The 71586-nt window shown below is 45.0% G+C and overlaps 5 protein-coding genes and 1 long non-coding RNA gene across 6 annotated transcripts in view; 4 read left to right on the plus strand and 2 right to left on the minus strand.

Moving 5' to 3' along the window:
- Positions 1 to 16688, minus strand: part of LOC144695561 (zinc-binding protein A33-like) — a 19147-nt gene extending 2459 nt beyond the window's left edge. The window contains exons 1-6 of the mRNA XM_078566440.1: positions 15782 to 16688; positions 12252 to 12555; positions 10675 to 10770; positions 5711 to 5944; positions 4122 to 4144; positions 1006 to 1121 (exon numbers count right to left, since the gene is read on the minus strand). Of these exons, the coding sequence (XP_078422566.1) occupies positions 1006 to 1121; positions 4122 to 4144; positions 5711 to 5944; positions 10675 to 10770; positions 12252 to 12555; positions 15782 to 15885 (877 nt within the window). The 5' untranslated portion in view covers positions 15886 to 16688. The remainder of the gene's footprint in view (positions 1 to 1005; positions 1122 to 4121; positions 4145 to 5710; positions 5945 to 10674; positions 10771 to 12251; positions 12556 to 15781) is intronic.
- A 14677-nt stretch (positions 16689 to 31365) lies between these two features.
- LOC144695577 (uncharacterized) lies at positions 31366 to 47221 on the minus strand. Its single transcript, XR_013579975.1, has 3 exons — positions 46894 to 47221; positions 43841 to 43939; positions 31366 to 32169 (listed from the first exon to the last, which is right to left on the minus strand). It is a non-coding gene; the product is annotated as an uncharacterized LOC144695577 (long non-coding RNA).
- On the plus strand, positions 32658 to 35207 carry LOC144695568 (heat shock 70 kDa protein 1A-like). The gene has a single exon (XM_078566450.1). The coding sequence runs from the start codon at positions 32895 to 32897 to the stop codon at positions 34821 to 34823; it is 1929 nt and encodes a 642-aa protein (XP_078422576.1). The 5' UTR covers positions 32658 to 32894; the 3' UTR covers positions 34824 to 35207.
- A 122-nt stretch (positions 47222 to 47343) lies between the features above and the next one.
- LOC144695565 (heat shock 70 kDa protein 1A) lies at positions 47344 to 50019 on the plus strand. The gene has a single exon (XM_078566445.1). The coding sequence runs from the start codon at positions 47466 to 47468 to the stop codon at positions 49392 to 49394; it is 1929 nt and encodes a 642-aa protein (XP_078422571.1). The 5' UTR covers positions 47344 to 47465; the 3' UTR covers positions 49395 to 50019.
- A 4777-nt stretch (positions 50020 to 54796) lies between these two features.
- LOC144695566 (heat shock 70 kDa protein 1A-like) lies at positions 54797 to 57218 on the plus strand. The gene has a single exon (XM_078566447.1). It carries the CDS (start codon positions 54911 to 54913, stop codon positions 56837 to 56839), a length of 1929 nt encoding a protein of 642 aa, XP_078422573.1. The 5' UTR covers positions 54797 to 54910; the 3' UTR covers positions 56840 to 57218.
- A 5011-nt stretch (positions 57219 to 62229) lies between these two features.
- Positions 62230 to 64649, plus strand: LOC144695578 (heat shock 70 kDa protein 1A-like). Its single transcript, XM_078566466.1, has one exon. The coding sequence runs from the start codon at positions 62344 to 62346 to the stop codon at positions 64270 to 64272; it is 1929 nt and encodes a 642-aa protein (XP_078422592.1). The 5' UTR covers positions 62230 to 62343; the 3' UTR covers positions 64273 to 64649.
- Positions 64650 to 71586: the final 6937 nt, after the last annotated feature.

Genomic DNA, 71586 nt, shown 5'->3' on the forward strand with positions numbered 1-71586 from the left:
AAATTTTGTAGGGCCATGGAGAAAAGGCAGCGGGGTGGATGTAGGTGAACTGCTCTTGCAGAAGATTGGCACAGACATGACAGGCCAAATAGCCTCCCTCTGTGCTGTAAATATTCTATGATTCTGTGAAGTGTAGTCACTAACATGCACACTGCTCGCTCCAACAACAGCAATGGAATAATCACCAGACTTTATGATGTTGATTGAAAGAGAAATGTTACCAAAAGCATAATTGAGAACTACCCTGTTCTTCCAAATAGTGCCCTGGATTGTTTTGTATCCCCTCCTTCCCAGCCCAAAAGGCCAGACCGTGTCACGTTCAATGTCTCATCTGAAAGACAACGCATCCAACATTGCAGCGCTCCCCCAGAACGGCACTGGCACTGCCAGCCTAGCTTGTGCTCACGGCTCTGCAGCAGAACTTGAACCCACAGCTTTGTGACGCACAGGCAGGAGTGCTACCCACTGAGCCACAGCTGAAGGGAAACTGCTCTTGTTAGAGTGCAAGCCCCAGCCAGTCTCCATTACTCTTAACTCACCCCCCCCCACCCCCCCCGCAAACAGCAGATTATCCAAACTGGGGGCAAGACAAACAAATTCAAAGCCCAGCCTCACTAGCCTTGCACTGGGTCAGGAAGCGGCCATTCAGCCCCTCGAGTCTGTTTTGCCAATCAATTGGATCATGGCTGACCTGTATCTTAACTGTGTCTAATTTTAAGGCCATGCACCCAGCCCTTGTTCTGGAGTGGCCCTGCCAGAGGAAACATCGTACCTACCCCATTTAACCCTTTAATTATCTTAAACATGTCAGTCCCTTTACAGCAGAGGCCACAGGGCAGGAACACTCACACAGATTTTCATTCTGTTAATTTCAAGAGAATTAAAATCAAGAAGGTTTTATAAAGGACAGGTGACCTGCTTCCCCAACACTGCACTCCCCGCCCCAGCCCCAGGGCTAGATGACTGCCCCAGACGATAAAGATGAAATCTACCCCATTGAGTCACCTGGGTCTAAGATCTTGAACATATTCTTCCAAGTCCAGTACTGCAGTGGACCCAGATAGTTCTCTGGCTTCACCTTCACAGATATGTTCTCCAAGGGAGGCACACAAACCTTCACTCTACAGTTTTAAAAAAAAGGTGAAAGAAAAGAAAGTTAGAACCATTTCTTTACTGGCAGTATAGTACTGGTGGCCGAAAACTTCACTGGCCCAGTAGAAAGTAAGTAGGCTAAACCAATACACCCATTGGAGATGCAACTGTTTACTAGGATGTGACTCGGGATGGAAGACGAGTTATAAGAAGAGGTTGGAAAAGCTCCGACTGTCCTCCTTGGGACAGAGGCGGCCAAGGAAGTGACCAAATGGAGGATTTCAAGATGTTGAGAGATTTTCATCGACTAGATAAAGAAACACTATTTCCCCCTGACAAGTGGGTCCATAACCAGAGGCTCTAGATTTAATATAATTGGCAAAAGGTCTAGAGAGATAGGTGAGGAGAAATGTTTTTGTATTATAAGTCACTGCACCTCAAAAGTAATGCAATGACTGCAAAACACTTTGTGACAGCCCTGAAGTTTCGAAAGGCACTTTATAAATGTAAATTTTTTCCTTCTAAATCATTTATTTGTCCTCATCACTTCTATTTGGAAAGAACGAGTGTTGTGTCTTTGTGAGGAATGTATAGTAACAGAATTGTGTGGCAGCAAGTTACATTTTAAAACCCTAGGACGTATGTCACCAGCTCCAGGTGATTTGTCAGCTTTTAGTGTTTAACATGTCTGCCACTTGCTGATTCCCCATTACAATTTCTCCTGTCCCTGCCTCTAAGGTTTACTTTTGCTAATCTCTTCCTTTTAACATAATTATAAAATAGTATATTTTAAAATATTTCTTGCTAGTTTACCCTCATATTTGATTTACTCTCTACAATTTCTTGGTCATCCTTGGCTGATTTGCAAAAGAACCTTCCCGTTTCTCAAGCTTACTACTCTTTTTGGCAACCTTGTAAACCTCTTCTTTTAACATTTAACTCATGGGATGGGAATAGAAGCACATGGGTGGATTTATTACGTTGCTTTTGAATGGGCTGCATGCTTTCAATAGTTTAACTGAGGAATCATTTTACTGAATAACAAGATTGCTAAACAAAGATTATGTAAGGTGGTATGCAGGTGTACCATTGGAAATATGTCAGCTCCATGCCATGGGCTTCCTTTCTATCCATGGCTCTCCCTCTCTCTAGCGTTCTCTCTCCCTCTCTTATTTCTCCCATGGCAGTCACTTCTAATCAAACATGTTCATTACTTTTCTTGTGAGCGGTGTTTCTTAATGAATTTTTGTAAGGGGAACGGTGGTGTAATGGTTTATGGAATGGGGACTTCAATTCTTGGGATCTTCAAAAAGTTTAAGGAACATCGGTTCAATTTAAGTGATTTTATTGCCTCGTCGATTATTTTAAATGCATTGAAATAGTTTTAATTTTAATGGGGATAGAATTCCTGCTTTTCATCAACCCTTTGTGTGATAAAGTGCTTCCGGACATCACCCACTAAACGACCTAGCTCTAGTTGTTTTTTAATATAAAGTTTTTAATATAAATTTAATCAGTTAGATTTTTGTGATGTTATTTTTCTTTTCATTGTTAGTTATTCCATTTGTGATTTTTAATGAATAATGAATTTCAAAATTAACAACATTTGAATTGAAATTATCTAGCTAGCAATGATTGTCCACTTTTCCAGTGTTGTTATTATTCCTCCAGGGATTGCATATTCATCGAGAATTATTATTTCTTTTTAAAGCACCTTTTAGAGCATCTTTCCTGACCCACTGGATATCCAAAAGCACTTTGCAGCCACTGAAGTATTTTTGAACATGACTATTGTATTGTAGGAAACACGGCAGCCAATTTGCGTACAGCAAGCTCCCACAAAATGCAATGTGATAATGAGCAAACAAAATGTCTTGGTGATGTTGACTGAGGGATAAATATTGGCAAGAACACAGGGAATGACTGCCCTGTTCAAAATACTGCCACGGGATCTTTTACATCCACCTGAGGGGGCAGGCGGGACTTTGGTTTAACGTCTCATCTGAAAGATGGCTTCTCCTGCAGTGTAGAATTCCCTCAGTATTACACGGGAGAGTCAGCTTAGGTTGTTGCACTCAAGTCCTGGAGTGGGATTTTTGAACTCAACTTGGCTACTCAGAGGAAAGCATGCTACCAGCCGAGTCACAACTGACACATTATAAATCATTTCTTGAAATATTTGTCATAACTTACCTATTGTCGTATCTTTGATCTAACTTCCCAGTCTTGACCCTCATACGGTCTTTTTTAAAATTTAAGACCCTAGTTTAGGCCTTAACCACATCACTCTCAAACTCAATATGAAATTCTATCAATATTATAATAATTTTTCCCCAGAAAATCCAAAACTATAGGTTACTAATTCACACCTTTTCAGATATAAGTACATCTAAAAATACCCTGTTTCTTAATTGGCTCCTCAAAACGTTGTCTAGAAAATGGTCTCAGATGCATTTATCCTCAAGGTTACTTTTGCCAATTTGGTTTGTCCAATTTACAAGATTGAAGTACCAGTTGTACCATTATCCTTGTTGTATGCTCCAACAATTTCCTAATTTAAACTCTGCCATAACTACAAAAACTCTTAGGGATCCTCTCTCACTACTGACCTTATCTTCCCCCTATCTGGGCTACCCCAGCCTCCTTTTCCAATTTTTCCTATCTGTTCTAAAAGTCAGGTACCTTAGAAATTATTGCATAAACGAGAAGCCAGCATATAGAAATAAAAGTTGTTGAAATCCCTGGGTCTTCTGTTCTTTACCCAAATATTGGCCTGCTTACGAGTGTACCATTGAACATGAGAGAATACCTTGTGTAAAACCCAAGCTATTTTTTCACTGCTTACAGCTGCCCCATTGACTGTGTATTCCCCATCATAACATCATCTTGTCCCCCATTGGTAGCTTTATGAAGTATCTGCATGGACAGTTAAAGAGTAAAGCAGTAAAACTATCTAACTGAACACTAATAAACCGAGACTCATTGCTTGTGGTGCTTTAACATGCAGTAGCATGGTTAGAATTCATTACCTCTTCTGTGTTTCTTTCAGATTCTGTGAAAACAAAAAAAATAGAAATTAGAGTATTATTACACAAGACCCAATTTTCCTGCAAAAGGGAAATCAAGTCAATGTGAAGGAATTTTATATCAGACATGCCATAAATTAATTCAAAAATAGGGTATGTGAATGTCACTGCCAAGGCCTATAAATTGCACCCATCCAGCTGTAACAACTGTGTGGTTTGCTAGGCCATTTCAGAAGGCAGTTGAGAGTCGACCATATTGCTGTGGATCAGGAGTCAAATATAGGCCAGACATGGTAAGGATGGCCGATTTCCTTCCCTAAAGGTATATATTAAATCAGATAGTTTTCTTTTTGTTAAAAGCAATCCATTAGTTTTCATGGTCATGTTTACTGATTCTAGCTTTTTAATTCCAGATTTATTTAAATGAGTCGAATTTAAATATCCCCCATCTAAACTCACGTCTCTGCATCATGCCTTTCGATTACTTGTCCAGTAATGTAACCACTACCCAGATTCTTTGTTCCAACACTTTGCAAGCTTCCATCTGCAGGCTAGGTGCACAGCATATATAGCACCAAAATAGGGCATTCAGCAAAAACAGCTCCATGCCAATGTTAATGCTCCACGTGAGACCCCTCCCAATGTTCTTCATTTAATCCTACCAGCATATCCTTCGATTTTTTTTCTCCCTCACTTCCTTATCTAACATCCCTCTAAATGCATCTGTGCTATTCACCTCGATGACCCTCTGCAGTGAAAAGTTCCACATTCTAGCACTCTGAATTCCCTACTGGAGTTATTAACATTCATCTTACATTTACGGTTCTGGTATCGCCCGCAAGCAGACCCAGCTCCATACTGACCTTATCAAACCCTTTCATAATCTTAGTCATCCCTCAGTCCTCTTTTTTTTTAGGGTAAGAAAGCCCCAGCCTGTTCAATTTTTTCTGATGGGTACAACATCCCAATTCACACAAAATGGCAAGGTTTCTGCAAGGTGAACTGACTAATGAAGTTCGGTCGTATTTAATGTAGACATAAAAGGCCCCAGGGGCGCCTCATCAGGTAGGGACATACATTCATGGCAGTAAAGTTAGAGATTTGAGCCCCTTTGTCTACCCAGAGTTAGCCAATATCAGCCAAGCTGTAACAGTACCTGAGGTAAGCAAAGAAACGTATGGTGTGGGAGGTGCAGGTGGAGGAGGATGCACAGGACTGTGTTACCACACCTACTCGCTGTGCTGAGGAGCAGACTGGAATCCACTGTGATGCCCATTACAGTTGAATATCTAGCTACAGAATCACAGAATACACAACACAAAAACAGACCTCTTGGCTAATCAGGAGGTCTTCTTTAGCCAGAATTCCTTGATTGGATTCTTTAGTGACCCCCCCCTACATTGTTAGCCCCTAGTTTCCAATTACCCACAAGGGTAAAGAATGGCCCCTTGTGAGAGATGGAGAGGAGATGGTTGGCACCAATGGCATTGCACTTCAGTACAACATGGTGCCAGTCTGAGTTTGCAATGACCAATGACAACCAGCTAGATAGAATCTTCCACAGTGGTGTGATAAAATGGGGACTGATTTACTAGTAGAAAGGTAATGTTGTCCTGCTGGTTTATTTCCTCCTCCATGGCCTTGATGCTGGCATCCAGTGAAGACAAATCCCTGGGAATTTGATCGATCTGCCGCTGTAACTGCGAGCTCTGTTGGTTCACCTCCTCCTTCAGGTGCTGAAGCAGAACAGACTCTTCCCTGTAAAGGAAACTGTGCAGTTCCTCAAAGCTTTTCTTGATGCTGTCCACTATATTCTGGGTTGAATTCTAGGACCAAGCAAATAAATGCAGTTAGAAAGTTTCATCTTAAAGACACACACACGCAGGCAGACAGACACACATACAGGCACAGGATTCCCAGTCAAAAACATCACCTGCTTCTAAAGTACTCCTGGCTGTGACTGACTCTCCCAAAGCTGGTGTCATTATCAGTTTCTTTAAAAATAAAAATCTTCCAACTAAATACAGGGAAGATCAAATCTATTGTCCTCAGTTCCCACCATAAACTCCATTCCCTAGCCACTGACTCCATTCCTAGGAACTGTCTGAGGCCGGACCAGACTGTTTGCAACATTGGCGTCCTATTTGACCCCCAGCTGAGCTTCCAAGCACATCTCCACTCCATTACCAAGGCTGTAAACTTCCAACTCAATAATAATCAGCCATCTTCCCACCCGCTCAACACACCTGCTGCTGAAACCCTCACCCACAATTTTGTTAATGTCAGACTCGATTATTCCAATGCTTTCCTGGCTGAACTCCCAACTTTCAATCTCCATAAACTTGAAACTCATCTAAAACTCTGATGCCCATATCCTAACTCGCAGCAAGTTCTGTTCACCCATCACCCTTGTACTCACTGACCTACATCGGCTTCTAGTCTCCAAAAAACAACTCAATTCAAAATTTCTTATCCTCATGTCCAAGTCCTTCCACCACCTCATCCTTCCACCATCACTGTCACCCCTCCAGGCCTACAACCCTGCAAGTACACCGTGTTCCTCCAACTCTAGCCTCTTGTCCATCCCCGATTTTCATCACTCACCACTAGTGGCCATGCCTTCAGCCGCCTGGACCCCACGGCTCTGGAATTCCTTCCCTCATCTTCCCGTCCTCTGTCTTATCCTTTAATTCGCTCCTCGAAGCCTACTTCTTTGACCAAATTTTGGCCCACCCATCCCCTCCTTTTAATGTCAATTTTTGTCTGGTAACACCCCTATGTATGTGTCCGTGACAACCTGGATCGTTTTACTACATTAAGGACACTATACAAATGCAGATTGTTGTTGTAGCACATGGAAAAGAACAGGATTATACTCGGCTAAAACGTTCCTCCCCTGGTCCAAGAGTCTGGTGACACTCACTGCTTTGGTTCACATTAAGAATGGCCACTTGGGTGAGACACTGGAGATCTGTTGGCAACATGAGCCTTACACCCCAGTGTATAACAGATGTAAAGCAGGGGAACATAGTGCATTTCTGCCAACAATCAATATCTCCTCTCATTATCATCCAGTTCGGTAAATTAGTCACACACAATTTAGATTTAGATAGCAGCTTCAATAAAGGAAAATGCCCTAATGGGCTTTATAGAGGACAAACAGATGTCAAGTGACAGAAGAGTTGCGAGAGATTGCTGAAAGCACAACCGAAGCATTTGTTTTTTTTTTGAGGAGAATTTAAAGGTGAAGAGCGAGATGCTGCAAGGTGGGAGGGAATTGCGAGAGGTTAGTGGCAAGTTGGCTGAAAGCTCCTATGGAGGAGTGGAGGAAGTGCGTTGTACATCTTGGAGACTAAGAGGCTGACAGGCAGAGGCTGGGACAGGACCACAGAAATCTGTAAATCATTTGGCATCTTGCGGAGACAGGAAGCTAATGGAGAGCAGTGAGTATTTGGCACAATGGACGAGTGGGTCTTACTACAGAACAGGAATAAGGCAGCAAAGATTTTGGATGCATTGGGAGCTTGTGTAGGGTGGAGCGGGTAACATGAACAAGGTAGCAGAAAGTTCAAACAAAAAAAACTCTCTGTATATGGGCATCACTGGCAAGGCACTACCTTTAGTTGCCCCCACTCCTACCGCCCCCTTCAAAAAGGTGGTGGTGAGCCATCTTCTTGAACCACTGCAGTCTGTGTGATGAAGGTGCTCCCACTATGGTGCTGAGTCGAGATTTCCAGGATCTAAACCCAATAAAGTGAAAGAACGGTGGGCAATATATGTTCGAGGCAGGGTGATGTCTGACTTGTAGTTGGGGATCTTACCATTCCCTTGCTGCTCATCTCCTATTTGGGCGTGGGGGGAGGTCAGAGATTTGGGAGGTGTTATCAAAAAGGCCTTTGCTGAATTGCTGCAGTGCATCTTGTAGACGTTACGCACTGCTCCTGCTGTACGCCTCTCTGTAGACCTGCAATCACTAATTTTTGCAATTTGATATTTTTACATTTTTTCTGCTTTGCTGTGGATTTGAACAGAACCTGTATTAAGCCTGTACTGAATTTTTGAAAGTTACTTTGTAGACATTGATTTAAAAGTAAGAGTAACTGTGCTTTGATAAAGTTAAGCAACTAATCAAACTTTTAATCGATACTGAAATTATTAACTGTGGACTTATTTTTCCCTTTCTTTCACTTGTTTTCATACTGGTCAGACCATAGACACTGCTGTTATTTTGTCTCAACTACTTTTTCTCCCCTCTTTGGCTAGATAAAAGTTGTATTTCTACTTTTTTAACAGGTATCAGTTCTTACTACACTCAATGACTCTTGAGCTACAAGCCAGGACAATGGATAACCTTGTACATGGGGTGGTCAACTATGGTATGGAGCCAGGAGATTGATTGACGAAAGGTGGGAGACACCATCAAAGAGGTGTGTAAACCTGAATATTGCGAAGTCCACAAGCTTCTCCGTGCCTGCGAGAAGAATTAGATAAGGACTCATGGTTGCCAGGCTCTTGTTTGATGGAAGTTTGGATGGAACCTCAGATGGCTGGAATGGAGCCAGAAATTGGGCTTAAAGGGGCACAGCATCCAGCATTCTGGGCTGCAGCCAGAATGGAATATTCAAACACTGAAGACTATGGAGGAAGGAACGTCTGACAGAGTGACTGACCAGAGAGTCCACTCTCATGCAAGGTTATTAATGATGTATAATCCAAGGGAAATTTTACCATTTTTGGGAGCTGTCTTGAACAGACCAATTTGGGGTTATCATTTGTGCCATAATAAAGTTCTATTTCTTCCTTTATACAAAGTGATTTTCTTCCTTTCTTTCTTCACTTTTCTTTTAATCATTTATAATTGTTTCATAAAAATTATTATATTCACACATTATTTGGTACTGAGTCACTCAAGCCTGTCAGGTCCAGTGTATGGCTTCAAGCCCAAGCAATACTCTGCAAGGGACTCTCACACCCCAACATGTCATGCATGTTTAAGGGGTCGCAATGAAGGGAACAGCTTTGTCCAGGATGGTTTCGAACTTCAGAAAAACTATTTCAAAAGGCAGCACGATATGGGGCACTAATGATTTCACTTTTATGTTTGTCTTTCATCAATGTATGCAATGGACCCCCATGTAAAATAGTGGAGGCAAAAAGCTGCACTGATTTATGAAAAAGATGGGATGCTATCAAGATGACAGTATTGGCTATTTTTGGATGGATGCGGCCAATCTTTCTTCATACACATCTGCCTCAATCATGCAGAAATTATAGACTTTTTTTCTGAATATAATACTTTGGAACAGAGTATAGGAGTAATTTGAGACAGGACATTGGGCAAGGGATGCAATCTTGAGAAGGAAAAGGTGACTTTGGACCTGTGGTTTTCAAAGCACACTACTGGGAGTTTTCCTCACCTCCTGTCTAGGTCTGTTGTAGACAAATTGCCAAAAATTGATTGCTATGATTCGGACAATTAGATTACTACTGCATCATATGACGTGGTTGAACCAGATAGGCCATGATTTTTCCTTTTATTATTATTCATTCACAGGATGTGGGCTTCACTGGCTGGGTCAGCATTTATTGCCCATCCCCAGTTGCCCTTGAGAAGGTGGTGGTGAGCTGCCTTCTTGAACCGTTGCAGTCTCTGTGGTATAGGTACACCCACAGTGCTGTTAGGAAGTTCCAGGATGTTGACCTAATGACAGTGAAGGAATGGTGATATATTTCCAAGCCAGGATGGTGAGTGGCTTGGAGGGGAACTTCCAGGTGGTGGTGTTCCCATCTATCTGCTGCCCTTGTCCTTCTAGATGGTAGTGGTCATGGGTTTGGGAGATGCTGTCGAAGGAGCCTTGGTGAATTCCTGCAGTGCATCTTGTAGATGGTTCACACTGCTGCCACTGTGCATCGGTGGTGGAGAGAATGAACGTTTGTGGATGCGGTGCCAATCAAGCGGGCTGCTTTGTCCTGGACAGCGTCAAGCTTCTAGAGTGTTGTGGGAACTGCACTCATCCAGGCAAGTGGGGAGTGTTCCATCACAATCCTGACTTGCGCCTTGTAGATGGTGGGTAGGCTTTCGGGAGTCAGGAGGGGAGTTATTCGTCGCACAATTCCTAGCCTCTGACCTGCTCTTGTAGCCACAGTATTTATATGGCTAGTCCAGTTCAGTTTTTGGCCAACGGTAACTCCCAGGATGTTGATTTCCTCACCTAGCAATTCCCATGTATCTGCCAAGTCTGCATGTCATTGCCATTACCAGTTAACTGGTTTCACCACAGGAATAAAGGAATCAAGTTTTCAACTCATGCTCAGGTTTGTTGAGAAGATATTTTAGACCAAAAATTATGAAGGGCTTAGATCAAGTCAATAAAGAGAAACTGGTTCCAAAGATCAAAGTGTTGATAACCAGAGGGCACACAACAGTCTCCTAGACTGTAAGAGTCTATGATTCTAAAAACCATTTAGAGAAATACAACTTGTATCACAAGTTCAACATAAAGAAGCAGAATCAAATTGCTGGGTAAGATCTTCTGTACGAGGCAAACTCACTCACCAAGATATCCTCCAGCAGGCCCTCGTATTTGCTTTTTGCAACATTGCGCTTTTCAATCAAGGTCTGCAGTTTGGTCATGGACTTCTGAAGTTGTGTCTAAGCAAAAGGATTAAATCAGTGCACCGACGGCATGAAGGAACAGGAAATGCAGTGGTATTACAACAAGCATTTTAAAAGTGATGTTAGTGCCAGGGAAAGGAACTCTTCCAAATTTGGACATAAGTATTAAGTGGTATATGGTCGAGAGGGAGTTGCCCTGGAGTCTTCAACATTGACTCGGGACCCCATGAATTCTCATTGCATCAGGTCAATCGTTGACATGGAAATCTCCTGCTGATTACCTACTGCTCTCCTTTGACGGATGAATCAGTACTCCTCCATATAGATCACCACTCGGAGAAAGCATTGAAGGTACTCTGGGTGGGGGACCTCAACGTCCATCACCAGGAGTGGCTGGCCGAGTCCTGAAGGACATGTCTGCCAGCCTGGGTCTGCAACAGGTGGTGATGGAACCAAGAAGAGGGGAAAACCTGCAATACAGTGGTCTCACCAACGTACTTGTTGCAGATGCAACTGTCCATGACAGTATAGGTAGGGATGACCACCGCAGTCATTGTGAAGATGAAGTCCCTTGCTTACCTTACATTGTGTTGTGTGGCACCACCACCGTGGTAAATGGGATAGATTTCAAACAGATCTAGCAGCTCAAAACTGGGCATCCATGAGGCACCGTGAGTCATAAGCAGCAGGGATGTCCTCAACCACAATCTGTAACCTCAAGGCCCAGCATATCCCTCACTCTACAATACTGGCATCTACCTGACAATGTGGAAAATCGCCCAGGTAGGTCCTGTCCACAAAGAACATGACAAATCTCAACCAGCCAATTACCGCCACAACACCACCCTCTCGATCAAAGTGATGGAAGATGCCATAGACAGTGCTACCAAACAGCACTTACACAGCAATAATCTGTTTGCTGACGCTCAGTTTGGGTTCCGCCAGTGCCACTGGGCTCCTGACCCCATTACAGAGTGGAGGAGAGAGTGGGAAAGCAGCGGAGGGCAGGCAGCAGGGAGAGGGAAAGGGATAGTTACTTTAACCCATTTTACCATCCAGGAGCAGGAACTTAATGCACGACTCAGCAGTGACGTGAATGACCTGTTAATTTGGTTTGGCAATGTTGGTTGAAGGAAGGCAATGGCCAGGACACCAGAGAATTCCAGGTTTTTCTTCAAACAGTAGTACGATCCTTTACCTCCCCCAAAACAATGACAGTCTCAATTGAAGAACTGCCCCTCCTGCAAGGCAGCGCTCTTTTGGTAGAGCACTGGTCCATCAGATTAGATTGTTTGGGTCAGTTATTTGTGCAAGACTCAAACTCCTGACTCAGAGCTGTGCCACCAGCTAAGTCAACTTGAGACTTGGCCAAATGGGCAATGTACCTGATGACTGCTGGTGTGGGCCAAACGAGTGCCAATGCGAGCTAAGACCTTTGAGTGCCAGGGGCAGGGGAGGGGAGAACTCGATGCAAACTGCTAACTGGGTGAAGGAGAAAGGGGAGTCATACTCGGTACCTTGAACTCTTCAGCAGCCTCCTGCACGTTGAGGACATCGTGATGTAAGTGCTTCCTCGAGTCCCGGCAGTCCAGGCAGATAACCTCGCAATCGGTGACACAAAAACGTTCCATTTTCCTCCGGTGCTCCGGACAGGTGTGATGACTGGGTGCATTCTCCTCCAACCGGGCGTGCTCTTTGCAGACCGTTGCCACCACGTTCGAGAGCTTGCGGTTACTCTTCAAGGTACTCGATGTACAGACATCTGAGCAAATTGCGCAAATCAACTGACCCTGCTGGTCCCAATGCTTGGTGATGCAGTTCCTGTGAACAGAGATGACCACCGTATGGATACAGAAACAATAATTCAGCTGTAGTGGTCTTTTTAATACAAAACCCTAAAATAACCATATTTAAACTAGGGCAATAGGGACATGAATAGAAAATCTTCCAGGCTTTTACATTAATGGAGGTGAAGCACCTCCCAAGGAGCCTTGTGAAACGACAGACTTGCATTTATATAGTGCCTTTCACAACTTCAGGACTTCCAAAGCTCTTTGCAGTCAATTAAGTCATTGTTGAAATGTAGGACACATGGCAGCCAATTTACACACAGCAAGTTCTCTCAAACAACAATGCCAATGTTTTACTGATGTTGGTTTAAGGGATAAATATTGGCCCAGGACACCAGGAAGTACTCCCCTACTCCTCTTAAATATTGTGCCATGGGATGTTTACTCTATCCAAGAGGGCAGACAGAGCCCAAAAGAAGGCACTTTTTTTCCTTTCGTGGGACCTGGGCATCGCTGACTAGGCAAGCATTTATTTCCCATCCCTAACTGCCCTTGAGAAAGTGGTGGTGAGCTACCTTCTTGAACTGCTGCAGTCCACATGGTGTAGGTAAATGCACAGTGCTGTTAGGGAGGGAATTCCAGGATTTTGACCCAGCGACAGTGAAGGAACTGTTTCCAAGTCAGGATGGAAATCAGGGAGGAACTTGTAGGTGGTGGTGTTCCCATGCATCTGCTGCCCTTGTCCTTCCAGGTAGTGGAGGTCACAGGTTTGGAAGATGCTGTCAAAGGAGCCTTGGTGAGGTACTGCAGTGCATCTTGCAGATGGTACATACCGCTTCCAATGTGCATTGGTGGCAGGGGGAGTGAATGTTTATGTTGGTGGAAGATGTGCCAATCAAGCAGGTTGCTTTGTGTTGGGTAAGTATCAAGCTTCTTGAGTGTTGGAGCTGCACTCATCCAGGCAAGTGGACAGTATTCCATCACACTCCTGACCTCTGGCAGGGCAATATTCACTCATTACTGCACTCAAGTATCAGCCTGGATTGGTGCTCACCCATGACCTTCAGAGGGGAGAGTACTATCATTAAGCCACAGCTGACAATTATGCAACTTAAACGTAACGTCTAAACCCTGGTTTTCACTGATGTGCTTTACCATGAGCTGTGAATGCCAACATGCCTCAGAGAAAGAAGGACTTCCATTTTATAGCACCTTTCACTACCTCAGCAGATGCCAAATTACTTCACAGCCAATGAATTACTATTTGGGAACCTCTGCAGCCAATTTGTGTACAGCAAGCTCCCCGAAACTGCAATCAGACAATGAACAGATAATTTTCTTTTGTGATTTTGATTGAGGAATAAATACTGGCCAAACCTGGGTAACTACTCCAGTCTTCTACAAAATAGGGCCATGAGATTGTTTACTTCCACTTGAGGGGGCAGGCTGGGCCTCAGTTTAACATCTCATCCAAAAGATGGCACCTCCAAAAGTGCAGCTCTAAGGAGTGCCAGCCGAGATTTTTGTGCTCAAGTCGCGCGAGTGAGACTTGAACCTAACATCTTTTGACTCAAAGCGAGAACAGTACCAACTGAGCCATGATTGACACTAAATAAGAGAACCATACAAAGAAACGTCCATTCCAAATTCCGGGCACACACAATTTCCACAGGATTAGGGAAGAAACACAAGGACAAATAGTTAAGAGCGGCTGAGGCTTCATGAGCCCGCTGCTCGGGGCGACACATGAACCACATCCCGCAGTTTGGATGCCACAGACTTCTATTAACTATTAGGGTGATGTAGCCTTGCAGTACTTGCCAAAATGCTATCGGGGTTATGCATTATCAATGCAGCCTTTCCCACTGTTCAGATTTATGCTCCAAAATACCTTCATTTATATTCAACACTAAAGTAGTTTGTACATCAATCAGCAAATGAAAACAGCACTTAACTTTTACTAGTAGCTTTCAAATGTCTGACGAGAGACTGTTTTACAATACAAAAACTTCATGATCACTTTTACTGGACCACAGATTTTCAAAAATTCTTATTTCCAGATTTTCTTAAACGGAGGTTAAATTCTCAAACAGCCATGGAGGCTGTCAACTCTCATTCTCTGGACTATTAGTTCAGTAATGTCACCACTACATGTTCCTTTGATACCAAGCAACATTAGTGCACCACCTGTTAGTTTGTAACAAAATAAAATCTGAAGTTCCTAGTATGGGAGTGCTGCAGATTTGGGGGAAACTTTTTCAAACGAGACTTTAAACTGATGCAAGCCCTGTCAGCTCACCCAGATAGACAAACAATCCCATGGTTTTGAAGAAGACCAGTCGAGTTCTTCCCACTTCTGGGTCTATATATAGCCCTCAGCAAATATTGCTCTCAGCAGGAGCTTGCTGTGTGCAAATTGGCAGCCACACTTCCCACATTACAACAGTGGCTACATTTTAAAAAGCACATAATTCACTGTGGAGCACTATGGGACATCCTGAGATTGTGGAAGCAGTATAAATGCAAGACTTTCTTTATATTTTGCAATAACCTGGCAGCTGTTGTGATCATTTTCTGGCACAAGCCCAAATGCGTAAAAGCTTTGTTGATTTCAATTTCACAATTGGCCAAAATGGAATTTGAACTCACTACCTCTGCACTGCTAATCCAGGACCAAATGCCTGCCTAATTTCAAATCCCTCTTCAGATCCAACATCTAAATCAAGCCCGACCACATTCCCCCCACCTCCTCCTCCTCCCCCTCCCCTCCCCAGCCCGACGACAGCCCGCCCCTCCCCTCCCCAGCCCGACGACACCCCGCCCCTCCCCTCCCCAGCCCGACGACACCCCGCCCCTCCCCTCCCCAGCCCGACGACACCCGGCCCCTCCCCTCCCCAGCCCGACGACAGCCCGCCCCTCCCCTCCCCAGCCCGACGACACCCTGCCCCTCCCCTCCCCAGCCCGACGACACCCTCCCTCCAAGCCCGACGACACCCCCCTCCCCTCCAAGCCCAGTGATCATCTCCACACCCCCAACGCCCCTCCTTCTACACTATCACTTACTCTATGACCCTCCCTCCAAGCCCAATGAACAGCAGCCCCCCCCACCCCCCCAACACTCTCCGGCCCGAGCTCAACGACCCGACCCCCACCAGCCCAAAGCTCAAAGCTTCCCCACTGCTTGTCAATTGACCAGATCCACCACCTTCCTCGAGCCGACCCTGTGGCTGCCGGGCTTGAAAGTACCAGGCAAGTACCGGCAGAAGTAATGCTCGCACTGCAGCTCCACGGGGTCGGTGAAGATCGCCAGGCAAAGTGGACACGTCAAGTCCAGGACCAGTTGTGACAAACCCTCCGCCATCTTAGCACCAGCCTTAGACCGCAGCAGCGTCAGTAGCAGCCAATCAGAGCAGAGGCTGGACGTCTCAGACTGTCGGCTCCCGCGAGCAACCAATCAGGGCGCCGAGAAAAGGTATCGACCTATCAAGGCGCCGAGGCGGGGCACACGCAAACCAATCAATGCGCCAATCGGGCCGGCCGGTGTCAGAAGCAGCAGCCAATCACAGCTCCAGGCATTGGCCGGACGTCACAGACGGCAAGGACCCACGTGCAACCAATCAGGGTGCAGGGGAGGGGGGGGAACGGGAAACTCTCATGCAATCAGGGCGCCAAGGCGGGACACAAGCAAACCAATCGCTGCCACACAACAACCGTCCCAATCATGCCGTCCAACCGACCGCCGAAAACCCTCAAGTCTCTGATCAAGGCCGCGACAGCCATCCACAGATTCTGGCCGAGCCGCCACTCCAGGACACCAATCGGTTTGTCAACCAACAGCCAGGGCTTCCACTCTGTCAGCTCGGTCCGTAAGCCCGGTCGCGCCATGCGTAAGTGCTCCAGGCGGGCCAATCAGAACATCGATTGGGACTCCATGTCCAGCCACGTGGTGGTTCAGCCAATCAACGGCGCGGGGAGAAGCGGAAGTGCCGAAGGGTGGCACCAGGAAGTGGGAAGAGGAGGTCAAAGAACGGCTGGCCGTGAGCCTGAATAGCCTATCACAGTACTCCGTTTGCAGATTGACAGGCCAAGCTCTTCCGGCTCTTTAACTCACCTGTGCAGTCGGTCAAGGAACTTAACTGTTTCATTCCAAATAAAGTGAATGATTTGAGGAAAAAAACCGCTTTGGGTAAATTCCTCTGAGTTGTGCAAAACTTACACTATTTTCCACCTTCAGGTATTCATGAAGGTTTTTTAAAAACTATTACTTTATCATTGCATCCAAAACTGCCTTGTTAAGGATGAATTTGTGTTTCACTGAGATAAAAACAAAAAGCTACTGCGGATGCCGGAAATCCAAAACAAAAACAGAATTACCTGGAAAAACTCAGCAGGTCTGGCAGCATCGGTGGAGAAGAAAAGAGTCGACGTTTCGAGTCCACATGACCCTTCAACAGAACTGAAGTATAGTTAGGAGATAATCAAAAGATGTCACAGACAAAAGGATCAAAGAGGTGTTGAAGGTGGTGATATTATCTAAGAAAAGTGCTAATTAAGAAGATGGCAGGACACTCAAGGTACAGCTCTACTGTGGGTGGGGTGGAAAGACTGACAAGGTATTAGTTGTAGATTTAAAAATAATGGAAATAGGTGGGAAAAGAAAAATCTATATAAATTATTGAAAGACCATGACCCCACCACGGAACATCAAGCCATTGTTTCCAGGACTGTCACTGACCTCATCTCCTCTGGAGATCTTCCTCCCACAGCTTCCAACCTGATAGTCGCCCAACCTCAGACGGCCCTCTTCTACCTCCTACCCAAAATCCACAAACAGAACTGTCCTGGCAGACCGATCGTGTCAGCCTGTTCCTGCCCCACGGAACTCATTTCTCGTTATGACTCCCTTCTCTCTCCCCTTGTCCAGTCCTTCCCACCTACATCCGTGATTCCTCTGACGCCTTACGTCACATCAACAATTTCCAGTTCCCTGGCCCCAACCGCTTCCTCTTCACCATGGATGTCCAATCCCTCTACACCATCCCCCACCAGGATGGTCTGAGGGCCCTTAGCTTCTTCCTTGAACAGAGGCCCGAACAATCCCCATCCACCACTACTCTCCTCCGTCTGGCTGAACTTGTTCTCACACTGAACAATTTCTCCTTTAACTCCTCTCACTTCCTCCAAATAAAAGGTGTTGCTATGGGTACCCGCATGGGCCCCAGCTATGCCTGTCTTTTTATGGGGTATGTGGAACATTCCTTGTTCCAGTCCTACTCTGGCCCCCTCCCAAAACTCTTTCTCCGGTACATCGATAATTACTTCGGTGCTGCTTCATGCTCTCATCGGGACCTGGAAAAATTTATTAATTTTGCTTCCAATCTCCACCCCTCTATCATTTTCATATATTCCATCTCTGACACTTCTCTTCCCTTCATTGACCTCTCTGTCTCAATTTCTGATGATAGACAGTCCACCAATATCCATTACAAGCCTACCGACTCCCACAGCTACCTCGACTACAGCTCCTCACACCCCGCTTCCTGTAAGGACTCCATCCCATTCTCTCAGTTCCTTCGCCTCTGTCGCATCTGTTCCGATGACGCTACCTTCAAAACCAGTTCCTCTGACATGTCCTCCTTCTTCCTTAACCGAGGTTTTCCACCCATGGTCGTTGACAGGGCCCTCAACCGTGTCCGGCCCATATCCCGCGCATCCGCCCTCATGTCTTCTCCTCCCTCCCAGAAACATGATAGGGTCCCCCTTGTCCTCACTTATCACCCCACCAGCCTCCGCATTCAAAGGATCATCCTCCGCCATTTCCGCCAACTCCAGCATGATGCCACCACCAAACACATCTTCCCTTCACCCCCCCTGGCGGCATTCCGTAGGGATTGTTCCCTCCGGGACACCCTGGTCCACTCCTCCATCACCCCCTACTCCTCAACCCCCACCTATGGCACCTCCCCATGCCCACACAGAAAATGCAACACCTGCTCCTTCACTTCCTCTCTCCTCACCGTCCAAGGGCCCAAACACTCCTTTCAAGTGAAGCAGCATTTCACTTGCATTTCCCCTAACTTAGTCTACTGCATTCGTTGCTCCCAATGCGGTCTCCTCTACATTGGAGAGACCAAACGCAAACTGGGCGACCGCTTTGCAGAACACCTGCGGTCTGTCCGCAAGAAAGACCTAAACCTCCCTGTCGCTTGCCATTTTAACACTCCACCCTGCTCTCTTGCCCACATGTCTGTCCTTGGCTTGCTGCATTGTTCCAGTGAAGCCCGACACAAACTGGAGGAACAGCACCTCATCTTCCGACTAGGCACTTTACAGCCTTCCGGGCTGAATATTGAATTCAACAACTTTAGATCTTAAACTCCCCCTCCCCCCATCCCCACCCCCTTTCCGTTTCTTCCCCCTCCCCCTTTTTTTTTCTTTCAATAATTTATATAGATTTTTCTTTTCCCACCTATTTCCATTATTTTTAAATCTATAACTAATACCTTGTCGGGCTTTCCACCCCACCCCCACTAGAGCTGTACCTTGAGTGTCCTGCCATCCATTCTTAATTAGCACTTTTCTTAGATAATATCACCACCTTCAACACCTCTTTGATCCTTTTGTCTGTGACATCTTTTGATTAACTGCTCCTATCACTGCTCGCTTGTCCCTACAACCACCCCACCCACAACTTCTCTCCCCCCGTCCCCCCACCTTAAACCAGCTTATATTTCACCCCTCTCCTAACTATACTTCAGTTCTGTTGAAGGGTCATGTGGACTCGAAACGTCGACTCTTTTCTTCTCCACCGATGCTGCCAGACCTGCTGAGTTTTTCCAGGTAATTCTGTTTTTATTTTGTGTTTCACTGAGTTGAGCTTCTTTGATGAGCGGGTCGGTGAAGGTAATGTGGGCTTCATGGACTTCCAAAGTGGAGATGAGGGTAATGTGGTATAATGAGCCTTTCTCTGCCCCTCACTCTTAACTCCACTTAACAGGACCTTTTCCAAGTTTCTGTCCCTCCTTTGACTAGAAGGTCTCATTGGAACTTTCTCCTGTTCCACTCCCCTGGATTTGGGGACTTTTTTCTTTCGCTTGGGGAGATGGTAATGTCAGTGGACAAGTGATGCAAAGGCCCAGGCTACTGCTCCAGGCATACGGGTTCAAATCCAGCCATCAATAAAGTCTGCAATATAAAAGCTAGTATTTCATGATTGTTTTTAAAAACCCATCTGGTTCACTAATCTCCTTCAGGGAAGGAAACCTGGTTCACTAATTTCCTTCAGGGAAGGAAATCTGCCATCCTTACCTGATCTGGCCTGCATGTGACTCCAGACCCACAGCAATGTGGTTGATGCTTACCTGCCCTCTGAAATGACCTAGCACTCAGTTCAAGGTCAATTAGGGATGGGCAACAAATGCTGCCAGTGATGCCCACATCCCATGAAAGAAAAAAGGGGGGAAAAAGGCATTTGTTAATAAAGTCAAAGCTGGTAAAGTGAAATGCTGCAGATGCTGGAAATCTGAAGTAAAAACAAAGTGCTAGAAATAGCTAGTCCGGCAGCATTTTTTAAAATGCTTTCACGGAGTGTGGGCCTCACTGGCTTGGCAAGCATTTCGTGCTCATACCTAATTCCCTTGAGAAATTGGTAGTGGGCCACCTTCTTGAACCACTTCTCTGTGGGTGTTTCAAGATGAGTATGATTCCTTTCAAACTGTTCTGAAGAAGAGTCATGTTTGACTCGAAAAGTTAACTGATTCTTTCTCCACTGATGTTGCCAGACCAGCTGAGTATTTTCAGCACTTTCTGTCAAAACATAAAACGTTGGAAATACTCAACAGGTCTAGCAGGGCACATATGTTATAATCCCCAATTGAGATTACCACTGGGCAAGCCTAATCCCAGGGTGGAACCCAGCTTTTATTTGTTTGTTTAGATACGTCGAGAGGGGCTACTGAACAGAGTCACCAGAGTCAGCTAATGAACTTTTAACAAAAGTGTAAAACATTTATTAAACAAGAAAAGATGAACTATATTACAATACTCCTTCACCCACAACTATACCTTTGCAGGTATATATAAATTTGTAAGGATAACACAAGTTACAAAAGCTATCTTATACTCTAATGTTCACAGTAAGTAAACAGTCCATGTAAACCACCTGGCGACCTGTGGTCAGACACACCACACTCTGAAACCAAACGACAGATGCCACCTCAACCAGATGCTATGGATCTATCATCAGCTCACCCTGATGCTCGTCACACCGTGTGCCAACCAGTCTCATTGAACTCTGTCTTTCACATGAGGGTTTCCAATCTCCACTCTTCAAGAACTTGCCTTGGAATCTTCTCCCAAACCAACGCTTTATCTCAGGCACCTTCCGCAAGGGTTCACCTCCAGGGTTTCAGACTCTCCTTCTGATGTTCCTCTCCCCTGGGTCACCACATGCATTCAAGCTTTCTTCCAAGAACTCACTCTCACTGACTCAGTTATCAACAGTACATCACTGCTTCACATGCCCATAGCAAAGAGTTACAGACCTTCAGTTGTCTCTTTGGACTTTCTGACTTCTCACAAACCTTTATATCACTTTGACTCTGCTTCCCTCAGCTTGGAGCTTTAACTTGAAGCTTGGAGCCTTTCTCTGCCCTTCACTCTTCACTCAACTTAACAGGACCTTTTCCAAGTTCCTGTCCTTCTTTTGGCTAGAAGATCTTCTTGGGATTTTCTCCTGTTCCACTCCCCTGGATTTGGGGACTTTCTTCTTTAGCTTGGGACTTGCTATCTGTCCCTTTTGCTCCAGTCCCTCTCTGGTAGCTACTTTCAACCAACATTAGCTTGGAATCAGCTATCTGTCCCTTCTAGGCTGCTTCTGCTTGGCAGCTGTCTTCAAACTGGACTCAAAACTGCTGCTTCTAGTTTCTTCTGTGTGTGTCTGTGGAAGGGACCTGCTTCTCTGGACACCTGTTGCTAGGCAACAGCCCAGTTTTTCTACTCGTGTTTGCTTAACTTCTCTTACAGTCGTAAACTCATTAGAAATGTAGGCACCTTTTAATGTGAAATTAAAACTAAACTTGACCTTTTCTTAACACAGAGATACAGAAATACAAATCAAATTTAAACTTTAAAGCTAAAACCCATTCCCAACACCCACAAATACCTATATAACTTTACTATCTCTATTTCCTAATACATAGACACAGGCTGCTTGGTGCAGGGGACTGGGGGGGGCGGGGGGGAGGTGGGGAGGAAACACCCTCCCCCTTCTTCTCCCTCCCCAAAAACTTTTCCACACACTGGGCTGTGGCGAGAGAAACAGAATTAACATTTCAGAACATGACCTTTCATTTGGTAATTAAGCCAATCAACAGTGGTGTAGAGAAGAGGTACTGGATGGCGGTGTTCCTCTCTCCACAGATGCTGCCAGACCTGCTGACTAATTCCAACATTTTCTGTTCTGATATAAGATTTCCAGTATCCGCAGTATTTTGCTTTTGCATTTGATAAAATGCCTCATAATAGGCTTGCCAGCAAAACTCAAGCCCGTGGACTAAAAGGGACAGTAATAGCATGGATACAAAATTGGCAGATAGTGGTGAATGGTTGTTTTTTGGACTGGAAGATGATATAGAGTGGGGTTCTCCAGGAATCAGTACGTGGACCACTGCTTTTCCTGATATATATTTTTGATCTAGGGTTGGGTGTGCATGGCACAATTTCAAAATTTGCGGGTGAGACAAAACTTAGAAGTATTGTGAACCGTGAAGAGGATAGTGGTAAACTTCAAGCGGACAGACAGGCTGATGGAATGCACTGACACAAGGCAGATGATAGTTAATGCAGAGAAGTGAAAAGTGATACATTTTGGTAAGAAGAAAGCGAAGAGGCAGTATAAGCTAAAGGATGGTACATTAACAGAGATACGAGGAGGTACACCGTGCACAAATTGTTGAAAGCGGCAGGGCAGTTTGAGAAAGCAGTTAAAAAAAATGTGATCCTGGGTGTAGAAACATGCTCTTAATCAAACAAAACAAACTTCATTCACACGAGAGCTATATCCAGCCAGCCCCTCATACAGCCATTTTTTCCTGGGAAACCCCTGCCTAGAATTTATTCCCCCACATTAGCCACACATTAGTTGAACAAATCACATAACCCCTACTCAGTTAAATTGATCTTAAAGTGACCTTCATCACACTGGGGTTTATAAATAGCAACATAAAGTACAAAAGCAAGGACATTATGATGAGCCTTTATGAAAGGCTAGTTTGACAACAACTGGAGAATTGTGTCCAATTCTGGGTACTGTACTTCTTAAAGAATGTGAAGGCCTTAGAGCAGGTGCTGAAGATTTATTGGAATGGTTCCAGGGATAAAGAACTTTTACATAAATAAATTGGAGAAACGGGGGCTGCTCTCCTTAGAGTAAAAAAGGTTGAAGAGATTTGATAGAGGTTTTCAAAATCCTGAGTGGTCTAGACAGAGTAGATAGGGAGAAATTGTTCCCATTGATGGAAGGGCCAAGTACCAGAGAGCACCTATTTAAGCTGAATGGGAAAAGCATCAAAGGCAACATGAGGAAAAACTTTTACACAGTGAGTGATTATAATCTGGAATGCCTAACCTGAAACGGTGGTGGAGGCATTTCAATTATGGCTTTCTAAAGGGAATAAATACACAAGGGAAAATTTACAGGAGTACGTATCTACAGTCCTGTAGTCCTGTAGGACTACAGGAAAAGGGCAGGAGAGAGGGATTAGCCAAACCATTGAGAGTCTGACTGGAGCAAAATTAACACTTTTGGAAACATTTACATTTTTAATTTAATAAAAACACGCAAAGATTGGGATTTCTTGTTCATAACATTACTTTTAACAAAATTAACTTATATTCAAATAAATTCATATATAATTTGTAAAAGCAGTTGCTGGAAAACTGAAATAAAAGGTGTAAGCGTTAGCAAAAATTTGAATTTATAATTCAGGCTGACATTGTCAGAGGTGCCATCTTTAGATGTGAGGTTAAATCAAGACCCCTTCATTCTCTGGAGTGGATACAAATGTACGAATTAGGCACAGGAGAAAGCCACTTGATCCCTTGAACCTGCTCCATTATTCAATAAGATCATGGCTGCTATAAAAGATCCAATGACACTAGATCAAAGAAGAGCAAGGGAATTCTCCTGCTGTTGTGGACAATAAAAGGTTTAACTTAAAGGGATAAGTCATGGAAGGAGAGCTCACAGCCATAGTGTGCTCCTCATGCTCCATGTGGGAAGCCGAAAACATTTCCAGTGCCCGGGACCAGCATGTGTGTAGGAAGTGTGTCCAGCTGCAGCTCCTGGAAGCTCGGGTTTCAGAGCTGGAACGGCGGCTGGGGACACTGTGGAGCATCCGCGAGTCTGAGAGAATCATAGATAGCACGTTTAGAGAGGTGGTCACGCCACAGCTGAAGGGACTTGAGGAAGGAAGAGAATAGGTGACCAGCAGGCAGTCCAAGAGAAACAGGCAGGTAGTTCAGGAGTCCCCTGGGGTCCCACTCGCAAATCGGTATTCCATTTTGGAGGCTGATGAGGACCCTAGTTCCTCTAGGGAGTGCAGAAAGAGCGAATCTTCTGGCAGCACAAGCAGCCTGTCTGTACAGGAGGGGAGGAAAAGCAATAGTAATATTGTTCTATAGTCAGGGGAACAGATAGGTGCTACTGTGGCCATAAACGTGACTCCAGGATGGTGCGTTGCCTCCCTGGTACTAGGGTGCGGGATGTCACTGAACGGCTGCAGGGCATCCTGAAGGGGGAGGGTGATAAGGCAGAGGTCATGGTACATGTTAGTACCAATGACATAGGTAGAAAGAGGAATGAGGTCTTGCATCAAGAATTCAGGGAGTTAGGCAGTAGACTGAAAAGCAGGAACTCACGGGTTGTAATCTCTGGATTACTCCCCAGTGCCATGTGCTGGCGAGCACAGAAATAGGAGAATAGCGCAGATGAATACTGGCTTAAGAGTTGGTGCAGGAGGGAGGGTTTTAGTTTCCTGGATCACTGGGATCGTTTCTGGCGAAGGTGGGCCTGTACAAGCGGAACAGTCTACATCTGAACCAGAGTGGAACTAACATCCTTGTGGGTAGGTTTGCTAGTGCTGTTGGAAGGAGTATAAACTAATTCGGCAGGGGGAGGGGACACAGAATGTTAGCAGAATAGGGACACATCATAATACAGTAAAACAATCAAGTCAGAGGGAGTACAGCTGCATTAAGTTTCAAGGGAGTAAGGCAAGGCTGGATGGCCTCTACTTTAATGCCAGGAGTATTACAGGGAAAACAGATGAGTTAAGGGTGAGGATTGACACGTGGAATTGTGATATAGTAGCCATCACAGAGATGTGGTTGAGGGAGGGGCAGGATTGGCAGCTCAACATTCCGGGATATAGAATCTTCAGGTGAGACAGGGGAGGGGGTAAAAGAGGAGGTGGTACTGCATTATTAGTTAAGGGGTCAGTTACTGCAGTAAGGAGAGATGATATCTTGGAGGGGACATCGAAGGAAACTTTGTGGGTAGATCTTAGGAATAAAAAAGTGGCAGCCACATTGTTAGGTGTTTCATATAGACCCCCCAGATAGTCAGCGGGAAATTGAGCAAATATGTGCACAATTTGCGGAGGTGTGTAAAAACAATAACAATAGGGTAATTATATTAGGTGATTTCAACTTTCCCAACATTAATTGGGATAGACATAGTGTTAAGGGCTTGGATGGAGTAGATTTCTTGAAATGTGTACAGAAGAACTTTTTGGGTCAATATGTAGAGGGTCTAACAAGGACGGCGCATTGCTGGACCTAATTCTGGGGAATGAACCTGGACAAGTGGCTGAGGTGGTGGTGGGGAGCATTTTAGTGATAGCGACCACAACATGGTACAATTTAAAAACAAAAAGCTAAAAGCTACTGCGGATGCTGGAAATCCAAAACAAAAACAGAATTACCTGGAAAAACTCAGCAGGTCTGGCAGCATCGGTGGAGAAGAAATCAGTTAACGTTTCAAGTCTTCATGACGCTTCGGCAGAACTGAGTATAGTTAGGAGAAAGGTGAAATATAAGCTGGTCTAAGGTGGGGGGCGGGGGGAGAGGGAAGTTGAGGGTGGGATGATTGTGGAGATAAGCAAGCAGTGATAGAAGCAGATAATCATAAGATGTCACAGACAAAAGGATCAAAGAGGTGTTGAAGGTGGTGATATTATCTAAGAAAAGTGCTAATTAAGAATGGAAGGCAGGATACTCAAGGTACAGCTCTAGTGGGGGTGGGGTGGAAAGACTAACAAAGTTTTAGTTTTAGATTTTAAAATAATGGAAATAGGTGGGAAAAGAAAAATCTATATAAATTATTGAAAGAAAAAGGGAGGGGGGAGAAAGGGGGTGGGGATGGGGGGAGGGGGAGTTTAAGATCTAAAGTTGTTGAATTCAATATTCAGCCCGGAAGGCTGTCAAGTGCCTAGTCGGAAGATGAGGTGCTGTTCCTCCAGTTTGCGTTGGGCTTCACTGGAACAATGCAGCAAGCCAAGGACAGACATGTGGGCAAGAGAACAGGGTGGAGTGTTAAAATGGCAAGCGACAGGGAGGTTTGGGTCTTTCTTGCGGACAGACCGCAGGTGTTCTGCAAAACGGTCGCCCAGTTTGCGTTTGGTCTCTCCAATGTAGAGGAGACCGCATTGGGAGCAACGAATGCAGTAGACTAAGTTAGGGGAAATGCAAGTGAAATGCTGCTTCACTTGAAAGGAGTGTTTGGGCCCTTGGACGGTGAGGAGAGAGGAAGTGAAGGGGCAGGTGTTGCATCTTCTGTGTGGGCATGGGGAGGTGCCATAGGTGGGGGTTGAGGAGTAGGGGGTGATGGAGGAGTGGACCAGGGTGTCCCCGAGGGAACGATCCCTACGGAATGCCGCCAGGGGGGGTGAAGGGAAGATGTGTTTGGTGGTGGCATCATGCTGGAGTTGGAGGAAATGGTGGAGGATGATCCTTTGAATGCGGAGGCTGGTGGGGTGATAAGTGAGGACAAGGGGGACCCTATCATGTTTCTGGGAAGGAGGAGAAGGCGTGAGGGCGGATGGGCGGGTTATGGGCCGGACACGGTTGAGAGCCCTGTCAACGACCGTGGGTGGAAAACCTCGGTTAAGGAAGAAGGAGGACATGTCAGAGGAGCTGTTTTTGAAGGTAGCATCATCAGAACAGATGCGACAGAGGCGAAGGAACTGAGAGAATGGGATGGAGTCCTTACAGGAAGCGGGGTGTGAGGAGCTGTAGTCGAGGTAGCTGTGGGAATTGGTAGGCTTGTAATGGATATTCGTGGACAGTCTATCATCAGAAATTGAGACAGAGAGGTCAAGGAAGGGAAGAGAAGTGTCAGAGATGGACCATGTGAAAATGATGGAGGGGTGGAGATTGGAAGCAAAATTAATAAATTTTTCCACGTCCCGACGAGAGCATGAAGCAGCACCGAAGTAATCATCGATGTACCGGAGAAAGAGTTGTGGGAGGGGGCCGGAGTAGGACTGGAACAAGGAATGTTCCACATACCCCATGAAGAGACAGGCATAGCTGGGGCCCATGCGGGTACCCATAACCACACCTTTTATTTGGAGGAAGTGAGAGGAGTTAAAGGAGAAATTGTTCAGTGTGAGAACAAGTTCAGCCAGACGGAGGAGAGTAGTGGTGGATGGGGATTGTTCGGGCCTCTGCTCAAGGAAGAAGCTAAGGGCCCTTAGACCATCCTGGTGGGGGATGGAGGTGTAGAGGGATTGGACATCCATGGTGAAGAGGAAGCGGTTGGGGCCAGGGAACTGGAAATTGTTGATGTGACGTAAGGTGTCAGAGGAATCACGGATGTAGGTGGGAAGGGACTGGACAAGGGGAGAGAGAAGGGAGTCAAGATAACGAGAAATGAGTTCCGTGGGGCAGGAACAGGCTGACACGATCGGTCTGCCAGGACAGTTCTGTTTGTGGATTTTGGGTAGGAGGTAGAAGCGGGCCGTCTGAGGTTGGGCAACTATCAAGTTGGAAGCTGTGGGAGGAAGATCTCCAGAGGAGATGAGGTCAGTGACAGTCCTGGAAACAATGGCTTGATGTTCTGTGGTGGGGTCATGGTCCAGGGAGAGGTAGGAGGAAGTGTCTGCGAGTTGACGCTCAGCCTCCGCGAGGTAGAGGTCAATGCGCCAGACAACAACAGTACCACCCTTGTCAGCGGGTTTGATGACAATGTTGGGTTGGACCTGAGAGAACGGAGTGCAGTGAGTTCAGAGAGAGACAGATTAGAATGGGTGAGAGGAGCAGAGAAATTGAGATGGCTAATGTCACGCCGACAGTTCTCAATGAAAAGATCAAGAGAAGGTAAGAATCCAGAGGGAGGGGTCCAGGTGGAGGGAGAATATTGGAGGTGGGTAAAAGGATCCGTTGAACGGGGAGAGGTCTCCTGCCCAAAGAAGTGAGCACGGAGACAAAGACGGCGGGAGAAGAGTTCAGCATCATGCCGAGCCCAAAATTCATTGAGATGAGGGCGTAGGGTATGAAGCTAAGTCCTTTGCTGAGCACTGAACGTTCAGCATCGGAGAGGGGAAGGTCAGGGGGTATAGTGAATACGCGGCTGGGGCTGGGATTGGAAGATGGGGTGGGGACGGAGGGACAAGCAGGGGTGGAGGGTCCCGAGTTCTGCCGAAGGGTCATGAAGACTCGAAATGTTAACTGATTTCTTCTCCACCGATGCTGCCAGACCTGCTGAGTTTTTCCAGGTAATTCTGTTTTTGTTATGGTACAATTTAAGCTTGTTATGGACAAAGAAATAGACAAGTTGCAAAAAAATGTTTTGGATTGGGGGAGAGCGGATTTTAGTAAAATAAGGCAGGATCTGGCTAAGGTAGACTGGGAACAGCTACTTGTGGGGAAATCTACGGAAGAGCAGTGGGGGGTGTTCAAAAAGGAAATGGGGAGGGCACAGGCTCAACATGCTCCCTCTAGGGTGATAGGAAGGAGTAACAAGCCCAGAGAACCATGGATGACCAGAGATATTCAGGATACGATGAGAAGGAAAAAAAGAGGCTTTTAGCAGGTACAAGGGGAGCAAATCAGCGGAGGCATTAATGGAGTACAGAAAGTGCAGGGTAGAGCTTAAGAAAACAATTAGGAGAGCAAAGAGGGGATATGAGAAAGCTCTGGCTGGTAAAAGTAGGGAAAATCCCAAGATATTCTATAAGTGGGAAGAGGATAACCAGGGAAAGAGTAGGGCCGATTAGGGACCAAGGGGGCAATCTATGGGTGGAGCCAGAGGACATCGGTAGAGTGTTGAACGAATACTTCACATCCGTCTTCACCCAAGAGGATGAAGGTATCAATCTCAGGGAAAGAGACTGCGAGGTTCTTGAGCAAATTGATAGAGGGAATGACAGGTATTGGAGGTGTTGGCAGGCTTAAAAGTGGACAAATCTTCAGGTCCAGATGATTTGTGTCCCAGACTGCTGAGGAAGGCAAGAGAGGAGATCGCAGGGGCTCTGACCCAAATTTTTAATTCCTCTCTGGCCACGGGGGAGGTGCCAGAGGACTGGAGAACAGCTAATGTGGTTCTGCTATTTAAGAAGGGTTGTAGAGATAAGCCAGGGAACTACAGACCAGCGAGTCTCACGTCAGTGGTAGGGAAACTGTTGGAGAAAATTCTGAAGGAGGGAATCTATCTCCACTTGAAGAGGCAAGGTTTGATCAGGGATAGTCAGCATGGCTTTGTCAGAGGGAGGTTATACCTAACAAATTTGATTGCATTTTTTGAGGTGACCAGGTATGTAGATGAGGGTAGTGCAGTTGATGCAGTTTATATGGATTTCAGCAAAGCCTTTGACAAGTTCCCACATGGAAGACTTATGAAGAAGGCAAATGCTCATGGGATACAGGGTAATTTGATAAGGTGGATTCAAAATTAGCTTAGTTGTAGGAGACAGAGGGTGATGACAGAAGGCTGTTTTAGTGACTGGAAGCCAGTGTCCAGTGGCGTACCAGAGGAATCTGTGCTGGGTCCCTTATTATTCGTCTTTTATATAAACGACATAGATGACAATGTGGGGGGTGGATTAGTAAGTTTGCGGATGACACAAAGATTGGCCGGGTGGTTAACAGTGAGCTTGAGTGTCTTGGGCTACAGGAAGATATAGATGAGATGGTCAAATGGGCAGATAAGTGGCAGATGGAATTTAACCCTGAACAGTGTGAGGTGATATATTTTGGAAGGAATAATTTGACAAAGTATTCAATGAACATCATAACACTAGGAAGTTCTGAGGAACAAAGGGACCTTGGCGTGTCCATAGATCTCTGAAGACGGAGGGGCATGTTAGTGGGGTGATGAAAAAGGCATATGGGACACTTGCCTTTATTAATCGAGGCATAGATTACAAAAGTAGGGAGGTCATTTTGGAGTTGTATAGAACCTTGGTGAGGCCACAACTGGAGCACTGTGTGCAGTTCTGGTCGCCACATTATAGGAAGGATGTGATTGCATTGGACGGGGTGCAGAGGAGATTCACCACGATGTTGCCTGGGATGAAACATTTAAGTTATGAAGAGAGGTTGGATAGACTTGGGTTGTTTACGTTGGAGCAGAGAAGCCTGAGGGGTGACATGATCGAGATGTACAATATTATGAGGGGCATGGACAGGGTGGATAGGGAGCAGCTGTTCCCCTTAGTTGAAGGGTCAGTCAAAAGGGGACACAAGTTCAAGGTGAGGGGCAGGAGGTTTAGTAAAGGAAAAACATTTTTACCCAGAGGGTGGTGATGGTCTGGAATGCGCTGCCTGGGAAGGTGGGGGAGGTGGGTTGCCTCATATCCTTTAAAAAGTACCTGTATGAGCACTTGACACATCATAACATTCAAGGCTATGGGCCAAGTGCTGGTAAATGGGATTAGATAGGTAGGTCAGGTGTTTCTCACGTGTCGGTGCAGACTCGATGGGCCGAAGGGCCTCTTCTGAACTCTGTGATCTAATTATTATCTCATTATTCTTTGAGTGCAAATTTACTGTTGCCTTTCCTATATTACAACAAGAACCACATTCCCAATATATTTCATTGATCGTAAAGTAATTTTGGATATCCTGAGGTTTCAAAAGGTACTATAGAAATCGAAGTTCTTCCTTTCTCCAAAGGCATTGAAAAGTTATGCCGACATTTCTGAATTATTTTAAGGTGAGACTGGCCATGGCATGCATGTGAGACCCTATCCTTTATGATTTCCTGATTTAGATGAGGAGGTATTCCACATTATTGGCCTATAATTGGTTCAATTCTGTTTCAACTGAGTGCAATTAAATAGGCAGAGATCACAATCATATGGAGTCCATGGAATGGGTGAGGTGGGCTGAGAAAATTCAGCTCTCATCCCATATTTGTACTTCAGTGCTTGGCAACAGCAGCTGAACAAAAAGGCAAACCGGAGGGTTTAATTGCATCTTGGACATGCTGTTGTTCATATTCGTATTCTTGTTGGAGCACAAATCATTTACATTTGAGCAAGATGATGAACTCATCAGCAAATTGATACTGGGCCCAATATTACCTGTGCTGGTTGCTGAGTAAACATATTATCTTCCACTGGTGGACTTCCTTACTTGATTATTTCATTCCTTAAATTGCCTACAAGTCTGTTGGTATGTAACTGGAAATAGAATCATTTGCACTTGACTAAAATATGTATTTGACTGCAAAGTTCCTCATTTGCATCTTGTATGCATATTTATTTTAAAAATGTATATGTATTGAGAGTGCCACATGTGTATAGTGGAGAAATAAATAATAGGAAAATGTGTCTAATCGCTGAGAGTTGAATCCAAAAGTACATTTAATCTGTGCTAAAGTATCTAATCCTGCCAGGGGAAGCCCCTCAGGCTGTACAGCTCAAAATGAATGTATGCATTGAATAATAGTTATATTATAATTGGTTTTAAGCACCTCAGAGTGCAACAGGATGTATGTTGATAACTCCAATACCATTCATTGTCTGATTGTCTATAATGACCATATTGAAATGATTGTAATATTCATTGATTGTATTGATGCACCTCGTGATCCATGTGTATAAAAGTTGAATCTGATTGTACTCTTGTGATGGTGATTTTGAAATGTTTTGTAATGGTCTTCGAGAAACTTTATGAATAAAGTATATTTTTCAAAAAAAAACTAATCTTGCCAGGGGCAGCAACAGGGCAGCATCGATCAGCCTCAGCGTCATTAGGGTAGGAAACTCTTTCGAGTTATCAACAGTCACAGATTGCAACTCTTTCGAGTACAATCACAGTTCTTGGTTTCCAGGAGTGGGACATGAACCCACAACCCTCTGATTCAAAGGCGAGGGTGCTATGAACTGAGCCACAGCTGACACCTCAATTAGGGTAGGAAGGGGAACTTTCCAGGCCCCTCAGGTGAGTGAGAACTGTAAAGTCGAGATGTTGCTGGCCGGGAGCTCATGTAGGTCAGTGAGCGCAGGCGGGCGGCGATGGGTGAACAGGACTTGGTGCGAATCAGGACACGGGCAGCAAGAATGTTGGATGAGCTGCAGTTTACTCGACGATGGGCGGAAAATAATTCCGAAGGCGCTGAGCGGTTGCACGACCAATGAAGCTGCAAAATAAAATAAATCATTGGTTGAATTTACATTAAACATTCTCCTTCGTGTTAAAAAAAATCCCATTAGCGAGCAGCCCAATTTCAGAAGCTGCTGCACTCAGAGGATCCACATCCTTCAATCTCTTTATCTCTAACCACAGCTGATCAGAATCTATTCCTCTTCCCCCTCATCCTTTCCCTAATTCGCCCCCAAACACTCCCGGGTCCCTGGGGAAATTTCTCCCGCTTTCCAGCGGTTTCTCCCCCGGACTCGATACTTCCAGAAGATTCTCCAAATCACGGTGTCTCGCGGGCCCGCCGCGCTCTCATTGGCCGCAGCTTCAGAACCTTCTCCAACATTCGGCGATGAGGTCACCGGACCGCGCGCTGATTGGCCCTGGCAGTCATCAATCAGCCTCTGTATCGCCCACTCGGCCGCGCTGAGACGAAATAAAGGACAAGAGCTGTAAACCAGGGAGTTACAATTAATCGCCTGAGAGAAGGAATCAGTTGGAAGCTGGATTACTGCAAACGGAAGACTCGACAGCGGCCGCAGCAGCAGCGAAGAGCGACACTATTGTAATTGACTTTTATCAAGACAGAAGAGCAGTGAGCCAGGGAGTTATAATTGCCTTTTGGAATACACCAGTTGGCAGCTGGATTACAAAGCGGAAGACTTGGCAACAGTAGTAGCAACAGCAGCAGCGACTGAACTTCATTGACTTTTATCAAGACAGAAGATGCCTGCAGCTAAGGGAACAGCCATTGGCATTGACCTGGGCACCACCTACTCCTGTGTGGGGGTCTTCCAACATGGCAAGGTGGAGATCATCGCCAATGACCAGGGCAACCGCACCACCCCCAGCTATGTGGCCTTCAACGACACCGAGAGGCTCATTGGAGATGCAGCCAAGAACCAGGTGGCCCTGAACCCTCCCAACACCGTCTTTGATGCCAAGAGGCTCATCGGGAGGAAGTTTGATGACCCGGTGGTCCAGTCTGATATGAAGCACTGGCCCTTCCAGGTGGTGAATGATGCAGGAAAGCCCAAGGTGAGGGTCGAGTACAAGGGTGAGGATAAAAAGTTCTACCCTGAGGAAATCTCTTCCATGGTGCTGACCAAGATGAAGGAGACGGCTGAGGCTTACCTGGGACACACCGTCACCAATGCTGTTATCACGGTGCCGGCTTACTTCAATGACTCCCAACGGCAGGCAACCAAAGATGCCGGTGTGATCGCTGGTCTCAATGTCCTCCGTGTCATCAATGAGCCAACAGCAGCTGCCATTGCCTATGGCCTAGACAAGAAGGGCAGAGGAGATCATAATGTTCTCATCTTTGACTTGGGAGGGGGCACCTTTGACGTGTCTGTTCTCTCCATTGACGACGGTATCTTTGAAGTGAAATCGACAGCGGGTGACACCCACTTGGGAGGAGAGGACTTTGATAATCGCATGGTCAATCACTTCATTGAGGAGTTCAAGCGTAAATACAAGAAGGACATCAGTCAAAACAAGAGGGCGGTCAGGAGACTGAGGACAGCCTGTGAAAGAGCAAAGAGAACCCTATCTTCCAGCACCCAAGCCAGTATTGAAATTGACTCTCTGTTTGAAGGCATAGACTTTTACACCTCCATCACCAGGGCTCGGTTTGAGGAGCTAAATTCTGACCTGTTCAGAGGCACTCTTGAACCAGTGGAGAAAGCTCTGAGAGACGCCAAGCTGGACAAATCGCAGATCCATGATGTTGTCTTGGTCGGGGGCTCCACTCGCATCCCCAAGATCCAGAAACTGCTGCAAGATTTCTTCAATGGCAAGGAGCTGAACAAGAGCATCAATCCTGATGAAGCTGTGGCCTATGGAGCGGCTGTTCAAGCGGCTGTTCTGATGGGGGATAAGTCGGAGAATGTTCAGGATTTACTTCTCCTGGATGTCGCTGCCCTGTCTCTGGGTCTGGAGACAGCAGGAGGGGTGATGACTGCACTCATCAAGCGTAACACCACCATTCCCACCAAGCAGACTCAGATCTTCAGCACCTACTCTGATAACCAGCCTGGTGTCCTTATTCAGGTGTATGAAGGAGAGAGAGCCATGACCAAGGACAACAATCTGCTGGGCAAATTTGAGTTGAGTGGTATCGCTCCTGCCCCTCGTGGGGTGCCACAGATCCAGGTCACCTTCGATATTGATGCCAACGGCATCCTTAATGTTTCTGCTGTTGACAAGAGCACAGGCAAAACAAACAAGATCACCATCAGCAATGACAAGGGAAGGCTGAGTAAGGAGGAAATTGAGAGGATGGTGCAGGATGCAGAAAAGTACAAAACTGAGGATGAAGTCCAGCGGCAGAGGATCGCAGCCAAGAACTCCCTGGAGTCCTACGCCTTCAACATGAAGAACGCAGTGGAGGATGAGAACGTGAAAAATAAGATCAGTGAGGCAGATAAGAGGAAAATCATTAACCAGTGTAACCAGGCAATATTGTGGTTGGAGAACAATCAGATGGCAGAGAAGGAGGAGTTTGAGTACCAGCTGAGTGAGCTGGAAAAACTCTGTAAACCCATCATTGCCAACCTGTACCAAGGAGGAGCAACTGCAGGTGGAGGATCTTGCAGAGCCCAGGCTGGAAATGCCACATCCTCAGGTCCGACTGTGGAGGAGATGGATTAAAAGACTAGAAAGAATTAGGATGCACATTGGGAATCTGACACATCAAATTGTTGGACTCTTCTTCATTGAGCATGAAGATGTGTTGTTGTATTTCTGACTGACAGTGGAGGACTTTACTGGACTAGATGCTGCCAGATCTACACTGACTGTAATAGAAGGTGTGATGACAGTGCTGCTCTGTAAACTCTCTTCAGCCTGTGGCTGAACTGCTTGTTTTGATAAATTAATTTGCAGAATCCTATTGAAGAGGATCAGTGTAGTTGGCATCTAGTTGTACTTGTTTTCTATGGAACTGTCCTCAATGTACAGGAAAAACTTTATTTATACTTGTTCACAGCTGGACTGAATTTTAAAAAAAATATAATAAATGTTTTATTAACTGAATTATTTGTTTGTGGTGGTTTCTGACAAGAATATCCTTCTGAATATGTGCTTTGAAATATTCATTTTTCCACTGCCAACTTATTTCCCGTACAATTTTGACACCATCCTCATAGGTTATTTAAACTCCGGTTCAATCAACAACAAGATTTGCATATCATGTAGCTCCTTTTGCAAGTTAAACATTTTAAAATGGTTCTCTTCCAATGAAATACTATTCCTGAAGTGAAGTCAATTAATTAAAAATTAAATGTGAAAACTTTTTTAAAAACTCTGGTTACGAAACAAATTCTTATTTAACTCATTCATGGGATGAGGGCATCATGGCTCGGCCAGCATTTATTGTCCATTCCTAATTGCCCTTGATTTGCCTTCATGAACTGCTGTGTTCCATATTGCAATATCTTCCCTGGTGTCAATTAAATGATTACATTCAGGGAGAAGGGAAAAAATTCTATGTTGCAAATTATAGGGAAGCTACAAGCCCTGCAAGGTTGGGTACTGTCTTCAACTACAAATTCAGCACATGGTAGACTGGATCTCCCTCTCCAGTTCATGCAAGTGCCTTGGGATGTTTAACTATGTTACAGGTGCTATATAACAGAGGTTGTTGTTGCTCTGGTCAGAAATACAATACACAGGCAGACACACCACTGACACATTATATGCTGTCTGCTGCTCAGAGATCAAACCAAATCAAGCTGGCCAAACAAATCAAAATTCTGGGTGTTAAATGTTTATCCAATTTCTTTCAGTTCTCTTAATAATTATTAGATATGATTTTGCTCATCAGCCAGGAACATTGCTTGTCTTCAGAATCTGCTCTGCCTCCTATTAAAACATTCCCTGTTCTGTTTCTGCTAAAAGATAGATTGAATTGTGACTGATAACACCAGTGCAGAAAGTTCAAGAGCAGAGAAGCAGCAGTTTCCATGCCAGGACAGTAGGTGGCAATGTTGCACTCTGCAACTGTTAACCAAGTGCACTCAATGGCAGGAACACAGGTAATTGGAGGAGGACATTCGGCCCCTCAGGCTTTCTCCACCATTCAACCCGATCATGGCTGATCTACCTGGACGTCACTTTCCCGCGCTCTCCCCATATCTCTTCATGTCTTTAAAATCTAGAAGCCTATCAATCTCTGTCTTGAACATAATCAATGACTGAGCCCCCCACTGCCAATAAGACCATTAAAAGGCTCAATATATATGTTGACTTCAACAGCACAAGATATCTTGAGACTTTGGCAGCCAGAATGTACCACAGGATTCCCTCCCGACACCTCTTCGCTTTGTTTAAGACCCTGTTCAAACCCTACCTACAACAGGATATCTGGTCATACAACAGGGAGATTGATCTGAACGCTAAACTTTGATGGCAGCCTCATGACGGTTAGGAGTTCAAAATCCACTCCAGGTGTTTGAACACATAAGGTAGGCTGACGCTCCCAATGCTGCACTGAAGCAGTGCGGCTAAGGCAGATGTGCCGGCTTTCCGTTGAGATGTTCAACTGAGGCCCTGTCGACAATCAGGTGGACTTAAAAGATCCCTTGGCCCTAGTTCAATGAAGAGCCGGGGTGTACTCCCAGAGTCCTGGCCAAGATCTAGCCCTCGATCAATCTGGTCATTTGACTCCAAGTCACGTAAATAGATACTAGGTCAGATCAGCAAAAGCTTGTGCAGGTGTCTTGTAAGAGAGAGAGGAAAGGAGGCAATGAGGTTAAGGGAGGGATTGCCAGATCTGAGGGACAGGACAACCAAAGGTATGTCTTCCAGTGGTGGACTGAAAATAGTCTGGGTTGCACAAGACGTCAGAATTGGAAGTGCAGTGAAATCTCAGAGGGCTGTAGGGCCAGCAAGGTTACAGAAATAGGGAGGGGCAAGGCCATAAACATGAGAATGAGAATATTAAACTTAAGACCTGGCATGATCTTCTCAAATGACTGAGTAGGCTTGAGGGGCCAAACAGCCTACTGCCGCTCCTAATTCCTATGTATTTATGTTTGCTTCTACATATGATCTAGAAGCTCATGTAGCTCAGTGAACACAGGGATTATGAGTGAATGGGCTTAGATGTGAGTGTTGATCGTTGTCAGTTCTTTTTCCTGCCCGATGAGATCAGGGGCTCTGCATTAAACCGGTCATACAAACAGTCACTGTTAGCTAAAGTGAGAGAGTGTTTTTCACTCTCCAAGGTGCACACCATTCTGACATGGAAATATCTCACCATCCCTTCACTCTTTCTGGGTCACAATCCTGGAAATTCTTTCCTAACAACACTGTGGGTGTCCCTACACCATATGGACTGCAGTGGTTCAAGAAGGTTGTTCACCACCACTTTCTCAGGGGTAATTTGGTGTGGTAATAAATGAGACTTTGCCAGTGATGTTCAGCTATCATGTGCAAACATCAAAAGAGTAAGAGGAAGTACCAAAGGATACGCTCAAGAATCAAGCCTAACCATGTCTGGCATTGATTGCTGTGTAATCTTGTGCATTTTACAGAGTTCCAGTGCAATTATGCACCTGACAGGATTGTGCAGCTGTCCCTGCCATCAATGGCAACAAATTCTATTCATGTTCTGCTCTAATTTAATAAAAGATCTCAAGGAGTTTCGCAGGAGTGCAATGAAGCAAATTTAAACACTGAGCCACATATGACGATATAATGGCAGATTGCCAAAAGATTGGCCAAAGATGGAGGTTATAAACGAGACAGAAGGCTGTATATGTGTAGGGAGGGAATTTCAGAGCTTGAGGCTTAGACAGCTGAAGTGGTGGCCACCAATATTAGAGCAATTAAGATCAGGGAGGCTTAAGATGGCAGAATCAGAATGCAGATATCTCAGAGAGTTATGTGGCTAGAGGAGATTCCTAAGGTAAGGAAGAGTGAGGTAAAGGAGGCATTTGTAAACAAGGTTGAGATTTTTAAAATCAAGGTGTTGCCTGAACAAGAGTCACTGTAGCTCAGTAAGCAGAGAAGTGATAGGGGAACAGAACTTGACGAGAGTTAAGGCCGAATTTTGAGTTATCTCGAATTTACAACATGTAAGATGTGAGAGACCAGTCAGATTTGCGCTACAATAGTCAGGTCTAGAGGTAGCAAAGTCATGAATGAAGAACGTAGGAACAGGAATACTTGGTGGGCGTTTAGCCCACCAAGCCTACTCCGCCATTCAATTAGATCATGGCTGATCATCTACTTCAATGCCTTATTCCCACATTATCCCCATATCCCTTTATATTATTGGTATTTAGAAATCTGTCAATCTCTGCTTTAGCCATACTCAATGACTGAGATTCCACAGCCCTCTGAGGTAGAGAATTCCAAAGATTCACAACCCTCCATATAAAAATACTTCTCCTCATCTTGGTCCTAAGTGGTTTACCCTTTATTTTGAGATTGTGTCCCCTGGTTCGAGACTCGCCAACCTGTCTTTCCCTTCAAGTATTCTGTGGGTTCCAATGAGATCATCTCTCAAACTTTGAAACTCTGGAGAATACAGGTCTAGTTTCCCCAATCTCTCTTCATGTCCTGCCTACCCTGGGACAAGTCTGGTGAACCTTCCTCGCACTCCCTCTATGGCAATAATATCCTTCTGAGGTAAGGGGGCCAAAACTGCACACGGTACTCCAGGTGCGGTCTAAGCAAGGTTTTACTACTCCTGTACTCAAATCCTGTTGCAATGAAACTCTTTCGAGTTATCAACAGTCACAGATTGCAACTCTTTCGAGTACAATCACAGTTCTTGGTTTCCGGGAGTGGGTCATGAACCCACAACCCTCTGATTCAAAGGCGAGGGTGCTATGAACTGAGCCACAGTTGACAAACATACCATTAGTCTTCCTAATTGCTTGCTGCACCTTCATGTTAGCTTTGAGTGACTAATTGAAGAGGGCACCAAAGTCCCTTTCTATCTCTAGACTTTCCGATCTCTTACCATTGAGGAAATACTCTGCACATCTATTCCTTCTACCAAAGTGGATAACCTCACATTTTTCCTCATTATATTCCATCTTCCATGTTCTTGCCCACTCACTAAGTCTGTCAAAATCCTCTTGGAACCACTTTACATCTTCCTCACAACACATTCCCATCTAGCTTCGTGTCATCCCCAAACTCGGAAATATTACATTTCCCCACATCCAAATCATTGATATATATTGTGAACAGCTGGGGTCCAAGCACTAATGCTTGCAGTACCCCACTAGTCACAGCCTGCCAACGCGAGAATGATCCATTTATTCCTACTCTCTGTTTTCTGCCTGTTAGCCAATCCTTAATTCATGCCAGTATATTACCTCCTAGCCCATGTGCTTTAATTTTGCTAACCAACCACCTATCATGGACTTTATCAAAAGTCTTATGAAAATCCAAATACACTATGTCCACAGACTCTCCTTTATCAATTCTATTAGTACCACCCTCAAAGAACTCAAACAGGTTCATCAAACATGATTTCCCATTCACAGATCCATGTTGAAGATACTCAATCAAGTTATTATCATCCAAGCATCCACTGATCACATCCTTAATAATTGATTCTCACATTTGCCCTACCACTGATGCAATGCTAACAGGTTTGTAGTGGAGTGACATTTGCTACCTTCCAATCAACAGGAACTGTTCCAGAATCTATAGAATTTTGGAAGATGATCACCAATGCATCCACTAATCCCATAGCTGCCACTTTCAACATCTGGGATGTAGAATATCAGGTCCCAGGGACTTATCAACCTTCAGTCCCATTAATTTCTCCAATAAAACCTTCTTACTAATACTGATTTCCTTCAATTCCTCATTCTCCCTCATCCCCTGGATCTCAAATTCTGAGAGATTTCTTGCATCTTCAGTGAAAACAGACACAGATTAATCATTTACCTTCTCTGCCATTTCTCTATTCCTCATTATAAATTCTCCTGGCTCTGCCTGTGGTGGACCCACATTTGTCTTAGCCAAACATTTCCTCATACCTTCCTCTCCCTCCCAGAACCATGATAGGGCCCCCCTTGTCCTCACTTATCACCCCACCGGCCTCCACATTTAAAGGATTATCCTCCATCATTTCCGCCAACTCCAGCATGATGCCACCACCAAATACATCTTCCCTTCACCCCCCTGGCGGCATTCGCAGGGATCGTTCCCTCCGGGACACCCTGGTCCACTCCTCCATCACCCCCTACACCTCAACCCTCTCCCATGGCACCTTCCCATGCAACCGCAGAAGGTGCAACACCTGCCCCTTTACTTCCCCTCTCCTCACCATCCAAGGGCCCAAACACTTCTTTCAAGCGAAGCAGCATTTCACTTGCACGTCACTCAATTTAGTCTACTGCATTCGCTGCTCCCAATGCAGTTTCCTCTACATTGGAGAGACCAAACGCAGACTGGGTGACCACTTTGCGGAACACCTTCGGTCTGTTTGCAAGCAAGACCCAGGCCTCCCTGTCGCTTGCCATTTCAACACACCACCCTGCTCTCATGCACACATGTCCATCCTTGGCCTGCTGCAATGTTCCAGTGAAGCTCAACACAAACTGGAGGAACAGCACCTCATCTTCCGACTAGGCACTTTACAGCCTTCCGGACTGAATATTGAGTTCAACAACTTTAAATCATGAACTCTCTCCTCCATCCCCACCCACTTTCCGATCCCCCTTTTTTCCAATAATTTATATAGATTTTTCTTTTCGTACCTATTTCCATTATTTTTAAATGTATTTCCATCCATTGTTTTATCTCTACCTTTTAGCCTATTTCGATCCCTTCCCCCCGCCCCACCCCCACTAGGACTATCTGTCCCTTGCTCATCCTGCTTTCTACCCTTAATGTCACCTATTAGCACATTTTTTAGCTAATATCACCACCATCAACACCTCTTTGTCCTTTTGTCTCCGACATCTTTTGGCTATCTCCACCTATCACTGGCCCTCTATCCAACTCTACCTGTCCCACCCCCCCACCCCCCCACCTCCCCCTTAAACCAGCTTATATTTCACCTCTCTTCTATTTTTCCTTAGTTCTGTTGAAGAGTCATATAGACTCGAAACGTTAACTGTGTTCCTCTCCACTGATGCTGTCAGACCTGCTGAGTTTTTCCAGGTATTTTTATTTTTGTTTTGGATTTCCAGCATCTGCACTTTTTTGCTTTTATTTCCTTTGTACATATCTATAGAAGCTTTTACAGTCCATTTTTATGTTTTTTGCTCATTTACATTCTTATTCTATTCTCCCATTCTTCATCAGTTTCTTGGTCCTCCTTTGCTGTATTCTAAAATGCTCCCAATCCTCAGGTTTACTATTCCTTCTGGCATTTTATAGGCCTTTTCTTTTAATCTTATACAATCCTTAACTTCCTTTGTTAGCCACGGTTGACTGACTTTTCTTCTTGGCTTATGTGCCTTGAAGGAATGTATAGTTTCTGTAAACAATATAATTCTTTAAAAACTATCCATTGCCTATGTACTGTCATAACTTTTAATGTATTTTCGCAATCCATCTCCACCAATTTGCCCCTTGCACCTTCATAATCTCCTTTGTTCAAATTTAACACCTTGGCTTCAGATTGACCTACTTCACTTTCAAACATAATGTAAAATTCTACCATATTACAGTCACTGAGACCTAAAGGTTCTTTTACAAGATTACTAATTAGCCCTTTCTCATTACATTATATTAGATCTATAATATCCTGTTCTCTGGTCAGTTCCACAACATACTAATCTAGAGATCATCTCTAACACGCTCCAGAAACTCTTCGTCCACAACATTGAGTTCTTATTAGGTTTACCCAGCCTATATGCAGATTGAAGTCACCCTTGATTACTGTATTACCCATGCTACATGCATCATTAATCTTGAGTATTGCTGAAAAAAGACATTTTGTCTAAGCTTTTCATCTTGCACTCATCAGGACAATTGCAAGAATACCAATGTCAGGGGAAGCAACAACTTTATACTGTATGAGAAGTGAGTGCCGATTGGTTGGTAAGTGGACTCTGACTGGTAGAGGCATTGCCATGGAAAATGCACTAGTACTCAGTGACTGACAGTTAACTGCCAAATATTGTTTGAAATTTAAACCAGACAGCTTGACTCTGATTGGTCAAGGCATTGCCCTGAGGAAAGAGCCAGCGAATGGCCATCACTTATTTTGTTTAGCTGAAACAGGCGCAATGTGTGTACATGTTCTTTCTGCTCTGCAAAGTACAGAGCCCTGTGTATTAATATATGTAGCTTCCAGTACATGCAAATGTGCCACACTGCGGATCAAATTGACAAACTTAAATTGGTTGTCAGCATAATTTCTAGCACACTGAAGCATATTTAGCAAATGTTGTCCAATCACGGAGTGACAGCTAATGTTAGACACTGCGTTTTGAGTTTTTCAAGCACGGGCTGGATCAATGCGCTCTGTACCTTGGTGCTATGAACAGCAGAAGGGACATGATGTTTGATATGATCCGCCAGCCTTAGGGATGTAGGGCCTACATACCTAACATCACACTGGCACTGGAATTCTTTTACCACGTTACTCATTTGTGTGATAGGCAGAATGCCTTTTCGGCTTGACAGCAGCATCCTGTTAGTGGTGAATACCACTCCTGTTGCTACTTTGTAGTAGCAGCGTGAAGCAGCTAGCTTCACCTGTTGCTCAAATTTTTGAGATACCTTTCCCTTCCAGAGTAATTTGAGGTAGACTAGACACTTTTCAGAGCTGAAAATAATGGCCTTAGTTCATGGGTTTGCACAATATACAGCACAATATGATTTGATCCGGGTCGCCATTATCCCAGAGGATATTTCAGCATCAAGATTGCATGGCGAACAAATAGCTTGGGCCCTATTTACGAGTTTGCCGACAAGGCCAATTTTATAGCACATGGAATGTAAGAATGCCATGGAATGTAAGAATACCATGGAATGTAAGAATGCCCAAGTATATATTGACCAGTAAAGGTAGGCTTGAGGTAGGCCATGGTAGAGAACCCTCTGGCAGATTTCTCAACTAGTACATCAAGGAAAAGGAGTTCATTTGACTGCTCTATTTCAAAGGTGAATCTGAGAGCAAGATGGAGCACCTTAAGACATGCAAGAAAATTATTACTTTCTGCTACGGATTCAAATATAGCAAACGTATCATCCACATATTGGAAATATGCAAAAGGCAGGAGTTAGCTCTCACTCCATCGAAGAATCGTTTCTCATGGAGCCGAAAAAAGATGTTTGTAAGAGCTGGGCCTAGAGGGGATCCTATGGCAACACCATCTATTTGGGCATACATGGTGTCGTTAAAGCTGAACTCAACTGCACGAGTTGCTGAGTTCATAAGCTCAATGGATGCTGATTAACACGATGGTCATGGGTCTAGATCACCATCCCCCAGACAAGCTATGTTAAACCCCCCCGACAGCACTAGCATCCCTGCAAGGATATTACTTTAAGGCGTAACTCTCTTGTATGGGTCTCACCTGTCCCAGAACCAATCCCAATGCTTCAAAAATCTGATGCCCTCCCTCCTACACCAATTCTCTAGTCGTGCTCAATTGATCAATCCTCCTATTCATATGCTCACCCATACATCGCACTGGGTGTAATCCTAAAATCTGCTTTCAGGACCGCATCCTTCTTCTTACCTGTGTCGTTGGTACCAATGTAGACCACGACCTCTGGCTGTTCACTCTCCCCCAGAAGGATGTCCTGCAGACGCTCCTTGACATCCTCAACCCTGGCACCTGGGAAGTAACATACCATCCTGGACTCACGTTTACTGCCCAGAAACACAAGTCTGATCCCCTGACTATCAAATCTCCTGTCACTATTGCTCCTCCACGCTTCTTCCTCCCCTCCTATGCTGCTGAGCCACCCATGATGCCACAGACATTGCTCTGGCTGCACTCCCCTGAGGAGGTAACAAGGAGGATTGATAAGGGTCGCACAATGGATGTTGTCTACATGGATTTCAGTAAGGAATTTGAAAAGGTCCCACATGCAGACTGGTCAGGAAAGTGAGATCTCATGGGATATACGGGACGGTGGAAGTTTGGATCCAAAATTGGCTCAGTGACAGGAAACAAAGGATAATGGTCGATGAATGTTTTTGCGAATGGAAAATGGTTTCCAGTGGTATTCCTCAGGGATCAGTGTTGGGGCCTTTGCTGTTTGTTCTATATATTAATGATTTAGACTTAAATGTGGAAGGTGTGATTGGGAAATTTGCAGATGGCACAAAAATTTGCCATGTAATTGATACTGAAGAAGATATCTGTCAGCTCCAGAATGATACTGATGGTTTGGCTGAGTGGGCGGAGAAATGCTAAATGGAATTCAATCCGGATAAGTGTGAGGCAATGCATTTGGGAAGGGCAAAAAAAGCAAGGGAATACTCAATAAACGGGAGGACATTGAGAAGGGTTGAGGAAGTGAGAGAGATTGGAGTGCGTGTCCACAGGTCCTTGAAGGTGGCACGACAGGTGGACAAGGAGGTCAAGAAAGCTATGGAATGCTTTCCTTCATTGGGCATTGTATTTTGTATTGAATACAAAAGCAGGGATGTAATGGTGGAACTGTATAAAATACTGGTTAGGCCACAGCTGGAATTTTGTGTACAGTTCTGGTCACCACATTAAAGGAAGGACATAATTGCTCTGGAGAGAGAGCAGAGGAGATTTATAAGAATGTTGCCAGGGCTTGAAAATTGCAGCTATGAGGAGAGATTGGATGGCTGGGGTCGTTTTTCTTTGAAGAGGGGGCTAAGTGTTGACCTAATTGAGGTGCACAAAATTATGAGGGACCTAGATAGGGTAGACAGGAAAGATTGTTTCCCCTAGCTGAGGAGTCAATTACCAGCAGACATAGATTTAAGGTCATAATTAGAAGAACTAGAGGGGACATGAGGAAAAACCTTTTCACCCAGAGGGTGGTGGGCGTCTGGAATTCACTGCCTAAGTTGGTGGTTGAGGTTGAAACGCTCAACTCATTTAAAAAGGTACCTGGATCTGCATCTGAAGTACTGTAACCTGTGAGGCTACTGACCAGGTGCTGGAAAGTGGGATTAAAATGAGTGGCTAGTTCCTTTTTTCCCTTTTTGGCCAGAGCAGACACGATGGGTTGAATTACCTCTTTCTGCACCATAACCATTGCCCTCACCAGTATCCAGTACCGATTAGCAAGCAAGATAGACGCAGGGAACTCCTGCACTGCCTCTTAGACTGTCTAGCGGTCACCCATTCCCTTTCTGCCTGTATGGTCCTAACCTGCAATGTGACCACTTCCCAAAACGTGCTCTCCACGTAGTTTTCAGCCTCATGGATGCACCGCAGTGACTCCAGCCAGCACTCAAGTTGGAGCTCAAGCTTTTGCAGCCGGTGACACTTTCTGCAGATGTGTTTGTCTAGGACAACTGGTGCATCCATAACATCTCACGTACCTCAAGATGTACATTCCACTGGGCCGAGCTGTACTGCCAAATTGTAACTTTAGAACTAGTTGTTACAATTAGAATAAGTAGAATAACTTCCCAGTTACTCACCAAACAGCTTCTTCCCCTGCACCGATGTAACAGAGATCTACTGGAGGCTGAATAAAGGTACAAAAGAGCACCTATATTCCATTCTTCACCAAACCACCCCCCATTTTACACTCTAGGCACCCAAAGCAGCACTCCCTAGTGCAGACAAAGCAGTATTGAGGAAGGTCTCTATTTATGCTCCCTGAAAAATGACTAACTCAAGCTTCTGAAAACCAGCTTAAGCTAGCTACCTAATTAACTAGCTGCAGCTGCTTCCAGAAAGATGGTATACTCGTTTCAATAAAACTTAACTTCTCTTACCTTAAGGAGTACTTTCTAGTTCATTGCTAAATTAAAGAGAAAAAAAGGGCTAGACTTTAGATAAAAATCAACCCTTAAACTCCCTCACTCACCAGACTCCCGCTTTGCACTCTATGCACCCAAACCAGCACTACACAAACCTACGGCCTGGACAAATTTATCGACATGAAAATAGTGATGGTGGCCAGAGGTTTATCATGGGGTGGAGTTTGACAACAAGGCTGCTTACAGTCGGGTTCATAGACTCATAGTTTTTTTTAATTCGTTCATGGGATGTGGGCTTTGCTGGCTAAGTAGGATTTCTTGCTCATCCCTAAATCCCTAGACTTGGGCTGTTTTCGTTGGAGCAGAGAAGACTGAGGGGCGACCTGATCGAGGTGTACAAGATTATGAAGGGCATGGACAGGGTGGATAGGAAGCAGCTGTTCCCCTTAAGTTGAAGGGTCAGTTACAACAGGGCTTAAGTTCAAGGTGAGGGGCAGGAGGCTGAGGGGGGGATGTGAGGAAAAACGTTTTTACCCAAAGGGTGCTGACGGTCTGGAATGTGCTGCCTGGGAGGGTGATGAGGGTGGGTTGCCTCACATCCTTTAAAAAGTACCAGGATGAGCATTTGGCACATCATACCATTCAAGGCTATGGGCCAAGTGCTGGTAAATGAGATTAGGTAGGTAGGTCAGGTGTTTCTCACGTGTCGGTGCAGACTCGATGGGCCGAAGGGCCTCTTCTGCACTGTGTGATTATGTGATTCATGACTTGCTTCGAAATACCCTTTAGCCCCAACTGCAATAAATTTAGAACAAACGTGCTCAAAGAAGTCAAAAAGCGTTTGCAAAACTCCGCGTTTATTTTTCCTCCCACCTATTGCTTACAGCAGTGTCCAGGAGATTTATCCTCAACGGCTGGAGACTCCGGGGCAATCCGGGAGGATTGGCAACCGCCTCATTGGTGCTGACCAACAATCTCCTCTTGGTTTTGTTCCTCCTTCCCGAATTCAGACAGCCCCAACTGATCAGAATCTATTCCTCTTCCCCCTTTCCGTTCCCTAATTCCCCCCGAAACACTCCCGGGTCCCTTCAGAAATTTCTCCCGCTTTCCAGCGGTTTCTTCGCCGGTCTCGATCCTTCCAGAAGATTCGCCAACTCTCGGCATCTGGTGGGCCCGTCGCGCTCTCAATGGCCGCCGCTTCAGAACCTTCTACAACATTCGGCGGTGAGGTCACCAGAACGCGCGCTGAATGGTCAAGGGCGCCGTCAATCAGACGCTGGGTGACGCCCACTCGGCCGCTCTCAGACTATATAAACGACAAGAACTGGAAACCAGAGTTATCATCGCCTGAGCGAAGAAATCATTTGGAAGCTGCATTACTACGAGTGGAAGATTTGACACCAGCATCGAAGAGTGAATTGAATTAACTTTTATCAAGACAGAAGATGCCTGCAGCTAAGGGAACAGCCATTGGCATTGACCTAGGCACCACATACTCCTGTGTGGGGGTCTTCCAACATGGCAAGGTGGAGATCATCGCCAATGACCAGGGCAACCGCACCACCCCCAGCTATGTGGCCTTCAGCGACACCGAGAGGCTTCTTGGAGATGCAGCCAAGAACCAGGTGGCCCTGAACCCACCCAACACCGTCTTTGATGCCAAGAGGCTCATCGGGAGGAAGTTTGATGACCCGGTGGTCCAGTCTGATATGAAGCACTGGCCCTTCCAAGTGGTCAGTGATGCAGGAAAGCCCAAAGTGAAGGTCGAGTACAAGGGTGAGGATAAAACGTTTTACCCTGAGGAAATCTCTTCCATGGTGCTGACCAAGATGAAGGAGACGGCTGAAGCTTACCTGGGACACACCGTCACCAATGCTGTTATCACGGTGCCGGCTTACTTCAATGACTCCCAGCGGCAGGCAACCAAAGATGCCGGTGTGATCGCTGGTCTCAATGTCCTCCGTGTCATCAATGAGCCAACAGCAGCTGCCATTGCCTACGGCCTAGACAAGAAGGGTAGAGGAGATCACAATGTTCTCATCTTTGACTTGGGAGGTGGAACCTTTGACGTGTCTGTTCTCTCCATTGATGACGGTATCTTTGAAGTGAAATCGACAGCGGGTGACACCCACTTGGGAGGAGAGGACTTTGATAATCGCATGGTCAATCACTTCATTGAGGAGTTCAAGCGTAAATACAAGAAGGACATCAGTCAAAACAAGAGGGCGGTCAGGAGACTGAGGACAGCCTGCGAGAGAGCAAAGAGAACCCTATCTTCCAGCACCCAAGCCAGTATTGAGATTGACTCTCTGTTTGAAGGCATAGACTTTTACACCTCCATCACCAGGGCTCGGTTTGAGGAGCTAAATTCTGACCTGTTCAGAGGCACTCTGGAACCAGTGGAGAAAGCTCTGAGAGATGCCAAGCTGGACAAATCGCAGATCCATGATGTTGTCTTGGTTGGGGGCTCCACCCGCATCCCCAAGATCCAGAAACTGCTGCAAGATTTCTTCAATGGCAAGGAGCTGAACAAGAGCATCAATCCTGATGAAGCTGTGGCCTATGGAGCGGCTGTTCAAGCGGCTGTTCTGATGGGGGATAAGTCGGAGAATGTTCAGGATTTACTTCTCCTGGATGTCGCTGCCCTGTCTCTGGGTCTGGAGACAGCAGGAGGGGTGATGACTGCACTCATCAAGCGTAACACCACCATTCCCACCAAGCAGACTCAGATCTTCAGCACCTACTCTGATAACCAGCCTGGTGTCCTTATTCAGGTGTATGAAGGAGAGAGAGCCATGACCAAGGACAACAATCTGCTGGGCAAATTTGAGTTGAGTGGCATTGCTCCTGCCCCTCGTGGGGTGCCACAGATCGAGGTCACCTTCGATATTGATGCCAACGGCATCCTCAATGTTTCTGCTGTTGACAAGAGCACAGGCAAAACAAACAAAATCACCATCAGCAATGACAAGGGAAGGCTGAGTAAGGAGGAAATTGAAAGGATGGTGCAGGATGCAGAAAAGTACAAAACTGAGGATGAAGTCCAGCGGCAGAGGATCGCAGCCAAGAACTCCCTGGAGTCCTACGCCTTCAACATGAAGAGCGCAGTGGAGGATGAGAATGTGAAAAATAAGATCAGTGAGGCAGATAAGAAGAAAATCATTGACCAGTGTAACCAGGCAATATTGTGGTTGGAGAACAATCAGATGGCAGAGAAGGAAGAATTTGAGTACCAGCTGAGTGAGCTGGAAAAACTCTGTAAACCCATCATTGCCAACCTGTACCAAGGAGGGGCAGCTGCAGCTGGAGGATCTTGCAGAGACCAGGCTGGAAATAGCACAACCACAGGACCGACTGTGGAGGAAGTGGATTAAAACACGGGAAAGAATAAGGATACACATTGGGAATCTGACAGAGATTGTTGGACTCTTCCTCATTGAGCACGAAGATTTATTTTGTATTTCTGACTGACAGTGGAGGACTTTACTGGACTAGATGCTGCCAGGTCTATACTGACTGTAATAGAAGGTGTGATGACAGTGCTGCTCTGTAAACTCTCTTCAGCCTGTGGCTTAACTTGCTGAATTAATCTGCTGAATCCTATTGAGGACGATCAGTGTAGTTGGCATCTAGTTATACTTGTTTTCTATGGAACTGTCCTTAATGTACAGGTTAAACTTTTTATTTATACTTGTTCACAGCTGGACACAGCTGCATTTTTGTAATCAAATAAATGTCTTATTTACTGAATTGTTTATTTGTGGTGATTTTGGACATGAATACACTTTTGAATTTGTGCTTTGAAATATTCATTTATCTGTATTTTTCCACTGTCAACTTATTTCCCATACAATTTTGACACTATTTCCACGGGTTATTTAAATTCCGATTCAATCACCAACAAGATTTGCATGTCATATAGCTGCTTTTCGCAAGTTAAACATTTTGAAATGCTTTACTTCCAGTGAAACACTATTTCTGAAGTGCAGTCAATTAATTTTGTAAAAAATGAGCAGATCTTTAAAAAAAACTCTGGTTACAAAGCAAATTTTTATTTAATTCATTCATGGGATGAGGGCATCATGGCTTGGCCAGACTTCATTACCCATCCCTAATTACCCTTGAGGAATTGCCTTCTTGAACCACTGCAGTCCATATCACAATATACTGTCAATTAAATGATTACATTCAGGGAGGAGGGAAAAAAACAATCTCTGTTGCAAGTTTTAAGAAAGCTACAAGCCCCGCAAGTCTAAGTGTACTGTCTTCAACTACAAAGTCATCACGTGCTAGACTGGATCTCGCTCTCCAGTCCATGCATTTTCACAGTGCCATTGTGTTTTGCTGCCTGTATCTTAACCTGACTGTGAAGTGCCTTGGCATGTTTAACTATTTTACAGGTACTTTATGAATAGAAGTTGTTGCTGCTCTAGTCAGAAATATAATACACGGGTAGACACGCTTTTGACATTTTCTGTTCTGTCTGCTGCTCAGATATAAACCAAATCAAACCGGCTGAATAAATCAAAGTCTCAAAGTTAAATGTTTATCCAATTTCTTCCACCTCTCCGAATAATTATTAGGTATGGTGTTGCTCAACAGCCATAAGCATTACCTGTCTTGTGAAGATGTTCTGCCCCCTATTAAAACATTCCCTATTCTGTTCCTGCTAAAAGATGGACTGGACTGTGACTCAGATGACACCAGTGCAGAAAGTTCAAGAGCAAAGAAGCAGCAGTTTTCATGTCAGGACAGTAGGTGGCAATGTTGCACACTTCAACTGTTAGCCAAGTGCACTCGACGCCAGGTACATAGGAAATACGAGCAGGAGTGGGCCATTCACCCCCGTGAACCTTCCACGCCTGTCAATTCGATCAAAGCTGATCTTCTACCTCAACATCACTTTCCCACATTCTCCCCACATCCCTTCATGTCTTTCAAATCTACAAATCTATCAATCTCTCTCTTGAACACACTCAACAGCCTCCGGAGCCAATAAGAGTTAATAAGACAAACCAAGTACCCAATATATACGGTGATTTCAACAACACAACAAGACACCAAGAGACTTCTGGAGCCAGAAGCTATCATGGGATTCCCTCCGGATGCCTCTCCACTTCGTTTAAGACGCTGCTCAATCCTTACCTCCGACAACATATCTGTTCGTACAGCCAGGACATTCTTCGATCTGAACGCTAAACCTAAGTGAGAATCTCAAGAAGATCTGGAGTTCAAACTCCACTCCAGACTTTTGAACCCATAATGTCGGCTAACACACCCAATGCAGCACTGAGTCAGTGCAGCTATGGCAGATGTGCCGGCTTTCCTTTGTGATGGCTCTAAGTTCAAATGTTTTAATCCTTGGCCAGACCCTGGGTTGTGGGGGTAGATCAGCTTGGAGACCAATAGCGTTTTATTTAAAGTTCAAGATTCTAGACGCTTACTAAGTGAATAAAGCCACAGGTTCAACGGGTTTGGAACAAACAAATAAACTTTACAAGTTCAGGAAGATAAAACGATTTAAAATATTCATTTCGTACTCTAATATTCAGGGTAAGTATCAGGTAAATGTAAATTAACAGGCGAATTATGGTCAGACATACCACATTATTCAATAAATCACAGAGGCAGCCAAAATTGATTCCATGCATTTCTCAGCAACCCACCCAGATATTTGTCAAATTGTGAACAACCAATCTCACTGAAACCTTGTCTTTCCCCCAAGTGTTTCCAAATCCACATCTGAAGATCTGCCTTGGAATTCTCTCCAAGAAGTCACTCCAACTCAGACGGCTTCAATGGCCTACCTTGCAGGGTTTCAACCTCACCTTCTGAGGTTATTTCCTCATACCTTCCCAAGTACACTCAAACACTAGCTCACGAGCATAATTTCAGCTCTTCGGTCATGCCAAGCACCTTATCGTCCAAAGGAGTACTTCTGGCCCATAGCAGAGAGTCACCAACCTACGGCAGCCTTCATGGATCTTCCAGGGTACAATTAGACCAACCGTGATTTTACTGAATAGCGGAGCAAGCATGATAGGCCGAGAGGCCTGCTTCTGCTTCTAGTGCGTATGTTTGTATTTTAAGTGTGAGCCTGGATGAATGCAAATTCTTTCTTTTTCTTGTCCAGTGAGATTAGGGGTTCTGCATCATCCAAACAGTCATCGTTAGCCAAAGTGAAACAATTATGTCAACCTCCAAGTCACACACCATTCTGACATGGAAATATCACACTGTTCCTTCTCTCTATCTGGGTCAGAATCCTGGAAATCCCTTCCTAACAGCACAGTGGGTACACCTACTCCATATGGACTGCAGCTGTTTAAGATGGCTTGACACCACCACTTTCTCAGGGGCGGTTGGGTATGGTAATAAGTAAGACATTTCTAGTAATGTGCATCTCACATGCACGAACAGTAAAAAAAGTGAAGTACCATAGAATACCCTGAATAATCAAGAATAACCATGTCTGGCATTCATTGCTGTGTAATCTTGTGATTTCCAATGCAAATATGCGCCCAACGGGCTTATGCAGCGATCCCTGCCATCAGCAGCCACAAATTCTAATCATATTTTGTCTGGAATTTAATAATACACCCCAATGAGTTTTGCAGCAGTGTATTGAAGCAAAATTAAACATCCAGCCACCTAAGATGATATAATAGAAGATTGCCAAAAGCTTGGCCACAGATGGGGTTATAAAATGATGGTCATAAAGGAGAAACCTGGAGGCGTGTAGGGAGGTAATTTCAGAGATTGGGACTTAGGCTGCTGAAGTAGCAGCCACCAATATTAGAGCAATTAAGATCACGAAGGCCTAAGAAAGGAGAATCAGAGGAGCTCAGTTATCTCAGATGGTTATGTGGCTGGAGGAGATTGGTAATATAGGGAGAATCAAAGTAGAGGAGGCATTTGAAAATGAGTTTGAGATTTTTAAAATCGAGATGTCACCTGAGCAAGAGCCAATGTAGCTCAGTGAGCAGAACAATGGTAGGGGAACAGAACTTGCTGAAAGTTCAGACAGGAGCAGAGTTTCATATCATCTCAAGTTTTCAACCTGGAAAATGTGGGATGTCAGCCAGGTTTGCAGTGGAGTAGTTAAGTCTAGAAGCAGCAAAGACATGAATGAAGAAACCTGTCTCATGGACGAAGTTGGGACATGTTATGAATTAGGAAATAGGCCATACGAACATATGCCACACAAGCAGGAGGCCATCCAGCCCTTCGAGGCTGCTCCGCCATTCAATAAGATCATGGCTCATCTTTAATTCAATGTGGAATGTCGAATTCCACATTCCCACCTCCCCCCGATAACCTTTGATTCCCTTGCCTAATAGAATTCATTTACCTCTGCCTTAAAAATATTCTGTCACGCCGCTTCTACCGCCTTTAGAGGCACAGAGTTCCAAAGTCACAGTTCCAAAGTCACACAACCCTCTGAGACAAAATTATTTCTCATCATCTCTGTACTAAAACAGCAACCCCTAATTTTAAAATAATCACCCCTAATTTTGGTCTCACCCACAAGAGGAACATCTTTTCCTTGTCCACCTTGTCAATACCGTTCAGGATCTTATGTACTTCAATCCAATCACCCCTCACTCTCCAAACTCCAGTGGAAACTAGCCCAGACTGTCTAACCTTTCCTCATAAGACAACCTGCTCATTCCAGTTATTAATCTAGTAAGCCACCTCTGAACTGCCTCCAACACATTTACATCCTTCCTTAAATAAGGAGACCAAAACTGCACACAACATTCAACGTGTTCTCATCAATGCCCTGTATAACTGAAGCATAACATCCTTATTTTTACGTTCAATTCCTTTTCATCATGAAGGATAGTATTCTGTTTCCCTTCTTAATTAATTGCTGTACCTGCATACTAACTTTGGGTGACTTGTGCACTAAAACACCCTGATCCCTCTGCACCTCAGAATTCTCATCTTAGTGATAGGCAACATGTGGTCAGAGCTACATCTTGGGGTGAAGTTTGACACGAAGGTTGCAAACTGTCTGGTATGGTCTAACACAGTTGCCATGGAGAGGTCAAGGGGTTTCGGATGAGAGCAGCTAGAGTTCCTAACTGTACAAGATGTCTTGTCTCCAATGACACCCACACTCACCATCAGCCAGGCAACACTTCCACCCTCAGAGCCCATCATCTTCCCAGGGCAAAATGGAAAACAATAAGGATTCATGATTCATGACTTGCTTCGAAATACCCTTTAGCCCCAACTACAATAAATGTAGAACAAACGTGCTCAAAGAAGATAAAAAGCTTTTCCAAATGTCCGTGTTTATTTTTCCTCCCACCTATTGCTTACAGCAGTGTCCAGGAGATTTATCCTCAACGGCTGGAGACTCCCGGGCAATCCGGGAGGATTGGCAACCGCCTCATTGGTGCTGACCAACAATCTCCTCTTGGTTTTGTTCCTCCTTCCAGAATTCAGACAGCCCCAACTGATCAGAATCTATTCCTCTTCCCCCTTTCCGTTCCCTAATTCCCCCCGAAACACTCCCGGGTCTCTGCGGAAATTTCTCCCGCTTTCCAGCGGTTTCTTCGCCGGTCTCGATCCTTCCAGAAGATTCGCCAACTCTCGGCGTCTCGCGGACCCGCCGCGCTCTCATTGGCCGCCGCTTCAGAACCTTCTCCAACATTCGGCGGTGAGGTCACCACACCGCGCGCTGAATCGTCAAGGTCGCCGTCAATCAGACGCTGGGTGACGCCCACTCGGCCGCTCTCAGACTATATAAAAGGACAAGAACTGGAAACCAGAGTTATCATCGCCTGAGAGAAGAAAACATTTGGAAGCTGCATTACTATCAGTGGAAGATTTGACACCAGCATCGAAGAGTGAATTGAATTAACTTTTATCAAGACAGAAGATGCCTGCAGCTAAGGGAACAGCCATTGGCATTGACCTGGGCACCACATACTCCTGTGTGGGGGTCTTCCAACATGGCAAGGTGGAGATCATCGCCAATGACCAGGGCAACCGCACCACCCCCAGCTATGTGGCCTTCAACGACACCGAGAGGCTTCTTGGAGATGCAGCCAAGAACCAGGTGGCCCTGAACCCACCCAACACCGTCTTTGATGCCAAGAGGCTCATCGGGAGGAAGTTTGATGACCCGGTGGTCCAGTCTGATATGAAGCACTGGCCCTTCCAAGTGGTCAGTGATGCAGGAAAGCCCAAAGTGAAGGTTGAGTACAAGGGTGAGGATAAAACGTTCTACCCTGAGGAAATCTCTTCCATGGTGCTGACCAAGATGAAGGAGACGGCTGAAGCTTACCTGGGACACACCGTCACCAATGCTGTTATCACGGTGCCGGCTTACTTCAATGACTCCCAGCGGCAGGCAACCAAAGATGCCGGTGTGATCGCTGGTCTCAATGTCCTCCGTGTCATCAATGAGCCAACAGCAGCTGCCATTGCCTACGGCCTAGACAAGAAGGGTAGAGGAGATCACAATGTTCTCATCTTTGACTTGGGAGGTGGAACCTTTGACGTGTCTGTTCTCTCCATTGACGACGGTATCTTTGAAGTGAAATCGACAGCAGGTGACACCCACTTGGGAGGAGAGGACTTTGATAATCGCATGGTCAATCACTTCATTGAGGAGTTCAAGCGTAAATACAAGAAGGACATCAGTCAAAACAAGAGGGCGGTCAGGAGACTGAGGACAGCCTGCGAGAGAGCAAAGAGAACCCTATCTTCCAGCACCCAAGCCAGTATTGAGATTGACTCTCTGTTTGAAGGCATAGACTTTTACACCTCCATCACCAGGGCTCGGTTTGAGGAGCTAAATTCTGACCTGTTCAGAGGCACTCTGGAACCAGTGGAGAAAGCTCTGAGAGACGCCAAGCTGGACAAATCGCAGATCCATGATGTTGTCTTGGTCGGGGGCTCCACCCGCATCCCCAAGATCCAGAAACTGCTGCAAGATTTCTTCAATGGCAAGGAGCTGAACAAGAGCATCAATCCTGATGAAGCTGTGGCCTATGGAGCGGCTGTTCAAGCGGCTGTTCTGATGGGGGATAAGTCGGAGAATGTTCAGGATTTACTTCTCCTGGATGTCGCTGCCCTGTCTCTGGGTCTGGAGACAGCCGGAGGGGTGATGACTGCACTCATCAAGCGTAACACCACCATTCCCACCAAGCAGACTCAGATCTTCAGCACCTACTCTGATAACCAGCCTGGTGTCCTTATTCAGGTGTATGAAGGAGAGAGGGCCATGACCAAGGACAACAATCTGCTGGGGAAATTTGAATTGAGTGGCATTCCTCCTGCCCCTCGTGGGGTGCCACAGATCGAGGTCACCTTCGATATTGATGCCAACGGCATCCTCAATGTTTCTGCTGTTGACAAGAGCACAGGCAAAACAAACAAAATCACTATCAGCAATGACAAGGGAAGGCTGAGTAAGGAGGAAATTGAAAGGATGGTGCAGGATGCAGAAAAGTACAAAACTGAGGATGAAGTCCACCGGCAGAGGATCACATCCAAGAACTCCCTGGAGTCCTACGCCTTCAACATGAAGAGCACAGTGGAGGATGAGAACATGAGAAATAAGATCAGTGAGGTAGATAAGAAGAAAATCATTGACCGGTGTAACCAGGCAATATTGTGGTTGGAGAACAATCAGATGGCAGAGAAGGAAGAATTTGAGTACCAGCTGAGTGAGCTGGAAAAACTCTGTAAACCCATCATTGCCAACCTGTACCAAGGAGGGGCAGCTGCAGCTGGAGGATCTTGCAGAGACCAGGCTGGAAATGCCACAACCACAGGACCGACTGGGGAGGAAGAGGATTAAAACACTGGAAAGAATAAGGATGCACATTGGGAATCTAACACAGATTGTTGGACTCTTCCTCATTGAGCACGAAGATTTATTTCGTATTTCTGACTGACAGTGGAGGACTTTACTGGACTAGATGCTGCCAGGTCTACACTGACTGTAATAGAAGGTGTGATGACAGTGCTGCTCTGTAAACTCTCTTCAGCCTGTGGTTTAACTGATTGTTTTGATAAATTAATTTGCTGAATCCTATTGAGGACGATCAGTGTAGTTGGCATCTAGTTATACTTGTTTTCTATGGAACTGTCCTTAATGTACAGGTTAAACTTTTTATTTATACTTGTTCACAGCTGGACTGAATTTTTGTAATCAAATAAATGTCCTATTTACTGAATTGTTTATTTGTGGTGATTTTGGATATGAATACACTTTTGAATTTGTGCTTTGAAATATTCATTTATCTGTATTTTTCCACTGCCAACTTATTTCCCATACAATTTTGACACCATTCCCACGGGTTATTTAAATTCCGATTCAATCACCAACAAGATTTGCATATCATGTAGCTCCTTTTCACAAGTTAAACATTTGAAATGCTTAACTTCCAATGAAAAACGATTTCTGAAGTGAAGTCAATTAATTAAAAATAAAATGAGCAGAACTTTAAAAAACTCTGGTTACAAAGCAAATTTTCATTTAACTCCTTCATGGGATGAGGGCCTCATGGCTTGGCCAGACTTCATTACCCATCCCTAATTACCCTTGAGGAATTGCCTTCTTGAACCACTGCAGTCTATATCACAATATACTGTCAATTAAATGATTACATTCAGGGAGGAGGGAAAAAAACAATCTCTGTTGCAAGTTTTAAGAAAGCTACAAGCCCCGCAAGTCTAAGTGTACTATCTTCAACTACAAAGTCATCACATGCTAGACTGGATCTCGCTCTCCAGTCCATGCATTTCCACAGTGCCATTGTGTCTTGCTGCCTGTATCTTAACCTGACTGTGAAGTGCCTTGGCATGTTTAACTATTTTATAGGTACTTTATGCATAGAAGTTGTTGCTGCTCTAGTCAGAAATATAATACACGGGTAGACATGCCATTGACACTTTCTGTTCTGTCTGCTGCTCAGATATAAACCAAATCAAACCGGCTGAATAAATCAAAGTCTCAAAGTTAAATATTTATCCAATTTCTTCCACCTCTCCGAATAATTATTAGGTATGGTGTTGCTCAACAGCCATAAGCATTACCTGTCTTGTGAAGATGTTCTGCCCCCTATTAAAACATTCCCTATTCTGTTCCTGCTAAAAGATGGACTGGACTGTGACTCAGATGACACCAGTGCAGAAAGTTCAAGAGCAAAGAAGCAGCAGTTTTCATGCCAGGACAGTAGGTGGCAATGTTGCACACTTCAACTGTTAGCCAAGTGCACTCGACGCCAGGTACATAGGAAATACGAGCAGGAGTGGGCCATTCACCCCCGTGAACCTTCCATGCCTGTCAATTCGATCAAAGCTGATCTTCTACCTCAACATCACTTTCCCACATTCTCCCCACATCCCTTCATGTCTTTCAAATCTACAAATCTATCAATCTCTCTCTTGAACACACTCAACAGCCTCCGGAGCCAATAAGAGTTAATAAGACAAACCAAGTACCCAATATATACGGTGATTTCAACAACACAACAAGACACCAAGAGACTTCTGGAGCCAGAAGCTATCATGGGATTCCCTCCGGATGCCTCTCCACTTCGTTTAAGACGCTGCTCAATCCTTACCTCCGACAACATATCTGTTCGTACAGCCAGGACATTCTTCGATCTGAACGCTAAACCTAAGTGAGATTCTCAAGAAGATCTGGAGTTCAAACTCCACTCCAGACTTTTGAACCCATAATGTCGGCTAACACACCCAATGCAGCACTGAGTCAGTGCAGCTATGGCAGATGTGCCGGCTTTCCTTTGTGATGGCTCTAAGTTCAAATGTTTTAATCCTTGGCCAGACCCTGGGTTGTGGGGGTAGATCAGCTTGGAGACCAATAGCGTTTTATTTAAAGTTCAAGATTCTAGACGCTTACTAAGTGAATAAAGCCACAGGTTCAACGGGTTTGGAACAAACAAATAAACTTTACAAGTTCAGGAAGATAAAACGATTTAAAATATTCATTTCGTACTCTAATATTCAGGGTAAGTATCAGGTAAATGTAAATTAACAGGCGAATTATGGTCAGACATACCACATTATTCAATAAATCACAGAGGCAGCCAAAATTGATTCCATGCATTTCTCAGCAACCCACCCAGATATTTGTCAAATTGTGAACAACCAATCTCACTGAAACCTTGTCTTTCCCCCAAGTGTTTCCAAATCCACATCTGAAGATCTGCCTTGGAATTCTCTCCAAGAAGTCACTCCAACTCAGACGGCTTCAATGGCCTACCTTGCAGGGTTTCAACCTCACCTTCTGAGGTTATTTCCTCATACCTTCCCAAGTACACTCAAACACTAGCTCACGAGCATAATTTCAGCTCTTCGGTCATGCCAAGCACCTTATCGTCCAAAGGAGTACTTCTGGCCCATAGCAGAGAGTCACCAACCTACGGCAGCCTTCATGGATCTTCCAGGGTACAATTAGACCAACCGTGATTTTACTGAATAGCGGAGCAAGCATGATAGGCCGAGAGGCCTGCTTCTGCTTCTAGTGCGTATGTTTGTATTTTAAGTGTGAGCCTGGATGAATGCAAATTCTTTCTTTTTCTTGTCCAGTGAGATTAGGGGTTCTGCATCATCCAAACAGTCATCGTTAGCCAAAGTGAAACAATTATGTCAACCTCCAAGTCACACACCATTCTGACATGGAAATATCACACTGTTCCTTCTCTCTATCTGGGTCAGAATCCTGGAAATCCCTTCCTAACAGCACAGTGGGTACACCTACTCCATATGGACTGCAGCTGTTTAAGATGGCTTGACACCACCACTTTCTCAGGGGCGGTTGGGTATGGTAATAAGTAAGACATTTCTAGTAATGTGCATCTCACATGCACGAACAGTAAAAAAAGTGAAGTACCATAGAATACCCTGAATAATCAAGAATAACCATGTCTGGCATTCATTGCTGTGTAATCTTGTGATTTCCAATGCAAATATGCGCCCAACGGGCTTATGCAGCGATCCCTGCCATCAGCAGCCACAAATTCTAATCATATTTTGTCTGGAATTTAATAATACACCCCAATGAGTTTTGCAGCAGTGTATTGAAGCAAAATTAAACATCCAGCCACCTAAGATGATATAATAGAAGATTGCCAAAAGCTTGGCCACAGATGGGGTTATAAAATGATGGTCATAAAGGAGACGTGTAGGGAGGTAATTTCAGAGATTGGGACTTAGGCTGCTGAAGTAGCAGCCACCAATATTAGAGCAATTAAGATCACGAAGGCCTAAGAAAGGAGAATCAGAGGAGCTCAGTTATCTCAGATGGTTATGTGGCTGGAGGAGATTGGTAATATAGGGAGAATCAAGGTAGAGGAGGCATTTGAAAACGAGTTTGAGATTTTTAAAATCGAGATGTCACCTGAGCAAGAGCCAATGTAGCTCAGTGAGCAGAACAATGGTAGGGGAACAGAACTTGCTGAAAGTTCAGACAGGAGCAGAGTTTCATATCATCTCAAGTTTTCAACCTGGAAAATGTGGGATGTCAGCCAGGTTTGCAGTGGAGTAGTTAAGTCTAGAAGCAGCAAAGACATGAATGAAGAAACCTGTCTCATGGACGAAGTTGGGACATGTTATGAATTAGGAAATAGGCCATACGAACATATGCCACACAAGCAGGAGGCCATCCAGCCCTTCGAGGCTGCTCCGCCATTCAATAAGATCATGGCTCATCTTTAATTCAATGTGGAATGTCGAATTCCACATTCCCACCTCCCCCCGATAACCTTTGATTCCCTTGCCTAATAGAATTCATTTACCTCTGCCTTAAAAATATTCTGTCACGCCGCTTCTACCGCCTTTAGAGGCACAGAGTTCCAAAGTCACAGTTCCAAAGTCACACAACCCTCTGAGACAAAATTATTTCTCATTATCTCTGTACTAAAACGGCAACCCCTAATTTTAAATAATGACCCTAATTTTGGTCTCACCCACAAGAGGAACGTTTTCTCCTTGTCCACCTTGTCAATACCGTTCAGGATCTTATGTACTTCAATCCAATCACCCCTCACTCTCCAAACTCCAGTGGAAACTAGCCCAGACTGTCTAACCTTTCCTCATAAGACAACCTGCTCATTCCAGCTATCAATCTAGTAAGCCACCTCTGAACTGCCTCCAACACATTTACATCCTTCCTTAAATTAGGCGACCAAAACTGCACACAACATTCAACGTGTTCTCATCAATGCCCTGTATAACTGAAGCATAACATCCTTATTTTTACGTTCAATTCCTTTTCATCATGAAGGATAGTATTCTGTTTCCCTTCTTAATTAATTGCTGTACCTGCATACTAACTTTGGGTGACTTGTGCACTAAAACACCCTGATCCCTCTGCACCTCAGAATTCTCATCTTAGTGATAGGCAACATGTGGTCAGAGCTACATCTTGGGGTGAAGTTTGACACGAAGGTTGCAAACTGCCTGGTATGGTCTAACACAGTTGCCATGGAGAGGTCAAGGGGTTTCGGATGAGAGCAGCTAGAGTTCCTAACTGTACAAGATGTCTTGTCTCCAATGACACCCACACTCACCATCAGCCAGGCAACACTTCCACCCTCAGAGCCCATCATCTTCCCAGGGCAAAATGGAAAACAATAAGGATTCATGATTCATGACTTGCTTCGAAATACCCTTTAGCCCCAACTACAATAAATGTAGAACAAACGTGCTCAAAGAAGATAAAAAGCTTTTCCAAAACTCCGCGTTTATTTTTCCTCCCACCTATTGCTTACAGCAGTGTCCAGGAGATTTATCCTCAACGGCTGGAGACTCCCGGGCAATCCGGGAGGATTGGCAACCGCCTCATTGGTGCTGACCAACAATCTCCTCTTGGTTTTGTTCCTCCTTCCCGAATTCAGACAGCCCCAACTGATCAGAATCTATTCCTCTTCCCCCTTTCCGTTCCCTAATTCCCCCCGAAACACTCCCGGGTCTCTGCGGAAATTTCTCCCGCTTTCCAGCGGTTTCTTCGCCGGTCTCGATCCTTCCAGAAGATTCGCCAACTCTCGGCGTCCCGCGGACCCGCCGCGCTCTCATTGGCCGCCGCTTCAGAACCTTCTCCAACATTCGGCGGTGAGGTCACCACACCGCGCGCTGAATCGTCAAGGTCGCCGTCAATCAGACGCTGGGTGACGCCCACTCGGCCGCTCTCAGACTATATAAAAGGACAAGAACTGGAAACCAGAGTTATCATCGCCTGAGAGAAGAAAACATTTGGAAGCTGCATTACTATCAGTGGAAGATTTGACACCAGCATCGAAGAGTGAATTGAATTAACTTTTATCAAGACAGAAGATGCCTGCAGCTAAGGGAACAGCCATTGGCATTGACCTGGGCACCACATACTCCTGTGTGGGGGTCTTCCAACATGGCAAGGTGGAGATCATCGCCAATGACCAGGGCAACCGCACCACCCCCAGCTATGTGGCCTTCAACGACACCGAGAGGCTTCTTGGAGATGCAGCCAAGAACCAGGTGGCCCTGAACCCACCCAACACCGTCTTTGATGCCAAGAGGCTCATCGGGAGGAAGTTTGATGACCCGGTGGTCCAGTCTGATATGAAGCACTGGCCCTTCCAAGTGGTCAGTGATGCAGGAAAGCCCAAAGTGAAGGTTGAGTACAAGGGTGAGGATAAAACGTTCTACCCTGAGGAAATCTCTTCCATGGTGCTGACCAAGATGAAGGAGACGGCTGAAGCTTACCTGGGACACACCGTCACCAATGCTGTTATCACGGTGCCGGCTTACTTCAATGACTCCCAGCGGCAGGCAACCAAAGATGCCGGTGTGATCGCTGGTCTCAATGTCCTCCGTGTCATCAATGAGCCAACAGCAGCTGCCATTGCCTACGGCCTAGACAAGAAGGGTAGAGGAGATCACAATGTTCTCATCTTTGACTTGGGAGGTGGAACCTTTGACGTGTCTGTTCTCTCCATTGACGACGGTATCTTTGAAGTGAAATCGACAGCAGGTGACACCCACTTGGGAGGAGAGGACTTTGATAATCGCATGGTCAATCACTTCATTGAGGAGTTCAAGCGTAAATACAAGAAGGACATCAGTCAAAACAAGAGGGCGGTCAGGAGACTGAGGACAGCCTGCGAGAGAGCAAAGAGAACCCTATCTTCCAGCACCCAAGCCAGTATTGAGATTGACTCTCTGTTTGAAGGCATAGACTTTTACACCTCCATCACCAGGGCTCGGTTTGAGGAGCTAAATTCTGACCTGTTCAGAGGCACTCTGGAACCAGTGGAGAAAGCTCTGAGAGACGCCAAGCTGGACAAATCGCAGATCCATGATGTTGTCTTGGTCGGGGGCTCCACCCGCATCCCCAAGATCCAGAAACTGCTGCAAGATTTCTTCAATGGCAAGGAGCTGAACAAGAGCATCAATCCTGATGAAGCTGTGGCCTATGGAGCGGCTGTTCAAGCGGCTGTTCTGATGGGGGATAAGTCGGAGAATGTTCAGGATTTACTTCTCCTGGATGTCGCTGCCCTGTCTCTGGGTCTGGAGACAGCCGGAGGGGTGATGACTGCACTCATCAAGCGTAACACCACCATTCCCACCAAGCAGACTCAGATCTTCAGCACCTACTCTGATAACCAGCCTGGTGTCCTTATTCAGGTGTATGAAGGAGAGAGGGCCATGACCAAGGACAACAATCTGCTGGGGAAATTTGAATTGAGTGGCATTCCTCCTGCCCCTCGTGGGGTGCCACAGATCGAGGTCACCTTCGATATTGATGCCAACGGCATCCTCAATGTTTCTGCTGTTGACAAGAGCACAGGCAAAACAAACAAAATCACTATCAGCAATGACAAGGGAAGGCTGAGTAAGGAGGAAATTGAAAGGATGGTGCAGGATGCAGAAAAGTACAAAACTGAGGATGAAGTCCACCGGCAGAGGATCGCAGCCAAGAACTCCCTGGAGTCCTACGCCTTCAACATGAAGAGCGCAGTGGAGGATGAGAACGTGAAAAATAAGATCAGTGAGGCAGATAAGAAGAAAATCATTGACCAGTGTAACCAGGCAATATTGTGGTTGGAGAACAATCAGATGGCAGAGAAGGAAGAATTTGAGTACCAGCTGAGTGCACTGGAAAAACTCTGTAAACCCATCATTGCCAACCTGTACCAAGGAGGGGCAGCTGCAGCTGGAGGATCTTGCAGAGCCCAGGCTGGAAATGCCACATCCACAGGACCAACTGTGGAGGAAGAGGATTAAAACACTGGAAAGAATAAGGATGCACATTGGGAATCTGATGCAGATTGTTGGACTCTTCCTCATTGAGCACGAAGATTTATTTTGTATTTCTGACTGACAGTGGAGGACTTTACTGGACTAGATGCTGCCAGGTCTACACTGACTGTAATAGAAGGTATGATGACAGTGCTGCTCTGTAAACTCTCTTCAGCCTGTGGCTTAACTGCTTGTTTTGATAAATTAATTTGTTGAATCCAATTGAAGAGGATCAGTGTAGTTGGCATCCAGTTATACTTGTTTTCTATGGAACTGTCCTTAATGTACAGGTTGAAGTTTATTTATACTTGTTCACAGCTGGACTGAATTTTTGTAATCAAATAAATGTCCTATTTACTGAATTGTTTATTTGTGGTGATTTTGGACATGAATACACTTTTGAATTTGTGCTTTGAAATATTCATTTATCTGTATTTTTCCACTGTCAACTTATTTCCCATATAATTTTGACACCATTCCCACGGGTTATTTAAATTCCGATTCAATCACCAACAAGATTTGCATATCATGTAGCTCCTTTTCACAAGTTAAACATTTGAAATGCTTAACTTCCAATGAAAAACGATTTCTGAAGTGAAGTCAATTAATTAAAAATAAAATGAGCAGAACTTTAAAAAACTCTGGTTACAAAGCAAATTTTCATTTAACTCATTCATGGGATGAGGGCCTCATGGCTTGGCCAGACTTCATTAGCCATCCCTAATAACCCTTGAGGAATTGCCTTCTTGAACCACTGCAGTCCATATCACAATATACTGTCAATTAAATGTTTACATTCAGGGAGGAGGGAAAAAAACAATCTCTGTTGCAAGTTTTAGGAAAGTTACAATCCCTGCAAGTCTAAGTGTACTGTCTTCAACTACAAAGTCATCACGTGCTAGACTGGATCTCGCTTTCCAGTCCATGCATTTCCACAGTGCCATTGTGTTTTGCTGCCTGTATCTTAACCTGACTATGAAGTGCCTTGGGATGTTTAACTATTTTACAGGTACTTTATGAAGAGAAGTTGTTGTTGCTCTAGTCAGAAATATAATACACGTGTAGACACGCCATTGACATTTTCTGTGCTGTCTGCTGCTTAGAGATAAACCAAATCAAACCGGCTGAACAAATCAAAGTCTCAAAGTTAAATATTTATCCAATTTCTTCCACCTCTCCGAATAATTATTAGATATGGTGTTGCTCAACAGCCATAAGCATTACCTGTCTTGTGAAGATGTTCTGCCCCCATTAAAACATTCCCTATTCTGTTCCTGCTAAAAGATGGACTGGACTGTGACTCAGATCACGCCAGTGCAGAAAGTTCAAGAGCAAAGAAGCAGCAGTTTTCATGCCAGGACAGTAGGTGGCAATGTTGCACACTTCAACTGTTAGCCAAGTGCACTCAACGCCAGGTACATAGGAAATACGAGCAGGAGTGGGCCATTCACCTCCGTGAACCTTCCATGCCTGTCAATTCGATCAAAGCTGATCTTCTACCTCAACATCACTTTCCCACATTCTCCCCACATCCCTTCATGTCTTTCAAATCTACAAATCTATCAATCTCTCTCTTGAACATACTCAACAGCCTCCGGAGCCAATAAGAGTTAATAAGACAGATCAAATACCCAATATATTCGGTGATTTCAACAACGCAACAAGACACCAAGAGACTTCTGGAGCCAGAAGCTATCATGGGATTCCCTCCGGATGCCTCTCCACTTCGTTTAAGACGCTGCTCAATCCTTACCGCCGACAACATATCTGTTCGTACAGCCAGGACAGTGTTCGATCTGAACGCTAAACCTAAGTGAGAATCTCAAGAAGATCTGGAGTTCAAACTCCACTCCAGACTTTTGAACCCATAATGTCAGCTAACACACCCAATGCAGCACTGAGGCAGTGCAGCTATGGCAGATGTGCCGGCTTTCCATTGTGATGGCTCTAAGTTCAACTGTTTTAATCCTTGGCCAGACCTTGGGTTGTGGGGGTAGATCAGGTTGGAGACCAATAGCGTTTTACTTAAAGTAGATAAAGTTCAAGATTCTAGACGCTTACTAAGTGAATAAAGCAACAGGTTCAACGGGTTTGGAACAAACAAATAAACTTTACAAGTTCAGGAAGATCAAACGATCTAAAATATCCATTTCGTACTCTAATATTCAGGGTAAGTATCAGGTACATGTGAATTAACAGGGGAATTATGGTCAGACACACCACATTATTCAATAAATCACAGAGACAGCCAAAATTGATTCCATGCATTTCTCAGCAACCCACCCAGATATTTGTCAAATTGTGAACAACCAATCTCACTGAAACCTTGTCTTTCCCCCAAGTGTTTCCAAATCCACATCTGAAGATCTGCCTTGGAATTCTCTCCAAGAAGTCGCTCCAACTCAGACGGCTTCAATGGCCTACCTTGCAGGGTTTCAACCTCACCTTCTGAGGTTATTTCCTCATACATTCCCAAGTACACTCAAACACTAGCTCATGAGCATAATTTCAACTCTTCGGTCATGCCAAGCACCCTATCGTCCAAAGGAGTACTTCTGCCCCACTGGCCCACAGCAGAGAATCACCAACCTTCGGCAGCCTTCATGGATCTTCCAGGATTCCCTTGAGCCCACTTCACTTAACGTCTGCTCACTTCACCTCTTTTCATGTCTTTTAACTAAACTGGGACCTCATCCTGTCCCTCTCTTCTCATTTACCTCTGGGATATTTCCTGGCTGAAGAAAAAAACTGACTCCAACTGACTGTTCAAAAAATGCTTTCACTGACACTTCGACTGATATGGTTGGTCAAGCGGGTTCCACCCTTGTTAGTAGGCAGGAACAAAGGTAACAAGCATTGGGACATCCTGTACTTTCAATGTTAAAATCTCCGCAGACTGTGACCTTACATAGCAAATAGAATACATGGATTTCATAACACAACGAAGAGCAGGACTGATCTCTGGGAGTCCTGGCAAATATTTAGCCCTCAACCAACATCACAAAATCATCTTGTTGTTTGATGCCAAGCCACATCAATAGATATTAGGACAGATCAGCAAAGGCTTGTGCATGTGACTTAAATAGAGAGGAAACAAGGCAATGAGGTTTAGGGAGGGATTTCCTAGATCTGAAGGACAAGACAGCCAAAGGCACGTCAGTCAGTGGTGCAATGAAGAAGATCTGGGTTTCATAAGATGTCAGAATTGGAGCTGCAATGAGATCTTGGAGTGTTGTAGAGCTCGATGAAGTTACAGGAATAGGGAGAGGCAAGGCCATGGAAGATTACAAAGATAAGAATGAGAATAATAAACTTAAGGCCTGGTGTTCTAGAAGCTCATGTGGGCCAGTGAACTCAGGGATGATGAGTGAAAGGGTTTACTGTGTACAGCATTGGTCTCCTTATTTAAGGAAAGATGTAAATGCATTAGAAGCAGCTCAGAGGTTTACGATGCCAATACCAGGAATGGGCAGGTTGTCTTATGAAGAATGGCTGGAGAGGTTAGGCTTGTATGCACTAGAGCTTAGAAGAGTAAGAGGTGACTTGATTGAAACCTTTAAGATCCTGAGGGGACTTGACAAGGTGGATGTAGATACGGTGTTTCCTCTTGTGGGAGAATCTAGAACCATGAGTCACGGTTTAAAAATAAGGGCATGCCCATTTAAGACAGAGATGAGGAAAATGTTTTTCTCTCAGAGGGTCATAATTCTTTAGGACTCTCTTCCTCAAAAGGCAGTGGAACAGGGTCTTGAATATTTTTAAGGCAGAGCTAGGTAGATTCTTGATTAACTTGTGGGGGTGAAAGGTTATTGAGAGGAGCCACGAGGGTACAATTAGACCAACCGTGATTTTATTGAATAGCGGAGCACGCATGATAGGCCGAGGGGCCTGCTTCTGCTCCTAGTTCGTATGTTTGTATGTTAAGCTTGAGCCTGGATGAATGCAACTTCTTTCTTTTTCTTCTCCAGTGAGATTAGGTGTTCTGCATCATCCAAACAGTCATTGTTAGCCAAAGTGAAACATTGTATGTCAACCTCCAAGTCACACACCATTCTGATATGGAAATATCACACCATTCCTTCTCTCTCTCTGGGTCAGAGTCCCGGAAATCCCTTCCTAACAGCACAGTGGGTACACCTACTCCATATGGACTGCAGCTGTTTAAGATGGCTTGACACCACCACTTTCTCAGGGGCGGTTGAGTATGGTAATAAATAAGACATTGCTAGTAATGTGCATCTCACATGCACGAACAGTAAAAAAAGTGAAAGTACCATAGGATACCCTCGATAATCAAGAATAACCATGTCTGGCATTGATTGCTGTCTAATCTTGTGATTTCCAATGCAAATATGCGCCCGACGGGCTTATGCAGCCTCCCCTGCCATCAGCAGCCACAAATTCTAATCATATTTTGTCTGGAATTTAATAATACACCCCAATGAGTTTTGCAGCAGTGTATTGAAGCAAAATTAAACATCCAGCCACCTAAGATGATATAATAGAAGATTGCCAAAAGCTTGGCCACAGATGGGGTTATAAAATGATGGTCATAAAGGAGAAACCTGGAGACGTGTAGGGAGGTAATTTCAGAGATTGGGGCTTAGGCTGCTGAAACTCTTTCGAGTTATCAACAGTCACAGATTGCAACTCTTTCGAGTACAATCACAGTTCTTGGTTTTTCCGGGAGTGGGACATGAAGTAGCAGCCACCAATATTGGAGCAATTAAGATCATGAAGGCTTAAGAAAGGAGAATCAGAGCAGCTCAGTTATCTCAGATAGTTATGTGGCTGGAGGAGATTGGTAATATAGGGAGAATCAAGGTAGAGGAGGCATTTGAAAACGAGTTTGAGATTTTTAAAATTGAGATTTCACCTGAACAGGAGCCAATGTAGCTCAGTGAGCAGAGGAGTGATAGGGGAACAGAACTTGATGAGAGTTAAGAGACGAGCAGAGTTTTGTATTATCTCAAGTTTTCAGCCTGTAAAATGTGGGATGTCAGCCAGATTTGCAGTAGAGTAGTTAAGTCTAGAAGTAGCAAAGACATGAATGAAGAAACCTGCCTCACGGACAAAGTTGGGACATGTTATGAATTAGGAAATAGGCCATACGAACATACGCCACACAAGCAGGAGGCCATCCAGCCCTTCGAGGCTGCTCCGCCATTCAATAAGATCATGGCTCATCTTTAATACAATGTGGAATACAACGAGTGGTAATGACCTGGAACTCGCTACCCACAAAACTGGTGGAGTGGAAACAATCAATGATTTTGAAAGGAATTTGGATGGGCGCTGGAAGGAAATAAGTCATCAGGGCTTCAGGGACCGAGCAGAGGATTGAGGCTGACTGGTTGGCTCCGCAGAGAACTGGCATGGACTCGATGGGCAGAATGGCATCCTTCTGTAGCCATAAATGACTCTGTGGCTCTGTGGTCAGAAATAGCATACACATGCAGGCACACCATTGGCACATGATCATACACCAAGAGATTAAATCAGACCAAAACAGGCGAACAAAAACCTATGGTAAATATCTACCCAATTATCTATTAGGGGGAGAAGGTGCAGAAGTGGTAATGTCACTGGCCTACTGATCCAGTGACATTACTCCTTCGTCAGGCTAATGCTCTGAGGACTTAGATTCAAATTCCACCACAACAGTCGGTGGAATTTGGATTCAATGTACCCGGAGTTGAAAGCTAGTCTCAGTCATAATGCCATGAAACTACCATCGATTGTTGTAAAAACCCACCTGGTTCACTAATCTCCTTTAGGGAAGGAAATCTGCCCTCCTTACCCTGTCTGTCCTACATGTGACTCTAGACCCACAGCAATGTGGTTTCTTAACTGGCCCCTGCAATGGCCTAGCAAGTCATTCAGTTCAAGGGCAATTAGGGATGAGCAACAAATGCTGATCTTGCTCATGACACCCACATCCCACGTAAGAATTTAAATAATTACATTGACTCCACAAGTAACCTCTGGGTTAGTCGAGTACAGCAGCTGTACAGGGCCTTGGTGAGACCACACTTGGAGTATTGTGTGCAGTTTTGGTCTCCTTACCTAAGAAAGGATATACTTGCTCCAGAGGGAGTGCAGTGAAGGTTCACCAGATTGATTCCTGGGATGGCAGGATTGTCATATGGGGAGAGATTGGGTTGACTCAGACTGTATTCACTGGAGTTTAGAAAAATGATGGGAGAATCTCATTGAAGCATATAAAATTCAGACAGAGGTGGATAGACTGGATGCAGGGATGATGTTTCCTCTGGCTGGTGGGATCTAGAACAAGGGGTCACAATCTCAGGGTGGACCATTTAGGACTGAGATGAGGAGAAACATCTTCACTCAGAGGGTGGTGAATCTGTGGAATTCTCTACCACAGATGCTGTGGAGGCCAATTCACTGAGTATATTTAAGAAGGAAATAGATTGGTTTCTAGACTCTAGAGGCACCAAGGGGTATGGGGAAGAGAGGAGTATGGCGTTGAGGAAGAGGATTGTATTGAATGGCGGAGCAGGCTCAAGGGGCCGAATGACCTACTCCTCCCCCTATATTCTGTTTCTATGTTTAGTTATTCTTAATCAGCCAGGAGCATGGCCTGTCCTGTGAGCCTGCTCTGCTTCCTATTATGACAGTAGTTCATGCTTGTTCCTGTCAAATGCAGGCTGAATGGTCGCGCTTATGACACAGCAAACCAACAAGTTCGTGAAGCATCAGTTCCCCTGTTCTAACAACAGGTGAGCAAATATTCACCACATATCCAATGTCAGGATGACATAAAGCAATTACAAAGCCTGAAAGCTGATTCAACTTCAAAAGCACAACACGACGCCTGGAGACTTCTGAAGCCAGGCTGTAAGCAGAAACTATGGAATTCCCTCTTTAAACCTCTCTACCTTTAAACAACTTAAAACCTACGTTGAACATGATGCTCAGCAGGGGAAGCCTTTGACCTGCACACTCAAACTTAGCTCAGTAGTAGCCTCTAATTCAGGAAGTTCCTGGATTCAACTAGGCCCACTCCAGGGACTTGAACCCATAGTCTAGGCTGGCTTTCCCCATACAGCCCTGAGGGTGTGTTGTACTGTTGGGGGTGCTATTCTTGGCATGAGATGTTAAAACAAAGCCCTGCTTGCCCTCCTCACCTGGATTAAGGGATCCTCTGACACTATTTCAAAGAGTTCTCCCCGTCCTGACCAAAAACTTATCCCTCAACCAACAGCATTTCAAAAAGAGACTATCTGCTCATTATCTCATTGCAGTTAGTGTGATCTTACTGTGTGCAAATTGGTG

The sequence above is a fragment of the Cetorhinus maximus genome, chromosome 21 (genome assembly GCF_964194155.1).
Source record: "Cetorhinus maximus chromosome 21, sCetMax3.hap1.1, whole genome shotgun sequence".
Lineage (NCBI taxonomy): Eukaryota > Metazoa > Chordata > Chondrichthyes > Lamniformes > Cetorhinidae > Cetorhinus > Cetorhinus maximus.

Excerpts from the sequence above, each read along its gene's own strand:
- LOC144695568 (XM_078566450.1), top strand. The coding sequence starts at position 32,895 with ATGCCTGCAGCTAAGGGAACAGCCATTGGCATTGACCTGGGCACCACC.
- LOC144695565 (XM_078566445.1), top strand. The coding sequence starts at position 47,466 with ATGCCTGCAGCTAAGGGAACAGCCATTGGCATTGACCTAGGCACCACA.
- LOC144695566 (XM_078566447.1), top strand. The coding sequence starts at position 54,911 with ATGCCTGCAGCTAAGGGAACAGCCATTGGCATTGACCTGGGCACCACA.
- LOC144695578 (XM_078566466.1), top strand. The coding sequence starts at position 62,344 with ATGCCTGCAGCTAAGGGAACAGCCATTGGCATTGACCTGGGCACCACA.